The sequence below is a fragment of the Miscanthus floridulus genome, chromosome 3, assembly GCF_019320115.1.
Source record: "Miscanthus floridulus cultivar M001 chromosome 3, ASM1932011v1, whole genome shotgun sequence".
In the NCBI taxonomy this organism is placed as follows: Eukaryota; Viridiplantae; Streptophyta; class Magnoliopsida; order Poales; family Poaceae; genus Miscanthus; species Miscanthus floridulus.
Window position 1 is genome coordinate 107,444,210 of NC_089582.1, and position 71,477 is coordinate 107,515,686.

The 71,477-nt window shown below is 42.6% G+C and overlaps 3 protein-coding genes, 1 long non-coding RNA gene, 1 other non-coding gene and 1 pseudogene across 9 annotated transcripts; 3 read left to right on the plus strand and 3 right to left on the minus strand.

The window, feature by feature from the left end:
* Positions 1–2,951: 2,951 nt before the first annotated feature.
* Positions 2,952–4,258, minus strand: LOC136546388 (uncharacterized). 2 transcript variants are annotated; one of them, XR_010781344.1, is made up of 2 exons: positions 3,293–4,258; positions 2,952–3,187 (listed from the first exon to the last, which is right to left on the minus strand). It is a non-coding gene; the product is annotated as an uncharacterized lncRNA (long non-coding RNA). The 2 variants fall into 2 exon arrangements; XR_010781343.1 differs by having other exon boundaries at positions 2,952–3,226.
* Positions 4,259–10,389: 6,131 nt separating this feature from the next.
* Positions 10,390–14,355, minus strand: LOC136542038 (serine/threonine-protein kinase PEPKR2-like). 2 transcript variants are annotated; one of them, XM_066534275.1, is made up of 3 exons: positions 13,559–14,355; positions 11,073–11,357; positions 10,390–10,977 (listed from the first exon to the last, which is right to left on the minus strand). In XM_066534275.1, the coding sequence occupies exons 1-3, from the start codon at positions 14,301–14,303 to the stop codon at positions 10,670–10,672; spliced, it is 1,338 nt and encodes a 445-aa protein (XP_066390372.1). In that variant the 5' UTR covers positions 14,304–14,355; the 3' UTR covers positions 10,390–10,669. The 2 variants fall into 2 exon arrangements, with proteins under 2 accessions (XP_066390372.1, XP_066390371.1); XM_066534274.1 differs by having other exon boundaries at positions 11,061–11,357.
* A 3,174-nt stretch (positions 14,356–17,529) lies between these two features.
* On the minus strand, positions 17,530–21,143 carry LOC136544184 (serine/threonine-protein kinase PEPKR2-like). Its single transcript, XM_066536428.1, has 2 exons — positions 20,345–21,143; positions 17,530–18,143 (listed from the first exon to the last, which is right to left on the minus strand). The coding sequence occupies exons 1-2, from the start codon at positions 21,087–21,089 to the stop codon at positions 17,530–17,532; spliced, it is 1,359 nt and encodes a 452-aa protein (XP_066392525.1). The 5' UTR covers positions 21,090–21,143.
* A 2,800-nt stretch (positions 21,144–23,943) lies between these two features.
* LOC136542039 (phosphoribosylaminoimidazole-succinocarboxamide synthase, chloroplastic-like) lies at positions 23,944–28,313 on the plus strand (annotated as a pseudogene).
* Positions 28,314–28,579: 266 nt separating this feature from the next.
* On the plus strand, positions 28,580–36,734 carry LOC136542040 (glutathione transferase GST 23). Of its 3 annotated transcripts, XM_066534278.1 has the most exons (7): positions 28,580–28,746; positions 28,927–29,365; positions 29,668–31,274; positions 31,361–31,401; positions 31,963–34,649; positions 34,941–36,090; positions 36,201–36,734. In XM_066534278.1, the coding sequence occupies exons 6-7, from the start codon at positions 35,773–35,775 to the stop codon at positions 36,549–36,551; spliced, it is 669 nt and encodes a 222-aa protein (XP_066390375.1). In that variant the 5' UTR covers positions 28,580–28,746; positions 28,927–29,365; positions 29,668–31,274; positions 31,361–31,401; positions 31,963–34,649; positions 34,941–35,772; the 3' UTR covers positions 36,552–36,734. The 3 variants fall into 3 exon arrangements, with proteins under 3 accessions (XP_066390375.1, XP_066390374.1, XP_066390376.1); XM_066534277.1 differs by having other exon boundaries at positions 29,668–29,806; positions 31,080–34,649; XM_066534279.1 differs by lacking the exons at positions 29,668–31,274; positions 31,361–31,401 and having other exon boundaries at positions 34,309–34,649.
* A 20,137-nt stretch (positions 36,735–56,871) lies between these two features.
* On the plus strand, positions 56,872–56,979 carry LOC136547679 (small nucleolar RNA R71). The gene has a single exon (XR_010781644.1). It is a non-coding gene; the product is annotated as a small nucleolar RNA R71 (small nucleolar RNA).
* Positions 56,980–71,477: the final 14,498 nt, after the last annotated feature.

Sequence of the window (71,477 nt, forward strand, 5' to 3'; positions counted from 1 at the left end):
GTCATTTTCGGAGGGTTCGGTGGTGGTGGAACCCAACGAACATATTATGAATATGGAACGCTCTTCCAGGGGTCATAAGAAAACAACATAATCGACAGATCGAACATTTCATTGCCGTTAATCCACTGATAGAAGCTGCATCCCTCTAGGTAGGCATCAAGTGTCGGGGGATGACGCTTAAGTTGGCAATAGTAGAAAGCACGCCCGGCTGACGCGGGATGTCTTGACTTCTTCACAAATATCGGTAATCCACAGTAACACAACGGTGTTGGCTCTACTGGTAGGAAAGGACCAATACCACTATGACCCTTCGAATGGTGCATGAATTGGTTGTTATTTGGAACCGTCGTTGAACCTATTACAAAGTAGTTGAACAAAGCAAAGTTATCAAAATATGATATGAAACCCTAGACACAACCTCATGGACTTCAAACCATCTCTGTATATACACAGTCCAACCTATCCATACATCTAATCAATACAAATTAACTTCAAATCATAGACCTAGAGGTAACTTTACTTAGCACAGGCCAAGCCAGACACCTGTCCAAACATTGCATTCAAACCCTAGAACAGTGCCAACCACTACCAACAGTCTAACATCTAAAAATGGAATCCTAATAATACGCATGATTAGGGCAACAAAGTATCACCTAACAAAGTAAAAGCAAGTATTGCACACAGCAATCTAAACCATAGCAGTCAACCACATAAAAAACAATAGAGGATGAGAGAGGCATACCTCATGCATTAGACCAAAGGAACCAAAAATCCAAAACCAAACTTGATCAAAGAGAGGTAGAGAATGAGGAGAAAGAGAAGAAAGAGAAAGAGGAGACAGTATGAACCTCGCCCTTCTCACATGACTGAGGGAGTGAGAAAGAGAGAGGAGAAAGCAGATGGGTTCTGCGGCCTAGTGCGGAACCCACGCTACGCCACGCCAGGATCGGTCAACTACGGGCGTCACTGTGGCTTGGCTTGCCGTGCTAGCGCATGTGGCGCGACAGAGTGGTAATGTCGCGCCAACCCCGCCGGCGTGACAAAAAGGGTCAGTTTTGTAAATACTTTTTTTAGATTAGTATTAAAGTATTGATTAAAAAAGGTTAAAAAATGCCCCACCCAGGTCCCGTTTGGTTTGCTGAAACTTGGCTGAAAGTGGTTGAAAAACACTGTTCTGGCGGAAATGTTGTGAGAGAAAAACACTGTTCTGACTAAAAAACCGAATAAGTCGGATATAAAGTAAGCCGAACAGGACCGGTGGAGGTTGAAGACGTGTGGTTGCCATAATTTCAGTAGAGGCCAAAGGCGATGCAGCATCGATGGGATACCTGGTGGCACAGTGATCGGCGATGCAACGTGGACGGGACCCCTGGTGGCACGCGCAGTGATCGGCGACGGCGATGCAACGTGGACTCGATCCCTGGCGGCGCAGTGATTGGCGACGGCGATGCAACGTGGACTCGATCCCTGGCGGGGTAGTGATCAATGACCACCAGCTTTCCTTCGGCGATCGCCGAACACTCCAGCACCAAGCTACATCCTGGAAGGGATCGCCAGGAATAAGAGATGCGATGCAATGGGCCGGATCGGCGATTACAGCCTGTTCGTTTGGCTGTGGCTTGTCGTAAACGATCGTAAATTTCCAGCCGAAACAGTATTTTTCTCTCACACAAACCAGCCAGCAGTACTTCTTCACAAACCAGCAACGATACGAACCAGCCAACCGAACATGCCGTATATATAAGGAACGAGAAATTAGGATCGTTGGTTCTTAACGGGTTTTCCCGATACACACCCGGTATCCATTTCAAAGAGTCCTGGCGTGGGTGGGCAAGCCTAAAGTGCGTGGTTAGCAGGAGGGAGTAACTACTCCAAGTAGGAAAATTTTTCCCTAAAATAAAATATTAATATTTATAATATTTAGTTAGTATCATTAGATAGGTCATCAAATCTATTTTTATAATAAATTTATTCAAAAATAAAAAATATTATTAATATTTTATATAAATTTAGTCAAATGACTGGTATGATTCTCATGACGCCCTTTAAATAGGGATGGAGGGAGTATGTCGGTTATTTTATAATAAGTAAAAACAGCCACTCATCCTATCTAAGGCGGAGCTCGTCTGCCACGGCCTGCTGCGAAAATGACATCGACGCCCAAGACTTACCGCTTGGTAGATCGGCTCAGACAGATGAAATCATTGTAAATCAACGCTAGACCAGTTGATCTGGCTGTGCGCTTTGCACCCTGGTGGTCAGAGCTCGAACCCCATCTGGGGCGGATTTGTTGCGCGTTGAAAAAAAATCCCCTCGTTTGCCACACGCCAAAGCACAGGTCTAAGGCTAGCCCAGTCTCACGGGAGCTGCGGTGCCGCTGCGTATGGGTGGGGCAGAGGTTCGAGAATTTTGTCGAGCTACATGATAAGGTCTTCTTAAACATAATGCCCGAGGGTTATCTTACCCCTCGTGGGTCATGTTTTTTCATTTAGATCTGATAAAAGAGAATAAACAAAAGGCCTGTTCGGCTGGCTGAAAAAACGACTGATGCTAATTCGTTGTGAGAGAAAAACACTGTTATTTCGCTAAAATGGTACGACTGATAAGCGAACAAGCCAAAGTTTGTGGAGACAGAAACTGCCGCATATTCATTTATATAATAAATCAAAAAACAGAAGAGACAGAAACTACCACAAATTCATTTACTAAGGTAAATAAAACAAAAGAGATGGGAGGAGATAGGTGCGTTTGCGAAGCCTTGCTGAAGTAAACTGTTGTGAAACGGTGTCTCTCAACAGACACCTATTCACGAAGTGATCTCATCCATCAATTACAAGATTAGTGGATAGGATTAGACAGTTAGTTTTACTCAAAAGGGCATGTCCTTTGGGAACAGCCGTGTCCCTTCGTGACACTCCTTCACTTGTATAAATATATTTCAGAGATCAATGAAAGATACAATTCTTCCAAATCTTGTTCATTTACGTTCACGCTTTAACACGTTATCAGCACTTTTGCCCTACGAACAAGAAGAATAACAGAGGTCTGTACGACCAGCGGGAAGGCGCGAAGGCAGTTCTAGCCAAGAACAAGAAGCGTTCTTCACTGGAGAATGGAAGTGCAGAGTTCGACCATGAGACGCTTGACAATAGCACTCACGGATTATCTTGATTTGCTTCTTCCGTGGCTTCATCGACCAACAGAACCAAAAGAAAATTGATGGTTTCTGTCCCGATTGCATCAAAGCACTGTAAGATGCAATTTAATTTTCATCAATTTATGATATTCTTACCTCGATAGGAAGTCGCAATCAATCTGTTGTTCGGCACACTCCGTCCCCTTGCCACCAACTGGTGCCCTGCCTGCACGCCATGCTTGCGGTAGCAGTAGCGTATGCACCTTGCCGTTGACATAGCAGTTGTGCCAAATTGGCTGCGTCTCGAGCGAAGTTTTCGCTGGAGATCGCTATCGCTGATGACCCGGCACGCGGCAGCGATATCCACGCACGCGACGCTGTGCCCGCTTGGCCCCGTACCTGTGGGCCTTTCGCTGTGGCCGGCGGTCCCCGCGACCTCGCGCCGAAAGCCCCCATGGCCGACCAGCCCAAGCTGGCGGGCCCCAGCCCACAACAGCACCCCAACGTCCGGTGCTCCCGCGGCTGGCGCCCTGCTTCTCGGCGGCGGCGGTCGGCCTTCTCAAGACCACGCGGCCAGGCAGCACGCGCCAGTGGCCCCCATGCCCGCGGCCTCGCGCCGGTGGCAGGCGGCCCCCGCGCCAGCGGCCAGGAGGCTCCTATCGACTTGGCCTGCACCTCGCTGCGGCCTCACGCCGATGGCCGGAGGCCAGCCTAGCGGCGGGCCGACGGCGTCCACCTCAAGGACCGAGCGACGGTTTTCTCCCGAGGAGAAACCGTCCGTGTGTTTGATAAGGTTCTATACTTTTGCGGAAAAGAACTTGCATTTTCTGTAAAATAAATAATTATCCTTCTAGATAATTATGTACTATACCTTTTTAATGTTTTAGCCCACATGTTAAAACGTTAATCGCAGATCTTATTATCTGTACTTTACAATGTAGTCTTCCGGCTACAGTATATTTCACTATGCTTTATTTTTCGCATGCAAATATATATTCTGGATCCTCAGATCTTCAAAAAATTGCATAAGTGATAAGTTTTGTTTGCTTCTGAGCCATAGGTTCAACGTAAATTTTTTTAAATTTACAAGCAAATAAAATTGTTGTTTGGTACTGTTCAAAGAATTCGCCCTATGGCATTTCAAATAAACATGTACTATTAGCACTACATTGTTCAAAATGTTTGTCCAAATTGGCAAACCCAATAAACATGTAATATTATTATTACGACCTTTGTATTGCAATTACTTTGTTATTTGCAATTTTCATTTTATGTTAAGCCCATTTATGCTTTATTTAAAGCTTATAGCGCTTACATTTTTAATGCAAAATCCATTAAGTGTATTACCTCATTATTTGTATAACACAAATGTTCCACATTGTATGTTGGCCATACACAAGGTAGCGCCATAGTTGCTACTGTGGGATCTACACTAAATTCTTAGTGACTATCCTCAATGTGCGTACCCAACATCACAAATTGGAACATATGGTCTACATCTTTTCATAAGATGACTACCATTAATCAGCATTCCTATTGGCCATACACAAGGTAGCACCATAGTTGCTACTGCGGGATCTACACTAAGTCCACAACTTAGTGACTATCCTCAACGTGCGTACCCAATTCATTTGCGTATTAACTAAGGTCTACATCAATATTTTGATGATTACCTTAAAATGTGTTTATACAAATTGCATACACCACTAGGCATCTACTGTTCAACAGACTATGTCCATATTATTAGAGGTCTATATCTTTATGATGGCTACCTCTAATGTGTCAGCATAAATGAGGTTTACATTATTAGTGAGATATATCTTGTCTCCTATTTATTTTGCATTAATTAATACAACATCACCATAGCAATTTTAAATTTACCCTTAGCGTAAATTCAAAAAATCTATGGTTTAAACCTTGTTAGAATAATAGCCAGCAAAGAGTTTGATCTCTTACTCTTGATGGTCACCATTATCTAACATGGTCAATGGACGTAATGTTAAACTTGATGTTCTATGGATTCATGGCAATATTTGATGCTCCTCATAAGAGAGCATCACCACTTATGATCAATTTAAATACGGAGTTTTATTTAAATAAAGCACCGTATACATCCAGGTCACATGTATGTGTATCTCAATGGGTGCAAATCGAAGCACTATATGGCTAGCTTTTAATGAGTGATACGAACAACACAAGGCAGTCATTCTGCCCAATGCCAACTATGATTGGCCACAACTTTATCTCTAGGATCATAAGTCCACTTGAGAATATAATTACGTTGTTCCAAAATATCCCCCAATATTGTGTTTTCGCGAAAGGACATAACTTACCAAATGTATTCTAGATTAATTCCTACATTACTTCAGGTCTATGTGTATGATAAACTCTTATCGAGGAATCATCATTAGCATTATAGTGATGCTCTATCATCTAAAGTACATTGAATTTTCAGAATCAAACAAGTTCGATGCCATGTAATAATGCCATCCAAAGAACTTTAATGGTAAGATTTAACGCAAAAAGAAGTAGCAGCCCTGTGCATTCCTTAGGGTCAAGACATTTCCCAAATATGACAGAACTATATTTTGTCCCAATTGTGTATGTTATAGCCACACAACTTGGAAATGTCATGCCTAAATATTTAATTGATCGGTATTACAAATCCATTAGACATAAATATCCGGCTCAACTATAAAGATATGAAGCACGCTTCTATCTTCAACCTGACACCACCAGGAAGGCCAGTTGTTCATAACAAGTTTCATGAAGAAACCAAGTAGCAACCAAATACTTAATTAATAAGTGGGTCTTATGAGCATGGAGAGCACGATCATCGAATTTACTTCGCTTGATCCATTTTGGGGACCAAAATTTGTCTCCCATTTACAAACATACCTAGTTTCTACGTCCCATTTTAGTGTTGTAATATAAAATATTGTCATCAATTTCAATTGAATATCACAATAATGTGCCATCACATTTGATATTCCATTAATTAACATGTATGTAATCTATATATCTGCAAAGAATGTCATTATATTCTTCATGCTATATATAGACTTATACGGGAGTCAATCCAAATGCAAAGAGGAATTTTGCCTAGTGGATAGTTGCACCACAAACTCTATATATAGGGAAGCAAAATATTCCTAAACTCTTACATAGAGACAAGAAAATATTTTGTTAATCGCTTGACATGATGTCATGATAGTGGGCTTTGGTCGTGCTACTATCATACTCCCTATTGGTACTCAAATAATAATCATGAATCCATTCTTGTATTCTGATTCCATAATGTACCCAATTAAAATTATAGAGATATCCGTCAATGTGGTTTTCATATGAAAACCCCAAGATGACAACTAAGAGGAGTATTTTTCTCTTAACAACGGATATGGCAATACTTAAACAAGATATCCTCAGTTGGATTTGACTACACATACATAACCTGTATCCAATGTTGCGTACAAATAATTCTCTCTCTTGATGTCAATAAGACTTGGCACATTTGCCTTGGTTATTCAACTATAGAGATAATTTGAGAATTATTGTCAATTCTATTGGTCATAGCATAAATATGAGCCACTACATTTCTTGAAGAAATTCAAGAACATACATGTGACTCTATTTACCATTTTATGGACCATAAAGATACTATGTAATGCATATTTATGCATCCATAATATAGTCCCAGGTGTGTCTCTTAGTCATGAGAACCATCACTATACCAAACTCATTGCTCAAAATCTTTAATTTAGAGCAAATTATCCTGGACGCGGGATCAAATCTATTTTATATGGAACAGTTTGGTTTTTGGATACTATATATCAAGTACCTTATGTCCATACCAAAAATGGTTTTATTGAGTCTCTTATTGAGAATCAAATTGCATGACATATTAAAATAGAATTGTAATTTATCAGAACTAAGTTGTTTTCATGCGGCCTTACACACCGCATCATTAATTCAAATTCATCAAGCTGCACTTATACAACTCCCTCCGTTGCAGTATGTACGTGAAACTTTGGCCGCAGCCAAACATTTCCCATCTGCGTATCGAGTATGTTTTCACATACCCATATTACCACCCCAACATACCAATGGGCATTAGGGATCCCAAGAGATAACTCTATAGAGGATTTATAAATTGCCCGTATGTTGATCATATTTGAGGATAATTCCAGGCATTAGGGGGAGATTTATACCACATTAAGAATGCCAAGAATCAAAAGAGCAATCCTCACATCCACGTACCAAAAAAATTCTAAACCTAATCGTTTAGAATATCTTATATTTGCATCATATTACAAAAAATCTGCCAGAAACATTTACTGATAATAAGGGTGTCACAAAATCCTCTTATCCTACTTATAATGCGCCCGAAAGAATGGAGGTACCAATTAAAACCATTCAACTCCCACTTCCAAAGAAGAGGGGGAGAAGTACGGCCGCTCCTAAGGATAATGCTCCAAGTAAGCGTCCGAGGATATCGAGGACAATATCCTCCAAATCAGTAAATCTAAGCCAACCTCAAGTTGGTAGACACCCAAAATGGATGAGCATCCAAAACCCGGATCTAAATCCACCCGGATCAACGGTGCACCCAAACTCTGATCCTAGGACATTGGAACACTCTGACTCCATATGGGAAATGACTCGGAGTCCAAAAGGGTTAATATTTTTACATGCTATATTGATTTCAAGAACTGAATCAATCATTTAAAGACTACAAATTGTCGCGGCATATACTCCTCAAAGATTGCCTTTTTACCTTACTGGATTCAGACCAAAAATCCTAGGCAGAGTGTCTTCACACTCAAATTTGGTCAAACTAAAAGGTGGCAATTAAGGAGATTGCTCTTGTTCAATGATGAGAAGTATTACCATAGTAATATCTTTCCTCACAGAGTTTCTTTTCAGAAGCAAGGTGGTGAATAATGAGAGCTTGTAGCATATGGTTTCACGCAGAGACCCAGCATAGTATACCCCATGGTATGTGTGAAAATGAAGTTTTCCAAATTCAATAATTGGCGGATCAAATGAATTTGATAGATTCGGACGTATAAGTCCCAATGGACTTCATATTCTGAATCCAAATACAAATCGCAACATACATTGTGTATAATAAAGCATGATTGCGTATATTGGTTATTTTGATATCATCATGATATAGAAATAATTATGCAATCATTTGAGATACAATTTCCATCATGTGGATTCGAGATGGAGGATTTGGGTAAGACCAAATGTTGCTAGGCTTACAACTTGAGCACCGTCCTTCAGAGATTTTAGTGCATCAATCAGCCTATATCCAGAAAATATTGGAGAAATTCAATATGGACAAATTATATCATAACAATACCTCAATGGTTGTTCGTTCTTTAGAAATAGAGAAAGATCCATTTAGACCATGAGATATTGGAGAAAAGATATTGGGACCAAGGTTCCATATCTTAGTGTTATTGGAGCACTTATGTATCTTGCAAATTGCACCAGGCCTGATATTACATTTGCAGTGAACATACTAGTTAAACATAGTGCCAATCCAACTCACCGTCATTAGACGGGAGCGAAGCATATCCTCAGATATCTTTGTGGCACAAAGGATCTTGGTTTATTCTTTAAGAGAAATCATGATCCCAATATGATTGGATACACGGATGCTGGTTACTTATCTGGTCCCCATCCCAAACTGGATTTGTATTCTTACATGGAGGTACAACTATTCATGAAGTCTTCTAAACAGACTCTGACGGCGACCTCTACTAATCATTCTGAAATTATTGCTCTATACGAGGCATCACATGAATGTGTATGACTTCGCAGAATGATTAACCACATACAACATGCATGTGGTATTGGTTCAATTGAATCACCTACAATTATCTATAAAGATAATTTTGCTTATGTTACATAAATGCAAACAGGTTACATAAAGAGTAATGTCGCTGAGGACATTGCCCCTAAGCTGTTTTATTCCCCATAAGTTATAAGAAAGCGGGGAAATAAACATCTTGCAAATCCAGTCATGTGATAATCTCGCTGACCTATTTACTAAGTCCTTATCAACTTCTGTGTTTCAAAAATTGGTACATGGAATTGGTATGCGGCGACTTCGAGATTTGCCAGAATCAGAGGGAGACATCTACTAAATGTTGACCTGTACCAGCATCATATTATACTCTTTTCTTTCACAAGTTTTACTTGCAAGGTTTCTTGTCAAAGTTTTTAATGAGGTAATATTAACAAAAGCATGTGTCATATTTCCTATTTTCCCCACCGGGGTTTTTGTGGGAAATATCAAAGACACATATTGCCCTCACAACTCATCCATGGTTTTTCCCTGAAAAGGTTTTTCATGTGAGTTATCCAAAAGGCAATACCAATAATATGTCGTCATATTTTCTCCTAATTTTCCCACTGGATTTTTATAGGAGTTTTAGCGGCATATCACTTTATATTGCTCCTCATATTTTTCCTTAAAAGGTTTTTGGAGGAGTTATCTTTATATCGTATCTCCAATATTTTTCCCCATTGGGGTTTTTAATGGGATACCAATGACATAGTGGTTTACTTAAATCACAAATAAATATGCTATTTTCTCCTTATTTTCCAATAAGGTTTAAAGGAGTTTTTATGGCATATCATATATTCCTCAGATTTTTCCCATAGGGTTTTTCGAGGAATTTTAGCTTACAGCTACATTGATCTCAAGGAAAATTCGATCAAGGGGGAGTGTTGTGAAACGGTGTCTCTCAACAGACACCTATTCACGAAGTGATCTCATCCATCAATTACAAGATTAGTGGATAGGATTAGACAGTTAGTTTTACTCCAAAGGGCATGTTCTTTGGGAACAGCCGTGTCCCTTCGTGACACCCCTTCAGATCAATGAAAGATACAATTCTTCCAAATCTTGTTCATTTACGTTCACGCTTTAACATAAACTTTGTGAAATGTGTTTCGTGAACTATGATTTCAGTTTACATTCGAACTATTAATCAGAAGAGCTATGTTTACATTTGAATTAGATTTAGATCCATACCATATAAATTCAATACTACTACACTCATTCCAAATTGTAAATCAGTATGACTTTTCTAGATACATGTGGACAACATACTAGAAAAGCCTAAAAGACTTGCAATTTAGAACAGTACAAAGCTAGCGCATGCGCATCGGGGCACATGATGCGTGTGCCAAATATCATTTTGGAAGACAAACATGGGCATGGCAAATGAAGACAGGTCTTGCACAATACGTTCATGAATTATGAACATTGCGTGAAACGGCTCTGATGGCATAAATTAGCAACCCATGCACAGCTTGGGAAAGGATCATGCTATTTACAGAATTTACAGCAGCTAAAACTGTGGGGTTCATCGACACCGAAAGAAACACTACATACCAACGGCTTGGTGCTTAGCCGGAAAACCTGAGTTATTATCCTCGGCTCTACAACACCTAAATCAGAACAACCTTAGCGAGAAAAATGGACACCATTCCGATCAGGTGCTACATTGGGTCAGGTCAGAAAGCCGTGCAAAGATTATTCTTCAAGTTTGAAGAGCATTCCTGCTGAATGGTGATTGCAGGGCTACAGAGCCGACTTCTCTTTGGCTCTGATATTCTAACACGGGTTATTGCTGCTGTCAGTGCGTCAACCAAGCCACATTCATCCTGATCTTCTGACCTTTGGCTTGAGTCTGACACGGAGCCACATTCTGACTTGTGTCTGTCCCATGGAATTTTGGGTGCTATAATCTTGTTAGTGAGACACAAATTAGCAGCTACCACCTTCAGGGGGCATTCTGTGTAAAACATGACCCATGGGTGACCTGAAATAGGTATCAGTAAGTAAAGTCATTCTCAAAAAAATACAACAATGCTAAATGAGAAACTCTTTGAAGCTTGAACCTACTGAGAACTTCACCAGCAGTCATTCTAGAAGAGACATCTCGATTCAACATTCGGCCAATAAGATCCCGCCCAAGAACTGATATTGATTCCCATGGGCTGCTGCTAAAATCAAGTTCAACAGTCTTTATGGACTCAAAAACGGCATCCAGAGAGCCACCTTGAAATGGAAGTGAACCGAGTAGTAGTACATGTAGTAGCACACCAGCACCCCAAATATCAACTTTCTCAGAATAGCTTCCAGAAAGAACTTCAGGTGCCACATATGCTGGGCTCCCTGCTACACCAAACAATTTCTGACCTGCTCAATGCATACACCACATGTTAGCTAGTACAAAACATGTACACACAGAGTTATGTCTAGTGTAGCAAATACAAACCACAGATTCTACAGCCACAACCACAAGAAACATGCATGTAAAACCCTCTATAGATGTAGCATTTATGCCAATCACAAGATGAAGCATAAAAATAGAGATGCTACTGTATAACAGGAAAATGCTCGAATGTTTCAGGATAGGTTAGTGAAGGCAGGGTGTTGCCGTGTTGGAAATAATGAATTTGTCCCTCATTGGCAAACAGAACACTTTAAGTTAATCCAGAGAATCTCATTAGAAATTCTTTTACATTACAATAGATGTAGGTTTGGAAAACAGCTATTCACGTGCCTGAACCTTGATTGCTTCTACTGGGTTTCAACTCTAGCCTACCCCAACTTGTTTGGGACTTAAAGGCTTTGTTGTTGTTGTTGTTGTTGTACAATAGATGTAGGTTTGGGCTATTTGCAATCCAGGTATATGAACCACAATACAGCATGGTAAGTTCTGGCTGTAAGTGGGTACACAAGACATTTTGAAGCAAAAGTTGAACATTGCAGATTTGCAAAAATCCATTGATACAGTACGAAATATAAGCAACTACTGCCCCCCGGTTCTCATACGACCCCAAAATTATACTCCATTCCAAAATGTAAGTCATTTTGGTTTTTCTAGGTCCATAGATTTTGCTATGCACCAGATATACGCTATGTCAGATACACAGTTAACATAGTAAAAACCATGTATCTAGAAAAGCCAGAACAACTAGAACAGAGGAAGTAGATTCTATAGTTCCATTCAGAAGTCGCAACATTTTCTAATGCATAAAACTGACTCAACAGCATTCAGAACATGAAACATGACAGCTTATGGCATGCCTGAAAGACCATAACACTAACTTATGGATAATCTTGTCAGCCGGTGTAAGTTAAGAACATCAAATCCAATTTTCCTTGCCAACAACCAGAAGTAGCTCTAGCACACCAAAACAAAAAACCCATTAAAGAGTATCAACTCGCACCAGGCTTTAATTCTCTTGCCTCTTGGCATGCCTAGCAAAACGGATGACACAATGATACCTGCCTGCTACCAGTTCATGACTCCAAAAACAAAGCACAAAACATCAGTATGAAGCAGTGCCTGAACTTAAGCAGGATAGCAAAGAAACCTAAACATCAATACCTAGCAAACTAAGAAAGCACTAAATAAATGTTAGACCTTAGTATTTCTTTCAAAGAAAATGTTAGGCCTTAGTAAAACTGAGTTATTCTAATTAGTAAGTTACATAACTAGACTATGAGAGATAAGACCAATGGTAGCAAAGTCCACTTAAACTCTTAGCACATTGGGGGCGTCATAAACCATTGTCTTGTGCATCAATGTAAGTCAACTTTGAAATTCAAAGGAAGAAGACAAAAAACTCAATATGACGAATTTCCTAGCACCAGGTCTCAAATATCTTATCATACCTAGCAAGAGGGGATGAAATGTGAATGGACACTTGCTATGAACTCATGACTCCAAAAAAACACAGCTTGCACTCATTCCTCTGAGCAAGTATTGAGGGCAGCATTTCTTCTTACAGACTAATGTACACCACACAAAAGATCATATCAATTGTCAGTTCAAACCCAGAAGGAACACAAAAAAATATCACTGAGACAGACATCAACTGTTGCCAACTTAAGGAGGACTCCAGAGATGAGGGAGCTCATGCGTTGAAGAAAGGATGAGTACTTGAGTTAGCCTCATTTGCTTGGTTACACAACCAAGGCAGGAACACCAGAGCTACATGGCTCACTTAGGTTCCTAGACCATAGACGAATATGTTTGACTCCCAACTCATTTACATCACACTAGCTGATACTCAAGTCAAGGCCATATATGGGCAACCTGCAAAAATGCTAAGCAATCATGGTAAAACAATATGAGTTTGTATGAAGAGGAATTCTAAGAACATGGCACCACAACATGAAAATATAGCTGAAAGATTAGACGCAGTGCAGCTAAGTACAGCCATCAATTAGTCTTTGTAACACCACATTATATTATTTAAAGATGGGAGAACCAATGTGGGACTGCCCAGTTCATGTTTCGCTATGTTAGATTTTCAAGAAATTGATCTTATTCGTCTTGAGATTCAGACTGAAAGCTAGTAATATAGCATATAGTAGTAAAAAATTACCATTAGTGACCCGTGCAGCGAGTCCGAAATCAGCAAGCTTCACCTTCCCAGCCTTGGTAACCAAAATATTCTCCGGCTTAATGTCCCTGTGCACAACACCCATCTCGTGGCAGTACTTGAGCACGGCCATGAGATCCTTGATCACAATGGCAGCACGCTGCTCAGAAAACTTGCCCTCCCTGGCGATCTCGTCGAGCAGCCTGCCCCCGCCGCAGAGCTCCATGACGAGGTAAAACCTGTCGGCGTCCTCGAAGACGGCCCTGAGCGTGACGACGCCCGGGTGGCCCGAGAGATGCTGCATGATCTCCACCTCGCGGTGCACCGTCTCCTCGCCGTTCTTGGGCAGCGCCTTGCAGGCGAAGAACTCGTCGCCGCCGCCGGCCCTGGCGCGGCAGATCCGGACGGAGCCGAACTTGCCCTGCCCGATCTCGGCGCCGAGCTCGTACTCGCTGTCGAGCCGCTTCTTCCGCCCCATCCGCGTGGCCGAGTCGATGCAGCCCAGCTTGCGCTTGAGCCCGCGCCCGGGGCTGTCGGGCGCCGCCCGCGAGCCGCTCGCGGGCGGCGCCGTCATCACCACGCCGCCGCCGCCCCGGGTGGAGGCGGAGGAGGAGGGCTTCGTCTTCTCGGGCCGCGGCTTGGGCTCGCGGCAGGTGCGCTTGCGGGCGGCAGGCGCGTCGTGGCGGGATCCGGCCAGGTAGCACGCGGCGCGCGCTGCGCCCTTGCGCTTCCGCGGCAGCGAATCCATGCGGAGGGGATCGGAACCCTAGGCGGCGAGAGGCACCGAGGCAGTGACGGAGGATCACGGTGTTAAAAATATTTTTATAAAAAATCGACCATGTAATTAGTGAAATTAATTCTTATTATAAACGGTTTATGCGTGATGGTTGCTAGACTAAAGGATTAAGAATCAATGGGTTGAAACACCATCTCTTCTCACTTCAACTTATGTGAATTTTATTGTGTTTAATTTGAAGTAAAGTGGAGTAGTAGCAATATCCAACACACATGGCCCATGAAATGGGTGCATAATGATATTATTACATAATGACCATGCAAACTAGTGCTTAATGACCATAGCACAAAGGGATCTAATACTAATTGTTAAAATAAACTTAGACATAAACAAGATCTTATTCTTAGCCTATACATGATCACTAACATACCTAGTGCGAAAAACTTATCTTTGACACTAACCAGAGTTTGTAGATATCATTTGTGTCTTTGTAGATTTAGTAGGGTTTAATGTAGATGAAGTAGATGTAAATATTCACCAATTGAGAGTTAGATTCTCTTGACGAAGAACTTGATGGAGATGCAAGCGCGCAACCTCCTGGAACATGGAGCCGTGCTTTTGAACCCCTCACTACGTCTAATAGAATGATTAGATGGGTTTAGGTGTTGAATAAATTAGCCTTAATCTAGAAATCACCTTTAGTCTTATTTATATACATGTTTTAGGGTCGGAGCAGCTTCCAGATAACCCTTAGGGTTGATGTTGATCGCAACAACTAACTTAACGGCTTTGGCACTAATAGGTTGACCATTACTTGTGTGCTAACAGTATTTATGTTCGCTTCAAACTTATGTTCACACTTAGTACAATAGTAAGACTAGAACAATGTGTTGTTAGCGGCATTTAATTGTTGTCGGGACCCTATTAACCATAGTTCATTGCAATATCTTGTTACAGCGCTTACTTACTTATTGGGTTAATTATATAGGCATGTATCCAAGATCATGTTAGAGACTTTCCACTAAAACCCCATATTGATTTGCACACTTCTTGATGGGAAATTGATAAGCCGCAAATAAGTAGATATGCTAGCATCAGCTTAGTAGTTATTTTGTTAAGCTTAATGAGCTGTTTGGAACTTCATAAAGAATGGTATCTTCTCCGTTAATTTGATGTATAGGTTTCTTATCAATAATGGGATCAAATTGTCACAACTAGTTTGGGTCCTAAAGATACATACATCTGGAGGTAAAAATCTTCCTTTGGTTCTTTAAAAAGCTAGGGGTCATTCTCACAAAAGATATTCAAAGAAAAATCGTGATGGAGATACAACTTGATGTTTTTGTAGTGACCCAAAAACCATCCAACACCTTTTTTTATTGCACCTATGCTAAGTTCTTGTGGAGGGAGGCTCATGTGATGTTAGATCTTAATCCACCCCGGAAAATGTTCAAAACTTATTTTGTACTCCCTCCATTCCAAAGCGTAAAACATTTTGGCTTGTCTAGATATATTATTTTTACTATATATTTAGACTAGTGTATATCTAACTAGCATAACAAAAGCTATATATTAAAAAAAATCCAAAACATCTAATTTGGTAAGGAGGGAGTACAATAGATGAAAATTTAGATCTTTTTTATTGACGGGTGTAACATCGTTCTATTAGTCCATATGGCTAATATGGAATGAAGCCGTGTTTGATAAATGACAAAAAAGTTTTTTTTTCTGGTCTATTTAGGAGAACGCACTAGCTTTAATTCTGAGTCCACTAGCAACGGTATAAAGAAAAGAATGAGATAGTGGTAAAGACACGCCACAAGTTGGATAAAGTGATTATGCGTTTGTTTGTGTCTTTTGGTGGTCTTTTTTTTCTTTTCAAAAATTGAGTTATGAGTTAGATTAATTTTGTAAACTCGTTCGGTCATTGCGGACCTGCGTGGTTAACTTATAATAAATTAGTCTGATTTTTCTCTTTAGAGAATGATTAATCAAATATTTCTTATATTATTTAAGAAACAAGAATTTTAGTAAACATTTTTGAGCTACTCGGAGGTAAAAAAGTTTCCCCATCAAAGAAGCTAAAACCAGTTTTGCTCGAGCAAGACGTCAACTAGAAGCACTACATATGGAGTAATTTTACATCTTTCATCGTTCCAAAATAAGTATACTTGCAGTATTTGAAACTTATCATAAAATAAGTGCGCTTCATAAATACGATACGTTTAGGTATAGTAGATCTTTTACTTTCTTTATTTTCAAAAAATGCAATCGTTACATGTTAGAATAGCTTTTGATATAATTAAATATGTAATTTTAAGTAATAATGTTTTTAAAGAATTCTAAAAGTAAATTTTTAGAGGATATTTGGGACTGCTTCACGAACTCTGCTCCACAGAGCAACTAAAAAAAAGAGTTTGTGGAGCACATCTTTAGCTACTCTCACAAATTCACTTTTTTCTCGAATATGCGTAGAGTTGAAACTGTTTGGCTAAGATATTTGGAGCGGAGAAGTCCTCAGACACCTCTGTACCGTGGAGTAACTTTAGGTCTAGGCAACCTGCACCAAAAACTCCGCGCAACAGCGAGCCCAAAGTAGTCACATCCCGCCGGCCAAAAAAAAAACCCCGCTTCTCTTGCCAAACAGTTTATGAACTCCAAATATCTTAGCCAAACAGTTTCAAATAGGAGTTGGGATAAGGATAGGGATGGGGATAGGAAAATATAGTTGGGTAGAAGGAGGGTATGGGATAGGGATGTAATGTTTTATACCCATACGGCCATACCTATGTTTGGGTTGTTGGTTAGGGATATGCTGTGAGGTTAAAAAAAATTAAAAAAATCTAAAATAATAAAATAGATGACATCTCGTCGCTCCTAGACGACTCCTGCTTCCAATCTTCTCGTCGTCCCTTCCTTTTGCTCCTCCCTGCCGCTGCTCCCGTAGTGACGACAACGAGGGCTCCACCGGTGGGGGCCGTTGCTGCTCAGATTCCAGAAGCGTGCGCGGCTAGGGCGCCTGGGGCTCCCGCAGCGCCGGCGGCGTGGGCGGCTCGGTCTCCTGTGCCGCGGGCGGTGGGGCGGCTGCAGCTCCGTTGAAAATGGCGGCGCGGACCGACCTCGTTGCAGAATCAGGTGGGCACAGCATCGCTTTCCTCCTCCGCGTCGATTGCTCTGCCTCTCATTTCCCGGCCATAACCCACCCCTCCCGGTGGGTATGGATCAGTGGGTTATGAACTCACCCTATCCCTATCCCATTCCTTATATCCAAACAAGGGTTAAGCAGTCCATCCTCGATCATTTCCCATACCCAGTATCGTTTTCCCTCGATCCAAACGCCACCGAAAGGTTCTTCGCCGCCTTTCCCATGTCCCCCGGCGCGCCGCCCGCCGCCCGCCGCCGCCGCCCGCGGTTTGAACCCGGCTAAACCACTCCGCCTGGCCGCGTCCTCCTCAACCCCTGCTTGCTTCCCCCACCTCTTTATGTCCTGTTCTTCTCCCCGCACCCCGCCCCTCGCGGCGGTGGCCGGCGGAAGCGGCGCGGCGGCCCCTTCCTCCCTTCTCGCCGCCGACCCTTGCCACCGCGAGGCCGTGCTGCTCGCTGCACGCGCCGCCATGGGGAACTGCCTCGGAGAGACCCGCCTCGACCTCGCGGTGTCAGGGCTCCGCCTCGCAGTCTTTATGGACTCAAAAACGGCATCCAGAGAGCCACCTTGAAATGGAAGTGAACCGAGTAGTAGTACATGTAGTAGCACACCAGCACCCCAAATATCAACTTTCTCAGAATAGCTTCCAGAAAGAACTTCAGGTGCCACATATGCTGGGCTCCCTGCTACACCAAACAATTTCTGACCTGCTCAATGCATACACCACATGTTAGCTAGTACAAAACATGTACACACAGAGTTATGTCTAGTGTAGCAAATACAAACCACAGATTCTACAGCCACAACCACAAGAAACATGCATGTAAAACCCTCTATAGATGTAGCATTTATGCCAATCACAAGATGAAGCATAAAAATAGAGATGCTACTGTATAACAGGAAAATGCTCGAATGTTTCAGGATAGGTTAGTGAAGGCAGGGTGTTGCCGTGTTGGAAATAATGAATTTGTCCCTCATTGGCAAACAGAACACTTTAAGTTAATCCAGAGAATCTCATTAGAAATTCTTTTACATTACAATAGATGTAGGTTTGGAAAACAGCTATTCACGTGCCTGAACCTTGATTGCTTCTACTGGGTTTCAACTCTAGCCTACCCCAACTTGTTTGGGACTTAAAGGCTTTGTTGTTGTTGTTGTTGTTGTACAATAGATGTAGGTTTGGGCTATTTGCAATCCAGGTATATGAACCACAATACAGCATGGTAAGTTCTGGCTGTAAGTGGGTACACAAGACATTTTGAAGCAAAAGTTGAACATTGCAGATTTGCAAAAATCCATTGATACAGTACGAAATATAAGCAACTACTGCCCCCCGGTTCTCATACGACCCCAAAATTATACTCCATTCCAAAATGTAAGTCATTTTGGTTTTTCTAGGTCCATAGATTTTGCTATGCACCAGATATACGCTATGTCAGATACACAGTTAACATAGTAAAAACCATGTATCTAGAAAAGCCAGAACAACTAGAACAGAGGAAGTAGATTCTATAGTTCCATTCAGAAGTCGCAACATTTTCTAATGCATAAAACTGACTCAACAGCATTCAGAACATGAAACATGACAGCTTATGGCATGCCTGAAAGACCATAACACTAACTTATGGATAATCTTGTCAGCCGGTGTAAGTTAAGAACATCAAATCCAATTTTCCTTGCCAACAACCAGAAGTAGCTCTAGCACACCAAAACAAAAAACCCATTAAAGAGTATCAACTCGCACCAGGCTTTAATTCTCTTGCCTCTTGGCATGCCTAGCAAAACGGATGACACAATGATACCTGCCTGCTACCAGTTCATGACTCCAAAAACAAAGCACAAAACATCAGTATGAAGCAGTGCCTGAACTTAAGCAGGATAGCAAAGAAACCTAAACATCAATACCTAGCAAACTAAGAAAGCACTAAATAAATGTTAGACCTTAGTATTTCTTTCAAAGAAAATGTTAGGCCTTAGTAAAACTGAGTTATTCTAATTAGTAAGTTACATAACTAGACTATGAGAGATAAGACCAATGGTAGCAAAGTCCACTTAAACTCTTAGCACATTGGGGGCGTCATAAACCATTGTCTTGTGCATCAATGTAAGTCAACTTTGAAATTCAAAGGAAGAAGACAAAAAACTCAATATGACGAATTTCCTAGCACCAGGTCTCAAATATCTTATCATACCTAGCAAGAGGGGATGAAATGTGAATGGACACTTGCTATGAACTCATGACTCCAAAAAAACACAGCTTGCACTCATTCCTCTGAGCAAGTATTGAGGGCAGCATTTCTTCTTACAGACTAATGTACACCACACAAAAGATCATATCAATTGTCAGTTCAAACCCAGAAGGAACACAAAAAAATATCACTGAGACAGACATCAACTGTTGCCAACTTAAGGAGGACTCCAGAGATGAGGGAGCTCATGCGTTGAAGAAAGGATGAGTACTTGAGTTAGCCTCATTTGCTTGGTTACACAACCAAGGCAGGAACACCAGAGCTACATGGCTCACTTAGGTTCCTAGACCATAGACGAATATGTTTGACTCCCAACTCATTTACATCACACTAGCTGATACTCAAGTCAAGGCCATATATGGGCAACCTGCAAAAATGCTAAGCAATCATGGTAAAACAATATGAGTTTGTATGAAGAGGAATTCTAAGAACATGGCACCACAACATGAAAATATAGCTGAAAGATTAGACGCAGTGCAGCTAAGTACAGCCATCAATTAGTCTTTGTAACACCACATTATATTATTTAAAGATGGGAGAACCAATGTGGGACTGCCCAGTTCATGTTTCGCTATGTTAGATTTTCAAGAAATTGATCTTATTCGTCTTGAGATTCAGACTGAAAGCTAGTAATATAGCATATAGTAGTAAAAAATTACCATTAGTGACCCGTGCAGCGAGTCCGAAATCAGCAAGCTTCACCTTCCCAGCCTTGGTAACCAAAATATTCTCCGGCTTAATGTCCCTGTGCACAACACCCATCTCGTGGCAGTACTTGAGCACGGCCATGAGATCCTTGATCACAATGGCAGCACGCTGCTCAGAAAACTTGCCCTCCCTGGCGATCTCGTCGAGCAGCCTGCCCCCGCCGCAGAGCTCCATGACGAGGTAAAACCTGTCGGCGTCCTCGAAGACGGCCCTGAGCGTGACGACGCCCGGGTGGCCCGAGAGATGCTGCATGATCTCCACCTCGCGGTGCACCGTCTCCTCGCCGTTCTTGGGCAGCGCCTTGCAGGCGAAGAACTCGTCGCCGCCGCCGGCCCTGGCGCGGCAGATCCGGACGGAGCCGAACTTGCCCTGCCCGATCTCGGCGCCGAGCTCGTACTCGCTGTCGAGCCGCTTCTTCCGCCCCATCCGCGTGGCCGAGTCGATGCAGCCCAGCTTGCGCTTGAGCCCGCGCCCGGGGCTGTCGGGCGCCGCCCGCGAGCCGCTCGCGGGCGGCGCCGTCATCACCACGCCGCCGCCGCCCCGGGTGGAGGCGGAGGAGGAGGGCTTCGTCTTCTCGGGCCGCGGCTTGGGCTCGCGGCAGGTGCGCTTGCGGGCGGCAGGCGCGTCGTGGCGGGATCCGGCCAGGTAGCACGCGGCGCGCGCTGCGCCCTTGCGCTTCCGCGGCAGCGAATCCATGCGGAGGGGATCGGAACCCTAGGCGGCGAGAGGCACCGAGGCAGTGACGGAGGATCACGGTGTTAAAAATATTTTTATAAAAAATCGACCATGTAATTAGTGAAATTAATTCTTATTATAAACGGTTTATGCGTGATGGTTGCTAGACTAAAGGATTAAGAATCAATGGGTTGAAACACCATCTCTTCTCACTTCAACTTATGTGAATTTTATTGTGTTTAATTTGAAGTAAAGTGGAGTAGTAGCAATATCCAACACACATGGCCCATGAAATGGGTGCATAATGATATTATTACATAATGACCATGCAAACTAGTGCTTAATGACCATAGCACAAAGGGATCTAATACTAATTGTTAAAATAAACTTAGACATAAACAAGATCTTATTCTTAGCCTATACATGATCACTAACATACCTAGTGCGAAAAACTTATCTTTGACACTAACCAGAGTTTGTAGATATCATTTGTGTCTTTGTAGATTTAGTAGGGTTTAATGTAGATGAAGTAGATGTAAATATTCACCAATTGAGAGTTAGATTCTCTTGACGAAGAACTTGATGGAGATGCAAGCGCGCAACCTCCTGGAACATGGAGCCGTGCTTTTGAACCCCTCACTACGTCTAATAGAATGATTAGATGGGTTTAGGTGTTGAATAAATTAGCCTTAATCTAGAAATCACCTTTAGTCTTATTTATATACATGTTTTAGGGTCGGAGCAGCTTCCAGATAACCCTTAGGGTTGATGTTGATCGCAACAACTAACTTAACGGCTTTGGCACTAATAGGTTGACCATTACTTGTGTGCTAACAGTATTTATGTTCGCTTCAAACTTATGTTCACACTTAGTACAATAGTAAGACTAGAACAATGTGTTGTTAGCGGCATTTAATTGTTGTCGGGACCCTATTAACCATAGTTCATTGCAATATCTTGTTACAGCGCTTACTTACTTATTGGGTTAATTATATAGGCATGTATCCAAGATCATGTTAGAGACTTTCCACTAAAACCCCATATTGATTTGCACACTTCTTGATGGGAAATTGATAAGCCGCAAATAAGTAGATATGCTAGCATCAGCTTAGTAGTTATTTTGTTAAGCTTAATGAGCTGTTTGGAACTTCATAAAGAATGGTATCTTCTCCGTTAATTTGATGTATAGGTTTCTTATCAATAATGGGATCAAATTGTCACAACTAGTTTGGGTCCTAAAGATACATACATCTGGAGGTAAAAATCTTCCTTTGGTTCTTTAAAAAGCTAGGGGTCATTCTCACAAAAGATATTCAAAGAAAAATCGTGATGGAGATACAACTTGATGTTTTTGTAGTGACCCAAAAACCATCCAACACCTTTTTTTATTGCACCTATGCTAAGTTCTTGTGGAGGGAGGCTCATGTGATGTTAGATCTTAATCCACCCCGGAAAATGTTCAAAACTTATTTTGTACTCCCTCCATTCCAAAGCGTAAAACATTTTGGCTTGTCTAGATATATTATTTTTACTATATATTTAGACTAGTGTATATCTAACTAGCATAACAAAAGCTATATATTAAAAAAAATCCAAAACATCTAATTTGGTAAGGAGGGAGTACAATAGATGAAAATTTAGATCTTTTTTATTGACGGGTGTAACATCGTTCTATTAGTCCATATGGCTAATATGGAATGAAGCCGTGTTTGATAAATGACAAAAAAGTTTTTTTTTCTGGTCTATTTAGGAGAACGCACTAGCTTTAATTCTGAGTCCACTAGCAACGGTATAAAGAAAAGAATGAGATAGTGGTAAAGACACGCCACAAGTTGGATAAAGTGATTATGCGTTTGTTTGTGTCTTTTGGTGGTCTTTTTTTTCTTTTCAAAAATTGAGTTATGAGTTAGATTAATTTTGTAAACTCGTTCGGTCATTGCGGACCTGCGTGGTTAACTTATAATAAATTAGTCTGATTTTTCTCTTTAGAGAATGATTAATCAAATATTTCTTATATTATTTAAGAAACAAGAATTTTAGTAAACATTTTTGAGCTACTCGGAGGTAAAAAAGTTTCCCCATCAAAGAAGCTAAAACCAGTTTTGCTCGAGCAAGACGTCAACTAGAAGCACTACATATGGAGTAATTTTACATCTTTCATCGTTCCAAAATAAGTATACTTGCAGTATTTGAAACTTATCATAAAATAAGTGCGCTTCATAAATACGATACGTTTAGGTATAGTAGATCTTTTACTTTCTTTATTTTCAAAAAATGCAATCGTTACATGTTAGAATAGCTTTTGATATAATTAAATATGTAATTTTAAGTAATAATGTTTTTAAAGAATTCTAAAAGTAAATTTTTAGAGGATATTTGGGACTGCTTCACGAACTCTGCTCCACAGAGCAACTAAAAAAAAGAGTTTGTGGAGCACATCTTTAGCTACTCTCACAAATTCACTTTTTTCTCGAATATGCGTAGAGTTGAAACTGTTTGGCTAAGATATTTGGAGCGGAGAAGTCCTCAGACACCTCTGTACCGTGGAGTAACTTTAGGTCTAGGCAACCTGCACCAAAAACTCCGCGCAACAGCGAGCCCAAAGTAGTCACATCCCGCCGGCCAAAAAAAAAACCCCGCTTCTCTTGCCAAACAGTTTATGAACTCCAAATATCTTAGCCAAACAGTTTCAAATAGGAGTTGGGATAAGGATAGGGATGGGGATAGGAAAATATAGTTGGGTAGAAGGAGGGTATGGGATAGGGATGTAATGTTTTATACCCATACGGCCATACCTATGTTTGGGTTGTTGGTTAGGGATATGCTGTGAGGTTAAAAAAAATTAAAAAAATCTAAAATAATAAAATAGATGACATCTCGTCGCTCCTAGACGACTCCTGCTTCCAATCTTCTCGTCGTCCCTTCCTTTTGCTCCTCCCTGCCGCTGCTCCCGTAGTGACGACAACGAGGGCTCCACCGGTGGGGGCCGTTGCTGCTCAGATTCCAGAAGCGTGCGCGGCTAGGGCGCCTGGGGCTCCCGCAGCGCCGGCGGCGTGGGCGGCTCGGTCTCCTGTGCCGCGGGCGGTGGGGCGGCTGCAGCTCCGTTGAAAATGGCGGCGCGGACCGACCTCGTTGCAGAATCAGGTGGGCACAGCATCGCTTTCCTCCTCCGCGTCGATTGCTCTGCCTCTCATTTCCCGGCCATAACCCACCCCTCCCGGTGGGTATGGATCAGTGGGTTATGAACTCACCCTATCCCTATCCCATTCCTTATATCCAAACAAGGGTTAAGCAGTCCATCCTCGATCATTTCCCATACCCAGTATCGTTTTCCCTCGATCCAAACGCCACCGAAAGGTTCTTCGCCGCCTTTCCCATGTCCCCCGGCGCGCCGCCCGCCGCCCGCCGCCGCCGCCCGCGGTTTGAACCCGGCTAAACCACTCCGCCTGGCCGCGTCCTCCTCAACCCCTGCTTGCTTCCCCCACCTCTTTATGTCCTGTTCTTCTCCCCGCACCCCGCCCCTCGCGGCGGTGGCCGGCGGAAGCGGCGCGGCGGCCCCTTCCTCCCTTCTCGCCGCCGACCCTTGCCACCGCGAGGCCGTGCTGCTCGCTGCACGCGCCGCCATGGGGAACTGCCTCGGAGAGACCCGCCTCGACCTCGCGGTGTCAGGGCTCCGCCTCGCTGCCAAGGGCAAGGTGAGCAAACCGCTGGCATGTCATCGTTCGGAATCTCTTCTAAATGGCTGTAGTAAGTGACCGTTGGTGCTCGGTTTGCGAAGGTGAGGGACGTGTACGAGAGCGAGGAGCACCTGGTGTTGGTGACCACCGACAGGCAGAGCGCTTTCGATCGCGTGCTTGCTTCCATCCCGTTTAAAGGGCAGGTATGATCACCATCTTAGCGTTACCCAGAGCTAGTTTTGACAATCTTACATGACAATGTCATAACACTTAGGGGTTGCCAACTCACCGCACTGAACTGCTTCTCCTTGTGTTGGTCTCCTGCTTTTGTTGTTCAAATACAACTGTTTAAGCTTTCATCGTTCCTCGGACTCAAGGGAAGTCTGTTCAGTGCATTTTGTAAATAATGTCAACATTAGGTGCGCCAATCAGTCTACTCAAATTAATACTTTGACAGCATGGCTCAATGCCACAAGTGATTAATAACACAAGTGTGTGCTCACAGTATTGTCCAGAATTTTGTCAATTGAGGATCTACCTCTTTATTTTTAATCTGTATACATGTATTATACTAGCACATACTGAAGTTTGTAAGCAGAGTACGTTTAGGATGAGAAATTATTGTTTCGATAATCAGGTGTTTTGTTGTGATGTCGTATGGGTAATTTCAGGCTCTTAATGAGACAAGCCTTTGGTGGTTCAATCAGACCCGTCACATTACTCCAAATGCAGTAGTGTCTTCTCCTGATAAGAATGTAACAATTGCCAAAAGGTGCACAGTTTTTCCAGTTGAATTTGTTGGTGAGACCTAAGGCTTCTTGCATATATTTTTTTTTTCCGTATACCCATTCGCAAGCATTTTATACAGTTTTTCATGTTTTTGCTATCATTCTCACTAATCTTATCTTTGCGTGTTAATTTTCAGTGAGGGGATTTGTTACAGGAAGCACTGATACATCTTTATGGACAGTTTATAATAAGGGTGTAAGGAACTATTGTGGAAATGCTCTTCCTGATGGTATGCGTTATGCTGACCAAGAATTATCCAATTTGATGTTGTTTTGTTCTTTCTAGTGACTGGTAATTGGCTTCTCTGTTCCAGGCATGGTAAAGAATCAGAAACTATCTGCAAATATACTGACACCAACAACTAAAGCTGCAGATCATGATGTCCCTGTCACTCCAGATGAGGTGTCTCTTGCTTTTAATATACTTCCTCTTGTAATCTTAGAGTTATAGCCTCGTGTAAGTTGTTACTGACACTAGGTTACATAGGAAGAGGATAAATAGATGCTCGTAGAGTAATCAAACATTGGAATTCCATATGTCAATCGGTGGCCCTATGATTTGGGATGTGATAAGCGACTATCTGGGGACTTTATTCTTGACAGTTGAGAAGTTACACTAATTTGTTTGCTTGTCCATATGTTGATGTCTTTTTTTGTCTGGTACTGTTAATATAATATTTTGGCAGGAACGAGTAATGTGGTAGTCTTTGAATGATTTCTGAATGGTATTAAAACATGATCCTTTGAAAATTGCTAGTTTTATTTTATTTTTGGATTTTATTGCTGCTGCTAGCCTGCATCACCCCTTGTTATGACTCTCTGTTATTCAAAGATAGCCTTACATTGCCCTTTTATTCTGCAGATAATCAAGTCAGGGTTGATGTCAAAGGAGGATTTTCATGAGGCTGGAAGCAAAGCCTTAAGCTTGTTTGCACACATTTTCTATTTCTGTTGAGGTATTTTCAGGTCCATGTCCAGTAACATTACCATTACGATTTAATTTTCAATTGCAAACACTGCGAAAAAATGGTTCACCAATTTTGCTTTGATGTGCTTTAGTCGTACATGCGTGCAGTTACTAGTTGTTAGCTATGTTAAAATTGTGTAACTTGCTGATACTCTTTTCGGTTTTCTATTTGCAGAAAGTGGCCTTAGAGAATGGATTAATTCTGGTTGACACAAAGTATTGAGTTTGGAAAAACAGCTGACGGGACAATCGTGTTGATTGATGAGGTTATATTTCTGACATGGTTCCGCAAATCTTTCTTAACCTTGTGCTCATTATACCCAGTAACTAGCAGAAGAATATGCATGGTTTTATTTTTCACAACAGTGACACTGCATTTTGTGGAATCATATAGTACTAACTAGCTGTTATATGTATAAATATAAGCAGAATTGTTATATCATTAACTGATCACTTCATGTTGTTGAAAACTTTCTGTTCCGAGAAGTATCTATTTTTTTTATAATTATGTTGAGTACAATGGTATGATAACTTCTGAGATATTGAAATGCTGAATGGTTAGGTTTATAAAATTCATGGTATCCTCTTTTTGTCAAGCAGGTTCATACTCCAGACTCCAGCAGATATTAGATTGCTAATTCATATGAAGAATAGATTCAAATCTGGCCTTGAACCTGAAAATGTTGATACGGTAAACTACCTTTGAGTCGTACACATGATGTATGGGCTGATTACCTTGAATCCTTGATGCACTTTATGCCTTTAAAACCTTATGGTTCATTTTTAACGAGGTTTCTGAATATATCACTTAATTGTCACAGGAGTTTTTAAGGCTTTGGTTCAAGAACAACTGCAATCCATATGAAGACGTGGTATATTTTCTTCATACAGTTGTAAGAACCACTTATGAAATTTGTTCCATAACGATCCAACTCAATTCTGTTGAGTGGAAACTTACATGTACCCTAAAACATTCAGGTTCTGCCAGAAGCTCCAGAAGAGTTGGTTTGTGAGCTGGCCTGGCGGTATGTATCTCTCTATAAGTTCCTGCTGTTGGTTCTCACTTCAAAGCTTTCCTTTTTCCCACAATCTTTTGGCCTGTCCAACATAATTTATGCGCATTCTGTACGTGAAACTGTTGCAAGAATGAAATTTTATTTTATTATTAGTTGAATGATAATTTACTTGAATATCCACTGCAGGTACATTTTCCTGTTTGAAACAATCACAAAGACAAAATTTGAGATCTTGGAAGCACAGGTATGCAGAAGGCTTTGTTTATGCTTCTAGTTTAGCAGATAAACAAGTACTTACAATCAATGCTTTTGTAAAATTCAGGAACCAATTCATGAAAGGATATCAAGGAATGTCGCTCAGGCCTTACGGGACCTATGATTGCTGATAGGGGATCCTGGGGCAGAGTTTGCTGTGAGGTGTATTCCCGTGAGAATATTAGTATGCGCACATGCCATATATCCATCCTGTGAAGGTTGCCATTGCGTGCGGCTTGATGAAGCAGAACTATCCACATTTCTTCATGATCCGTGATGTAATGTGGTAATAAACTCCAACTGGAGCTGGTTGTGTTTATTTGAGCAACCGCCATGCTCTGTTGGTGAGATTTGCCGTGTTTGGAGCATGAGGGGAGATAAATAGAGAAATTCAACAAGCATGAGACCGACTGATGCTGTATGCATACCGGTCTTCCTCTAATCTCCTTGTGTCAGTGTAACGTTGTCAAGTGGTTAAGTTGAGCAGCCATCACGCTTTAGAAACATATCTTTCTGAAATGAAAAGAATAAATTGCAAATAACCATTCGAACAGTTCATTAGTATGATTTAGCGTAATTGGGCTTTTCCTCAATAAAGTATTTTTTTTTCCACTTTTCCTATCCATCTGTCGCCTGAAATCAGACTTCTATTTGAGTCGACACCTCCTCCGTCCGATGGGCTATAAGATCTGTGCGCCAGGTGTGCTTGTTGTTGGGTCCGCCCTTCTTATCGGGTCCAGGGCGTGAGAGCGCACCCGGTGCTGCGTTACGGACATACACCCAATTTGCAGAAACATTGTTCGTATTCCTCGATCCCCGCGCCTAGAGATGAAGGGGCTCAGTGTTTCTGGAGCTCTCGCAGCGGAGAGGGCGATTCCCCTGCCCTTCTTTGTGCTCCACTCCGGCTAGGCACGCCGGTGCCTCTGCTCGCCAGTTTGGAGGCTCCCTTGCTGCATCATTTGTAGAGGTCGTCAGGTACCTTCTTACGGCACGCGTTGTTGTTTGATTTGGGACTGGATTTGAGCTTTGTTCAGTAGATCTAGGATTCGATTCAATCGAGGATTGAGTGTGCTTGCTTCGTTTCACCTAGCGCGTGTGTGGATGTAGTCTGCTTGCTTCCCCTCTTTGTCTTGACGGGGGATTTGTCTTCTGTAGTGGGGGATTCGCCAAAATGGGGGAATGGTGAGTGGTGCCGCCATCGTTCTGATCCCGTGCGCGCATCTCCGACCCTGATCCTGTCCATGGCGATGCCGCGCCACCACCTCCCGCTCCTCCTCCCTCGACTGCGTTCCCAACCCCGCGGCGGTGGGCGGTGGCAAAAGGCGCGGCCCGCTGCTGAGCAGGTGGTGCCCGATCCAGGAGCTGGCTGCGGTTCCGCTGTATGGTGTGCGGCGACGAGTGGGTCGTGGCTCCCCTGCCGAAACCATCTACTACGTCGTGCAGTCCGGCATCGCCGTGGGCGGGGCGGGCAAAGCAGCGTCATTACTTGTGCCGCTGCCGTGTTCGTCGCAAGGCCGTCGCAAGGAGCAGAATTGGGAACCAGATCAATTTTCCATCCTCATATGGAAACTATCCTCAAAGGTTAAAATCCATGGTAAGTCTCGTGTTTCAGTTCTAGATCCTAGTGTAGTACTCCTGTTGGTGCTTCTGGATCTTCATTAGTATCAGAATTTTCGTCAGGCTACAAGATCCTAGTGCAGTACTCCTGTTGCTGCTTCTGAACTCCGTATAGCTTTTGTAGTACTCACTTCTGAATGTTCTACGGTCAAGTTGCATCTGTGTTATTCCAGTAGCAGCTCCTGAATTACTTTTCTTTGTTGCTCTTTTTATTACAATTTCAGTTTTAGCTGCATCTACTGAGAGCTCATCAATGTGAATGACTTTTCTTTTCTGCAGGAATGCCGATCAGTTTGTAATATGAAACTATTACCTGGTGCTTGTGTGAATGCTGTCATTTTTTATTTAAATGTGAATACTTAAAACGTATTCAGCTGTACACACACCTTCCCTTTTCCACGAGATGACATTCTACATGGTGAATTTTCTGCTTACTATGATAAACCATGTTTATCTACCAATTTGACTATGTTCTTAAGTGGCTACATAGTTCACATGACACATTTGATCACAACACAATGTAACAATTAAATGCTAAAGCTAGCCTATGAAACCGTGAAATGAAAATGTACATTGAGAGACCATGTTTCATCACGCTTTATTTTAGGTGTCATGTTTTGAAAACTGGGACATGAAACTTCTCAATGAGACTAGCCTTAGTACAAGCTTCAGTTATTATACAGCTTATAGTTCAGACAATGATTAAATGATGATTTGTCCCTTTTCTTTTTCAATGGTGATGATGATGATGGTGTAGTCTGTAGATTTTAGTTCAGTCAATGTAGATTCTTCATCATTTGACAGCTAGTTCAGTAGATGATTAATGAATTAAGGTTTCAATGTTCTTAACTGAATATAGAGCAAATCATTCTTCTGTAGAGAGTGATGAATTTGTACTGCAAACTACATTAGAATTCTACTGAACTATGATTCTGTTCTATTCCTTTATGTAGAAGTACCATTTTTTGGATTGCACATTTATTAGTACTAGTAAATTGCGCACTTCACCTACTGCAATTATGGTGTGTAACATATGCAATATTTGGTCTTTATAGTTAGCTTTGTCACTATATATATTAGTTAACTTGGAGCATGCAATCGTTCTTGCTTTAGAGCATCGATATTCTTCTGGATGGGCTATTTGGGACTGGAAATGGGTCTTTTGTTTTAGTGTAAGCACTAGACAGTACATTTTTAAGGAGTGCATCTCATTTCTATTTTAATACAAGTCTTTTTTAAGGAATAGATCTAATTTGGCTTGATAATTAGTGTGTGTGTGTGTGTGTGTGTGTTTGTGTCTTAAGAATGCATTTGTGAAGATGGTAGGTAAAAACTTTGTAGTGCTGCCAAAATGCTAATTTGAGGCCCAACATATGTTTCCACATTTTTAATTTGAACATTCTCCAGCTAATCTGAATACATGATAACTAATTTGGGTCTGATGTTGTCATTGCAGCTTCAGTGTAAGAACTAGCTATTTTTCTGATCCTACACTTGTTGAAAGTCATGAGTTTACTTTGTTGCACTATAAAATGAGATGGTTTTTGGTTTAAATAAATACGGGCTTGATTGTCTATGTAAGTGCATTTTTATTTTAATAATTCTTTCATTTTTAGAATCTGTTAGAATTGTATATTCTCTCTGTACATGCCGGGCTAAGTTCATCGTACCAATTATTGTGTATCTTATAGGCTGCAGATAGCATGTTGATGAAGAAATTTGCTGCAATCATACTTAGTGGAAAGAAGCTTGTCCAGGTCGCGGTTTTGGTTGGCTTTAAAGATGTGCTTGAAAATTATGAGAAAACAATACAAAATGTAGTTGCTGACCAGCCAGTTAGTGTTGCCATTGAGTCTGGTGGCAGTCAGTTCCATCTATACAAATTGGTAAATAAACCTACTGTAGTTATCAGCCAGTGTTTCGGCACAACAAGTTTATCTATTGTTGTTAACTTGTGTTTGATTTTTATTAGGCTGTGTTCAGTGAAACTTTGCACCACAAACCTTGACCATGGTGAGCAATTCAATTTCCTTTTGCCCTGCAACTTCTTATGTACCATACAATCATTTTTCTTTGGCCTATGCTGTGACTGTGACTGCAGAACTATAGTGAATTGGTGCTTACTACTTTTGATCACACTTAAAATTAGTCTGGTTAAAAAATATGATATTGTACAGCAGGTTGCGCAAAGTTTCCAGGAACTGTTTGCGGAAACAAAATAAAAGGAAGAGGCTCAGTTGCCTACGGTCTCTGTAGGGCCTCTTGAGGACACCTAAGACTTGCAAAATTACAAGTGAGGTTGTTTTCCGAGTTGACATATGAAGTTGTTGAAGTTCATGGACCTCCTTGTCCATAGCTGTTGTAGTTCACCGGTGGTGTTGAACTCTCCTGTTCATGAGAAACAAACAAATAAAACAAAATCTCCATTAGTTGCAACCTTTTTCTACTTTGCACTCAAACATGGTTACATCATGGATGGGGCAGTCAAAACATGGTTAGACTATGGATGGGCATTACTTGTTCTCTAAATCAGATGCACAAGTCTTATATGTAAATATCTCTATTTATATGCAGCTTGCTGACTCGAATGCCAAGGAGATAAAGACGAAGACAAAGTAGTGGAATGACAGATTTAAGCTATACAAAGCCAAACTTATAGTGTCTGCTGCATTATTCTCTGTTTGCACATGGTTTTTAAGTGCTTACATCGTTGCTACTTGTACATTCTAGTTTGGATTCTATATGTCACACTCGTCATCAGTTGCAATGAGTACTAGTGCAAATTGCAAGTATGTAGCACTGCAATTGTAGTTGTCATAATATGCAATAAGTTGATTTTTTGTTAAAAAATTCTGCATCTGTCATTTTATGAAGTCCTTCCTTGTGAACCTGCACAAGGACATATTGGCTCAGTTTTTTGTTCCACCTATGTTGCTCTGGTGCTTACAAGTTATACGATGAATGCGGGCCATAATTACTAAAAATCAATGAAAAGATTGTTACTGCTAGTGTATTCAGCCAGGAGAGTTATGCAATGTGCATTGTATGTGAGATGGTTGTGGTACGAATGCAGTAAGACAAAGTTGTGCTTAACACTCAAAGTTTATTGTTAATTGTGATTTGTGCTTGCCCACATCAAGTTTTTGTCCTTGTGCTTCGTTAGAAAAAAAAATTGATCTGTCCTTCCATAGGAAAGAATTGTCTCTTGTGATCTGTGATTGTGCTTCCATAGAAAAAATTGTGATCTGTCTTTCTATAGAAAAAAGTTGTCTCTTGTGATTTATGATTGTGCTTCCATAGAAAAAATTGTGATTTGTCCTTCCATAGAAAAAAAATTGTCTCTTGTGATCTATGATTATGCTTCCAAAGAAAAAATTATGATATGTCCTTCCATAGAAAAAATTGTCTCTTGTGATCTGTGCTAGAACATGTTGGAATCTGTTTTTTGTGATTTGGGTCAACACACACCTCTCATTTGTCCTTGTCCTTTCATAGAATAAATGTCTCTTGTGATCTGTGCTAGAACATGTTGGAATTTGTTATTTGTGTGTCAACACACACCTCTCATTTGTCCTTGTCCTGTGGTTTGTAGATTGACAAATTTGCTGAGCATGATTTGTAAACACTTGGTGTAGCTTACCAGGTTTGTGATCCTTGACATGCACTATTGCTACACTCTTATTACTACAAGGTGTGTTGTACTTGACTGACAAAATTCGTGTATAGGAAGTGCCAGATGGTAGGAAAGATAGTCTTGGTGGACCATGGCAATTCATTGGGCTCTTGCCGCTCTTTGACCCCCTTGCCATGATAGTTGTGTGCTCATGTATGCATTCATTCATATATGAAGTCATCTAGGCCCTTATCTTTGTGGCACGGTCTCGCAGCTGGTCATTTGTGGAGTGTCCGGTATTCTTGCTGGTCTTTGCTTTCTTGGTGGCACAGCTAGTGAGTTTGTCTGAATCTAGTTTCATGCCTCACTGCCATATTTTGTATTATTCCATTGGAAATTTTCATAAAATGACTTTGATTGGACTACTTGCTTGAGGAGTTCTCAAGCTCAAGTTATTCTTGCCTGATGAACCAAGGGCTCCATCAAAGGTATTTTGTTCTTACTATGCTCTTGACTAGGATTTCAAGGGTAATAAGTACTAAATAGGTCTGGTGCTGTATTTGTCAAGTTAAATGTAGGCTGAGTTGTAGAGTGCATGGTTACTTATGTATTGTTGCTGAAATCAGTGGTATACTACAATATATTGTTGTTCAAATAGTTGTCGTTGTGTCCCAGTTTGTTTAAAGGGTTGTGTGTCAGTGTGATCTCCAATAGCTGGATGTGCTTGTGGCAGCTCACACATGTTAATATAGAGACAAGATCAGATTTCCTAGATAACTACACATATTGTCAGGCTTTTCTATTTGCACACAAATACAGTACAGTTGCATTATCAATTAAATAGTAATAGTAATAGTTGCAGGTGTGTCCCTTGTTTCTTTCTTGTGATGAAATGGTAGACAGGAACTTTGATTGTGGCAGCGGGGTCAGGATTGAGGAATTTATGGTTCTCTAGATAACTGGAGCCCCTGAGATTGTATTTGTATGCGTGACAGAGAGTGACAAGATGCTTTGTCAATGATGCCTAGTCTAGTGTGTAAAAAATTTCATGGGCTACGGTTTGTGTCAGTGGTGTCTGCTGCCTGATTGTAGGAAGAATAGGTGGATATTAGAAGCAGAAGCCTGATCGTAATACACTGTTGCTTGCATGATGAACGTAATATTGAAGTCTACTTAGCCTATTTTAGTGTTTCTATTTCTTTGGTGGTGCTGATTTAATCATTTGCTGAAACCTAAATCCTTCACAGGGCTGAACCTTATTATCGTTCTTGTACTATATGTAACTGTATATGATGTATATTTTACAGGTACGTGAGATCAAGCCATTTATTTTACACTTGTGTGAGGAGCGGTTGAAGGAGGTGCAAGGGAGGGTCTAAGTGATGTCTGTCTCAGTGCACGCAGAAAGTGGCCCATCTCTGTGAAGCAACATGACAGTGTCGAAGTGCCACAAGCAACTACTGCAAAGGACAACCTGATGCTGTTGCTTAGGTAAGTGAGACAATGCAGAAACAAAGCATTTCTATTGAAAGCTAGGGCAATGCACAAGGCAAGCAACAGAGAAGGTGCAAGGAGTCTGATGTGCTCATGGATGACATGCTACATATAGCATTGCAAGAGTGGGTGGTACAAGCACAATATTTATAAGGTGAGTTATTACAATACATCAGAGTATTAATATAGAAATGGCTTAAGTACTGAATAACTACACACATTGTCAGGCCTGTCTGTTTGCACATAAGTAAAATACAATTGCATTATGAAATAGTAATTGTTGCACTAATACAAATGCGCAATTTTCTTCTGTATTTTCTGATTTTTTCAGCAAATGGTTCATATGCCTTTATCGTTATGCGATTCATAATGTCTTCTAACTAAACTTGAGTTTTTTTTCAACAAATTATAATGAAATACTAATCCTACTAGAGGGAATTTGCAGTACCAGGCTACAAATTGGTTTGTACTAAATAACAGAAACAAGGCTATAGAAGAGGACAGAAGCAAGGAGCTGAAGGCCAGACATGAGCACGATCTGCAGATAAGTACCCTTTTCTTCCACGGATCATCTAATTAGTCCATTTTCATCTTTTTTTTGTTCGTCACTCTTTGTTTTTATGTGCTTTTCTGGATCTCCCGTTCATCTAGATCTATTTCTTTCTTGGAGCAGGGTGGAGGGGTAGGAGAGCACGATCTGCAAGGTGCAGGGTAGATTTGTTGCTTCTTTTCTTTTTTATTTGACCCAGTGTGTAAACCCCAGTTTGTAAAGCCCAGATTCATTGATTTAACAGGTCAAATGCTTAACGGGTTTAGTTTCGTGAGCCCGATAAGGGTTAGTGCTGTCTACCGGGTATTTTTCGGACCCGTTTTGAGTGTCTGGTACACAGAAACAATAGGAGACGGAACTGACCCTTGGATGCACATCCAAGGGCCTGTAGCGTCGACTGAAAAGTTTCTATATTTCAGGCGACTGAGATATAGCAACTCCCTTTTTTTTCAAGAGGCTTGCCTTTTCTGGATTACGTTTACTCCTGCTATCGTGCCACGCTCTGACCAGACCATCACTCCGGTGTCCTTGTCTTTCAATTATAATACTCCAATACCAATGGACTCGGTAGAAGGCAACCATGACACGGAACCCTACCGTTGACTTCTGAAGGGTTCCTGATCTGTGATCTATAATCAAGGTGGCAGGATGAGATCTCTGCCCCTTCATCTGTTGTAGTTGCAGCACCAGCAGCAGAAGAGCAGAGCCAGAGCTCCAGCCTCCAGCAATGGCCGAGAAGGGCGTGAAGGTGTTCGGGATGTGGGCGAGCCCTATGGTGATCAGGGTGGAGTGGGCGCTCCGGCTGAAGGGCGTCGAGTACGAGTACGTCGACGAGGACCTCGCCAACAAGAGCGCCGACCTGCTCCGCTACAACCCGGTGACCAAGAAGGTCCCCGTGCTCGTCCACGACGGCAAGCCGATCGCGGAGTCCACCATCATCGTCGAGTACATCGACGAGGCCTGGAAGGGCGGCTACCCCATCATGCCAGCAGACCCCTACGAGCGTGCCCAGGCGAGGTTCTGGGCCAGATTCGCTGAAGAGAAGGTACGCGCAACAAACTGCAGCCACATGATTCGTCTACTCTGTTAGTCTGTTCGATGCAGGGCAGGCAGGACCCAGTCAGTGACAGGATTGATGTCTGTCGTCTACTCCAGTGCAACGCTGCTTTGTACCCGATCTTCACCACGACCGGCGAGGCGCAGCGCAAGGCGGTGCACGAGGCCCAGCAGTGCCTCAAGACCCTGGAGACGGCCTTGGAGGGGAAGAAGTTCTTCGGCGGCGACGCCGTGGGCTACCTCGACATCGTCGTCGGGTGGTACGCACACTGGCTCCCCGTCGTCGAGGAGGTGATCGGCGCCAGCATCGTCACCGACAAGGAGCTGCCGCTGATGAAGGCCTGGTTCGACCGGTTCCTCGCCGTTGACGTGGTGAAGGAGGCGCTGCCCGACAGGGACAGGCTCGTCGCGGCCAACAAGGCCCGCCGTGAGCAGCTCCTCTCCGCATAGATGGCTAATAATTCTGGAGCAGCTAGCTTCAGTAGCTGAATAAGGGCTGGTTGCACTTAGTACGTTGTGCAGCCGAGGTTTGGATGACCTCTGTATCTGTTCCATTTCAGAATTCAGTTTTCTTGTTTTTTATAAGGCTCAATATGGTATGCCTACTTGCTCTCCAGTCCCCACAAGCCACAATATTTACGCCTCATGCCCTTATACACATTTGGCGACTGAAAACTTTGAAAAGGCGAAAGTTTTCAGTCGCCCGTATATATGAAGCACGATAAGGCAATGTCCGCCAGGTTTGGCTCGCCGAGGCCCCTCTCTATCACCGGGCTAGCCTTTAAGGAAGGTCACCGGGAGGCAGATCTGCCGGTGAAGTAGGTAGCGGTCATGAGAACGGCACATCGTGGAGTCATAGGTGCGCCGGTCTTGGGTACCGTTTCGTATGGCCAACGACGGAGCTTGACTGAATAAACACGAGGAACTGATCCATGTAACGTAATTGAGCTCTAAACACCCATAAACAGTACCAAACTATTGTTTGCTCAATGGAAATTTTAGCCTGTTCGGCTGCTTGTAAAAGCAGAAGCTGCTGGCTGTTAGTACAATATTTGTGTGAGAGGAGGAACAGCTGCAGCGGTTGTAAAAAAACAACACGCCAAGGTACATCATAGTTCCATTGGCCTCAGCTAAGCTCCGCCCCTGCGTATGCTAAATATGGTCCCGTTCGGCTTACCTCATATTCGGCTTGTTCGGCTTGTTTTTTCAGCTGGAACAGTATTTTTGTTTCACAACAATTCAACCAGAACAGTATTTTTCAGTCAGCTTCAGCCAAGATTCAGACCAGCCAACGGGGCTCTGGTGTGGGTTGGGGGAGGGGGTGCTGATTGCTTAAGACAAGTAGGTAATCATATAAGTACGTATATCTACTCCCTCCATCCTAAATTATAAATCACTCTAACTTTTTAAAGACTCAAAATATCTCAAGTTTAGCCAAAATTATAGAAAAAATTATAAAGATTTATGACATCTAATAGGTGAAGATATAATTAATGAAGAATCTAATGATACTTATTTGATATCATAAATATTATTGTTTTATTATATAAAATTGGTCAAACTTTAAATGTTTTGACTCTTTAAGAAAGTTAAAATGACTTATAATTTGGGACAGATGGAGTACCATTAAACGAATCCAGATCAATGACCTCATGATGAGCAATTTTTTAGACCTAGATCAATGATATGAAGATGAGGACATTTTCAGGTAGCGGAAATACGAATAGCCCTTCCAATAGAATATTGGTAATAATGCTAGGAGTCGACCAGCCATTCCATCGGACGCTGTTCCGTGGGTCTATTTATAATCTCTATAAAATATGGATCTTATATATCCTGTCGGTCTATTCTTCACTAAAATAGTCCTGCTCTCTACTAAAATACCTATCTCTGTAAGGCTCCGTTTAGATGCGAAAATTTTTTGTTTTTGGTTACGGTAGCACTTTCATTTATATTTGGCAAAAATTGTCTAATTATGGACTATTTAGGCTTAAATGATTCGTCTCGTCAATTACAGACAAACTGTGCAATTAGTTATTCTTTTTACCTACATTTAATACTCCATGCATGTACCGCAAGATTTGATATGACGGAGAATCTTGAAAATTTTTAGATTTTGAGTGGGATCTAAACAGGGCCTAAGTTGGGAAAACTCCACATTGAGTTCCTGAACTCAGCGTCCAGGTAGAGAGCGCGGGTCCCATGGTTGCCATGGAATTGATCTTCAAGAGCAAGCCAAACAATACGTGCAGTGGTAGCGGGCGCCATCACGATCTCCACAAGATCAGCGGAGACGGTGCCGTAGAGCCAACAGAGAACAACACAGTCCATGCGAGACCAATCTGGCAGCGTGACGTCGGGGTCATCGAAGAGGACATGTGCCCTGTTCGTTTGTGTTCTAATATGTATTTTTTAGCTTGTTTTTTTAGCTAAAATAGTATTTTTTTATAATAAATTATTCAGAACAATATTTTAATTTTTTTTCAGGGAAGCGAACGGGGCCATGCTCAGAGAGGGCAAACTTTCCCGAGGGTGATGAGGAAGTGTCCACGCCGCTTGTAGTTGCCAACGGAGAGGTCAAGAACAATCGGTACGAGGGGCTGGATGTTCTAGACAGAGACAGCTTGCGCATGAAAGATTGACCACGACAGCTGCCTCGAGGAGGAGGAGGGCTGCCGGGCATCCTGATGATCAGTAGTGTTGTCGCCATGAACAATGAAATTAGGAGGAGGCGGAGCAGCAGCGCCAGCTTTTGCAGCGCGAGAGAGGGCCTCACGCATGCGGGTCTCGGAGAGAACTTCCTAACCAGCGGTGTCGACCTCAACGAGGGCATGGGCCTGAGCAGTCGTGGCAGCAGAGGATGCCTTGGCAAGAGCAGCAGTCATGACCGTTGATACTTCTTAACGACTAGTGGAGAAATTCCACAAACGTACAAAACTATCGCGTAGCACTTCGCTCGGTGAGTACCGAGTGTCGAATTTATATTTTTTTTTCATAGAAAGACGGAAGGCTAGAACTTATATTTAGTGTTAGGTTTGCTAAGGAAAAGCCTAAGTGTATCCTAGGTAGGTGAACGATAATGGTGGTTGAGTATGAACTACCTACTAAACTACTAAACAACCTACACTAGAGATAGCTAGGTGGGAGAGCGAGCGATATATCTTTCAGTAACTAAGGGTAAACTAATGACTAGGAGAAATACGCTAGTACTTCAAGGCACGACCCGCCTACCAACTAGGAGAGTTAAATAGATAAGGTCTGTCATGATCCCTACGATTTAATAACTAGACCTAACGTGGTAGAATACAGAGGATGGACAAGGCTGTCACCACTTGCTAACTACCACAATCTATCCGGAGGCCTAGCCGTATCCACAGGTAATCTGTGTCCTAAGTACCTTGTGAAAGCATCTAGGCCCCTAGTTGGGTTTCGGTGATTAATGACAATACGTGATTACTATGACTAACGTGTGTTTTGCAGAGGCAATTAAGTTAGGTCATGGTAATTGAGATCGATTAGGCTATCATGGTGGTCATGCCCCTATGATGGAAATCGTTTCAGTTTTCAAAGGATGAATGACAAGGTTAAGGATGGACTAGTTCTAAGTGTCATTTGGTGTTGAAGAGACACTTAGAGTAGTTTAGGACTTTGTTTTTCCTTTGGCCGTACTATTAAAGGGGGTATGGACGGGTAACTTGACTTAGGTGAGTCTAGTGGGTTAGGTGTGGTGTACACTTGCTAAACCTAGCACTAGGTAGCTCCTAAAAAGCCCTTAGATTCATTGGAGCAAACTTCATTCATGTACGATCGAAAGTTGGAAGTGAATGGAGGGTCAAATACTGACCGGACGCTGGTTTCGGTGTGACCGGACGCTGGTGCAGATTTCGATCAGTTCATTTGATCAAGGTGAAGTCGTTTGGAAGTGACCGGACACTGAGAGGTGAAGTGACCGGACGCTGAGGGCCAGCGTCCGGTCGATTCCAGTAAGGTTCCAGAAAGGGAAAATCACGACCGGACGCGTTCGGTCACCATTTGATCACTGGAATTCAGGGTGAACTGACTGGCATGTCCAGTCAACATGATCGGAGCATCCGATCACCCCGTAGAGGCATATAACAGTTCATTTTTTAGCCCTTGTTATAAATACTTCCTCCATTCGTGTGTGGGGTACTTTTGCTCATTTCAATAGCTGAGAAACACCTTTGAGAGTCCCAAGAAGAGCAAGATCCTAGTGAGGTGATTGAGATTTGAGAATCTCAAAGAGAGCCCTCATTAGTGAGATCAAGAGTAGCAAAGTGTGCATCCACCCTTCTCATTAGGCTTGTCGTGGTCAAGTGAGAGTTCGTGCTTGTTACTCTTGGTGATCGCCATCACCTAGATGGCTTGGTGGTGATTGGGAGCTTGGTGATCATTCGGTGGAGCTTGTGGATGATCCAACTCAAGTTATGAGCGGTTGTGGGTGATTCACCATGACGGAGTGTCAAAGAATCAACCCGTAGAGAGCACTTGATCCTTGTGCAGATCAAGGGGGAGCTACACCCTTGCGTGGGTGCTCCAATGAGGACTAGTGGGGAGTGGCAACTCTCTGATACCTTGGCAAAACATCACCGCATTCCTCCTCCTCTTTTTTACTTTGAGCATTTACTTTGAGCAATTCAATACTTGTCTTTACATTCATAGAATTGCCATGCTAGAGTAGGATTGGAACTTAGGTTGCAAGACTTTTTGTGCGGTAGAACCTTAGAAACAGTTTCTAGGCACAAGGGGTTAATTGGGCTAACCGTTGGATTTAATTGTTGCAAAGAAATTTAGAATTAGCCCAATTCACCCCCCTCTTGGGCATCTTGATCCTTTCAATTGGTATCGGAGCCTCGTGCTCACGTATTTAGGCTTAACCGCCTAGAGAAAGATGTCTCACGGGGATGGACCTCCTCCTATCTTTGAGGGGGATGATTTTCCATATTGGAAAATTCACATGGAGGCGTACTTAGAAGCTCTAGATGTTGGAATACTTAGAGCTGCCTCACAAGGCTTCCCAAAACCTCGGGATGCTACTAACCTACAAAGCGATGAGGTGAATTACGAGAAATGGAATGCAAAGGCTCGAAACACCATCTTTAGAGGCCTTTGTAAAGATGTGTTTAACCGAGTGAGGAACCACAAAGATGCCCATGCACTATGATCGGACGTTTGTGCACTCCATGAGGGAACAAAGAGTGAGTGTGAGGAACGCTATCATCTTGTCATGAAAAAGCTTAACTCTTTTGAGATGCTTCCTAAAGAATGTGCAAAATGAGATGTACTCATGTTTGAATGTTCTTGTAGAGGAAGTCAATGGGCTTGGACTCACTCAAATGCAACCATCTGATATTATAAGAAAGATTTTGAGTGTCCTCTCCATTGACAAATATGGGCATATTGTGACCGTGCTTCATCAAGGTGATCTTTCCTCCGCTACACCGACACAAATCTTAGAAAAGATCAATGCTTATGAGATGTATATGCACATCACACCACAAGATGGCTCATCCTCTACCAAGAAGAAAGACAAGGACTTAGCATTCAAAGCTAGTCAAGAGAAGGGCAAAGAAAGACTTGAGTATGAGAGCTCAAGTGATGATGAAGTTGATGATGCAAGTCTTGCTCTCATGGTGAGAAAAACCACCAAGATGCTAAAGAAGCTCAACAAGAGTGGCATCAAGTTCGATGGCAAGAAGAAGAAGTTCTTCACTAGCTCTAGAAGGAAGCCAATCTTCGAGATGGATTGCTACAATTGTAGAGAACTTGGTCATCTAGCACACCAATATACCAAGCCCAAGAAAGACAAGTTCAAGAACAAGTACAAGGGCAAGAAAGATGACTCAAGCAATGAAGAAGAAGATGAGAAGAAAAAAAACAAGCCATACAAGAAGAGAGATGGCAAGAAGAAGGACTTCCACAAAAAGAAGAAGAGTGGAAAGGCATACATCGTCAGTGATTGGCTCGCGGACATTGATTCATCTAGTGGGTCATCTGATGATGATAGTGACAACAAGAAGGTGGCCGCCATTGTTATTGACTCTTCATTATCTTCACCGCCACCACCGCCATCATCCTCTACACACCTATGCCTTATGGCCAAGGGTGAACATAAGGTATCAAATGATGATGATAGTAGTGGTGATGAACATGCTAGTAATGATGATAGCGATAGTGATGATGATGAATATGAATCACCTTCTTATGATGATCTTGCTAGATTGCTAAAACAATACACTAAGATCGTTATAAAGACTAGAGCTAAGAATAAAAAGCTAGAAGCTAAGAATGATTCACTTTTAGTAAAATGTGATATGGCAGAAAAGGCTAGTATTGAGCTTAGAGAAGCAAATGATGCTATATCATCCAAACTCAAGGAGCTCAAATCTTCTAAGAAAGAGCTTAAAGATAAACATGATAAACTTAAGAGGATACACAATGAGCTCATCACTAGTCATAACAAGCTAAAAGAAGAATATACAACTCTAAAGATCAATCATGATAATCTTGTTATTGCTCAAGAATTCTTATCCAACGAGCCACATGATGCTACTAATGATGTTGTTAAGATTGATATAGCTACATCATGTGATGATTTGATCATTGAGAGCATTGAGCAAAGTTCTAGTAGCAAGGACAAGCAAGTGGTTGAGGCCAATGATTATGATGAGTTTGTCAAGCTCAAGAATGATAATGAAAAGCTCAAGAAAGATCTTGAAGAAATCAAAAGCCACAACACTATTATGCTAGAAACTCTTGATCATGGTGGTGATTTGATCCTTGAGAATGAGAAGCTCAAAGAAGAGACCAAGAAGCTTAAGGAAGAGAAAAACAATGATGCTCTCAAGAAAGAAAACAAGAAGCTCAAATTGGAGAAAGAGCATCTTAAGATTGGATTGAGCAAGTTCACAAGAGGCAAGCATCTACAAAGTGAGCTACTTATGAACACCGTCACGAAGATGGATAGAAGTGGCATTGGGTATTTGGCAAACCAAGAGAAGAAGGCTCAAGCTCAACAACAACACAAGTCAAAGCCAAAGCCAAAGAGATGTTTTGAGTGTGGACAAGAAGGTCACTTTGTCCATGAGTGCCAAACTCCACCACCACAACCTTGGCCCAAGCATGCTAGACCTTTTGCCTTCAATGCTCACTACATGCTTAGAAAGGATTCTAATGAGAAAATGAAAGTCATGTTCTTAGGACCTCCCAACAAGAATAGGCCTAAGAAAATTTAGGTTGCAAAGTCACTTGTTGATAAGGTGAAGGGCCCTCAACAAGTTAGGGTTCCTAAAGCTTGATCTCTTGTGTGTAGGTGAACTACAAGACCGGTGGAAGTCATTGAGTTATTGATAGTGGTTGCACACAACATATGACCGGTGATCCTCGTATGTTCACCTCACTAGATAAAGAAGTAGATGGACAAGAAAGAATCATATTTGGAGATAATTCAAAGAGCAAGGTTAAAGGATTGGGCAAAGTGGCAATATCAAATGATCATTCTATCTCAAATGTGCTATATGTTGCTTTATTGAGCTTTAACTTGCTATCCGTTGGATAATTATGTGATCTTGGCTTCCAATACCTATTCATCGAGAAGGAAGTTGTTGTATCTAAGAAGGATGATGATCAAGTAATATTCAAAGGATTTAGATACAACAACCTATATCTAGTGGATTTCACCTCTGAAGATGCAAATTTGAAGACTTGCCTATTCACCAAAACAATACTTGGGTGGCTATGGCATAGAAGACTTGCTCATATTGGGATGAGCTCACTCAAGAAGCTAATGAAGAATGATTTGGTGAGAGGATTGAAGGATGTGAAGTTTGAGAAGGACAAGCTTTATAGTGCATGTCAAGCCGGCAAGCAAGTTGCAAATACTCATCCAACCAAAGCTTTCATGTCAACCACAAGAGTGCTAGAACTCCTTCACATGGATTTATTTGGACCAACAACATACAAGAGTTTGGGAGGAAATCTTTATTGTCTTATGATTGTTGATGACTATTCAAGATACACATGGGTATTCTTCCTTCATGATAAATCCAAAGTTGCATCTTGCTTCAAGAAGTTTGCCAAGAGAGCTCAAAATGAATTTGAAGTGAAGCTTAAGAAGATTAGAAGTGACAATGTGAAAGAATTTGACAACACAAATATAAAAGCCTATTGTGATGAAGTTGAGATCAAGCATGAGGTCTCCGCAACATATACTCCTCAACAAAATGGTGTAGTTGAGAGAAAGAACCAGACATTGATCACTCTTGCAAGAACAATGCTAGATGAGTATAACACCCCTGAAGCTCTATGGACGGAAGCTATCAACACCGCATGCTATGTATCCAACCGCCTATTCCTTCAAAAGTTCCTTGGTAAGACACCTTATGAGTTGCTCAATGGGAAGAATCCGGACGTCTCTTTCTTTAGGGTGTTTGGTTGCAAATGCTACATCTACAAGAAGCGGCAACACCTAGGGTAGTTTCAAATACGTTGTGATATTGGTTTTCTTGTTGGTTACTCATCAAAGTCCAAAGCATATAGAGTATTTAATCATGCCACTGGCTTGGTTGAAGAAACATATGATGTGGAATTTGATGAATCTAACGGCTCCCAAGGAGCACATGAGAATCTTGATGATGTAGGTGATGAACCATTGAGGGAGGCTATGAAGAACATTCTGGTTGGAGACATCAAGCCTAAAGATGATGAAGATGATGTACATATGATTGATTCACCTTCTTCATCAAGTGTGCCACAAGATTGTGATAAAGATAGGAGAGTAGAAAATGAAGATACTCATATCTCCCATGATCAAATGGTGGTACAAGCACAAGATGTTGATGCTCCACAACCTCCTCCTCAAGTGGACAATAGAAGAAATATACCTCTACTACAAGATCATCCACAAGATCTTATCATAGGGAGTCTATCAAAGGGTGTAATGACTCGCTCACAAAAGCTTGCTTCATTTATTGCTCATCACTCTTTTGTCTCTTGCTATGAGCCTACCAAGGTAGAAGAAGCTCTTCAAGATCTAGATTGGATAAATGCCATGCATGAAGAGTCGAACAACTTCACCCGCAATGAAGTTTGGACTCTTGAAGAGCGGCCAAAAGGTGCAAGAGTCATTGGAATAAAGTGGGTGTTCCATAACAAGCAAGATAATCAAGGCGTAGTTGTGAGGAACAAGGCAAGACTAGTTGTAAAGGGGTTCTCTCAAGTGAAGGATTGGATTTTGGAGAGACCTTTGCACCAATTGCAAGACTAGAAGCCATTCGTATCCTCCTTGCATATGTATCACATCATGAAATGAAATTATATCGAATGAATGTGAAAAGTGCATTTTTAAATGGCTTTATTAATGAACTAGTCTATGTTGATCAACCTCCTACATTTAAAGACCCTAGATATCCTAATCATGTTTATAGGTTGTCCAAGGCATTATATGGGCTTAAGCAAGCCCCAAGAGCTTGGTATGAGCGCCTTTGGGACTTCCTCATTGAGAAGGGCTTCATTATTGGGAAGGTCGACACCACGCTATTCACCAAGAAGCTTGATGGGCACATCTTCATTTGTCAAGTGTATGTTGATGATATCATCTTTGGATCATCAAATGAAGATTCTTGTAAATAGTTTGGTGAATTGATGTCGAAGGAGTTCGAGATGTCAATGATTGGAGAGCTTACATTCTTTCTTGGTTTTCAAGTCAAGCAAATGAGAGAAGGGATTTTCATCTCTCAAGAGAAATATACAAATGATCTTCTCAAGAGATTCAAGATGAATGAATGTAAGTCAATCAAGACACCAATGCCAACTAATGGACATCTCGACCTAGATAAGGGAGGTAACACGGTTGATCAAACTCTCTACCGCTTTATGATTAGTAGCTTGTTATATTTAACCATATCTAGGCCCGACATCATGTTTAGTGTGTGTATGTGTGCTACATTTTAAGCTAATCCTAAGAAAACTCACTTAATTGCTGTAAAAAGAATCCTTAGGTATCTTAAGCACACACCAAGCATTGGCCTTTGGTATCCCAAAGGAGCTAGTTTTGAATTAATTGGCTATTCCAATTCAGATTATGCCAGTTGCAAAGTTGATAGAAAAGGCACATCTGGAGAGTGTCATTTGCTTGGTAGATCTCTTGTGTCTTGGTCCTCCAAGAAACAAAATAGTGTGGCTTTGTCCACCGCTGAAGCAGGATACATTACCGCGGGTGCTTGTTGTGCACAAATACTTTATATAAAACAAACTTTGCTAGACTATGATGTAGTTCTAGAAAAGTACCTCTTTTGTGTGACAATGAAAGTGCGGTAAAACTTGCAAATAATCCGGTTCAACACTCTTGCACCAAGCACATAGATATCCGCCATCACTTTCTTAGAGATCATGTTGCAAAGAATGATATTTCACTAGAAGGTGTAAGGATCAAAGATCAATTAGCGGATATCTTCACTAAACCTCTAGATGATGCAACATTTTGTAGATTATGGAATGAGCTCAATGTTCTTGATTTTAGTAACTTCACTAAAAACTGAGCTTGTGTTGTCCCTTGCATTGCATTGTAATATACAATATGTTTAATTTTTGGTAATGTATATAGGGCTTGTCTAACATGGTTAAGATAACCGTCGTAAAGCGTATGAAGAAGCTTAACCTTGGATCAAACTTGACAAGCAACTAGATTTAATTTCAAGTATTGCATTACATATATGAAAGCATCTAGGCCCCTTGTTGGGTTTTGGTGATTAATGACAATACAAGATTACTATGACTAACGTGTGTTTTGCAGAGGCAATTAAGTTAGGTCATGGTAATGGAGATCAATTAGGCAATCGAGGTGGTCATGCCCCTATGATGGAAATCGTTTCGGTTTTCAAAGGATGGACGACAAGGTTAAGGATGACTAGTTCTAAGTATCGATTGGAGTTGGAGAGACACTTAGAGTAGTTTAGGACTTTGTTTTTCCTTTGGCCGTACTATTAAGGGGGGTATGGACGGGTAGCTTGACCTAGATGAGTCTAGTGAGTTAGGTGTGGTGCACACTTGTTAAAACTAGCACTAGGTAGCTCCACAACAGCCCTATGATCCTTTGGAGCAAACTTCATTCACACATGATCGAGAGTTGGAAGTGAATGGAGGGTCAAATGCTGACCGAACACTGGCTCCAGTGCGACCGGACGCTGGCCGCAGGGTCTGGTCAGTTCATTTGATCAAGGAGATTGTGTTCGGTGCGACCAAACGTTGCGTGGTTGAGTGACCGGACGCTGAGGTCTAGCATCCGGTCGACTCCAGTAAGGTTCCAGAAGAGAGAATCTACGATTGGACGCGTCCGGTCAGTTCTGACCGGACCCTAGGGGTTCAGCGTCCGATCGAGTACAGTAAGGTTCCAGTGAGGGTTTAATGCGACCGGACACGTTCGGTCAGTGGTGATTGGACCCTACCAGCGTCCGGTCAACACTTAATCACTGGTGTGTGGGTTGAACTGACCGAAGCGTCTAGTCAATATGACCGGAGCGTCCGGTCACCCCACAGAGGCACATAACAGTTCATTTTTTAGGCTGCCTTATAAATAGATGCTCCACTTGTATGTGGAGTCACTTTTGCTCATTCCAATAGCTGAGAAACACATTTGTGAGTGCCAAGAAGAGCAAGGTCCTAGTGAGGTGATTGAGATTTGAGAATCCAAGAGAGTAGCCTCATTAGTGAATCAAGAGTAGCAAAGTGTGCATCCACCGTTCTCATTAGGCTTCGCTTGGTCAAGTGAGAGTTCGTGCTTGTTACTCTTGGTGATCGCCATTGCCTAGACGACTTAGTGGTGATTGGGAGCTTAGTGATCACCCGGCAGAGCTTGTGGGTGACCCAACTCAAGTTGTGAGCGGTTTTAGGTGATTCACCGCGATGGAGTGTCGAAGAATCAACCCGTAGAGAGCACTTGATCCTTGCATGGATCAAGGGGGAGCTACACCCTTACGCGGGTGCTCCAACGAGGACTAGTGGGGAGTGGTGACTCTCCGATACCTCAGCAAAACATCGTCGTGTTCCTCTCTCTCTATTTACTTTGAGCATTTACTTTGAGCAATTCAATACTTGTCTTTACATTCATAGAATTGCCATGCTAGAGTAAGTTTGGAACATAGGTTGCAAGTCTGTTGTGTGTCAGATTAATAGAAACACTTTTCTAGGCACAAGGGGTTAATTAGGCTAACCGTAGGATTTAATTATTGCAAGAAAATTTAGAATTAGCCCAATTCACCCCCCTCTTGGGCATCTTGATCCTTTCAATATGCATGAATGTTGTTTTTATCATTTATCTTCAATTGTCCTCTTATTGCCTATTTTCTTAAAAAGAATTATAGCCTAAGGTAAAATATTTTGAAAAAAATTGAGGGTTTGAGAGAGGTCTCTCACATCAGTTCCAATTGGTGTTTATTTAGATCTTATTGGAGTTGGGACTTGATTAGGAACAGGCAGCATGAAGGACTTTGAAGATTTGCTGGAAAAAGGATGACCAGACGCTGCACCGGACTCTGATGTCCAACGTCCGGTCAGTTCATATGAGGTGAATTGCTGCTGAGAAGGAGTGATCGGACGCTGAAACAGTGTCTTCCCAGCGTCCAGTCAGATGGTGATCCAGCGTCTGGTCGATCGAAGATGATGAAGGCAGCTTGCACCGGACTCTGGCTACGTCCGATAGGTGTTCACCGGATGCATCCGGTTGCAATTCTAGGGGATTTGGACCTCTCTAGAATCGACCGGACGCTGGGTGGCAGCGTTCGGTCGCTGCCACCAGAGCGTCCAGTCAGTAGAAAATGTGCGGGAATCAAACTCTCTTCTCTGTTTCCTATTCTACTCTATTCGGGCCACTATAAATCACCACGCACGTGGTTGACCTATCCTATTCCACATCATCGATGCGCCTGCTCGAGCCACTATGCCGCCGTGCTTGCCCTGCTCCCGTGTCGCCGAGCTTCTCCACACCACGCCCACACCGCCGCTCGTGCCTCCATGTCGTGCGCCACCGCCGCCACTGCCTGTGCTGAGCGCCACCGCCGAGCTTCTCCAAGCCGTGCCCATGTCGTTGCTCATGCCTCCGTGCCATGCGCCACCGCTGCCATGCCCAGCGATGCCATCCCCACGCCTCCCCTTCCTGCGCCGCCTCACTAGCGCCGCCTCCGTGCACCAGTGCCGCCATCCGATCCAAGCTGGAGTCCCTACCATCACAAGCAATAGAGCCACTTTCCTACTCCGTGCCCTAATCCATTGCCCTACATTGCGTTGCTCGGCCACCGCATTTCGCTAGAACCCTAATCACCTATTGTTGACCCGGTGGTCCCCTGATCCATTCCTCTTCTCGTCGTTTTGTCAGTTTGTCAGGTAGCAAGCCCTCAGTTCTGATTTCGCATCTAATTGCTTGCTTTCCTAGGGTTTTGTATCTCTAGATGAATAATTAAAATTATTTGTATACCCTCTATTCTATCGCGCATTGAGTCGATGCCGTTGTGGTCCTATTTGAAGTTGTCAATCAACTCAGGGCCAAGCTCGCGAGTATGGATCGAGGCCAAGCCTCGGAAGTGACAGTTGGCAGTTGATCTTCATTAGTGGCAGTTGTTCTTTTCAGATCCATTAGATGGCTCGTGTTAAGAATGTTGGAGGTGGTCCTAGTGATGAGGATCCGAGGCCCCCGCCTCGCTAGCCTATAGATCCAAAAGGCAAGGCGATGAAGAAGCTTGCAACAAAGAAGTGGAAGTATCTAGATGCAGAGGCAGGAGGTGCTAGGAGTGGAGTCCAGTTCATAGATCAGCTCTCTCCATCTATGAGAGTTGCACTAGAGCAGGTTGAGCGGATGAGGTAGGATTAGGCTCGCTAGGCTTAGGAGACCGCTGCCACTTTTGCATAGTTTCAGACTCGGCAGGATGAGTTTTAGTGACAGCAGCAGGCCATGCATCAGCAGCAGCTCCTCATGCAGCAGCAACTCCTTGGATTTATGCAGCATGTAGTGATAGCTATTGGGGTTCTAGCGCCACAGCCTTCACCCTAGCTTGGTCAGCCTGCCACCACTTCTATGACTCCAGCTTTATAGCCTAGTGGGCTTCAGAGTCAGGGATAGCCACCAGCACAGTTTGCTTCACCTATAGAGTAGGTGTCTTAGTAGTTTGCCTCACTAGTGTTAGCCCCATAGTTCACACCTCTTTAGATGGGCTTCACACCAGCTCAGACTTCCTCGCTACTAGTGCCAGATACCTCAGTCTCTAGGAGTCTTAGAGCGACTTTCAGTGAGTTGATAGGGCAGCCTACTCCACCATATTTGCATGTCTTAGGTCCTTCTATAGTTGCACCTATTACCAGGACTACAGAGATGCTCCCTTCCTCAGTGGCATCATCATAGCCGGTTGCTCCAGTCATACCTGCACAGTCTACAGCAGCTCCAATTGTTGATCCAACCTAGACCGCTTCAGCATTGCTTCCAGCTATAGAGGGTCAGACTGCTCAGAGCTCTGGTTCAGATGTGATGGCACTTAGTTCTAGCTTGCTCCTCATACCTCAATGCCCGACTTGTCTGCTGTAGCTCCGCCGACCGACCCTTAGGTTTTGATGTTTGACGCCAAAGGGGGAGAGGGATCGAGTATGTTAGTCTTAGGGGGAGCGTCATATCTAGGGGGAGCTTAGTTTAACTATTAGATTATCTATTACATTTGGAGTTTTATGTGTGATACATAATTATGCATTCATATGTTTACTTTTATGCATCAAACTATATTTATGTGATAGTGATATCTATGTGATCATGATATATGACATGTGTGCTCTCTACTTTGAATTATTTATATGTCATATCACTTGTGCTATGCTCATTTGCTTTGCTTCCACGTTTTACTCCAATGCAAATGAGCTTTATTACTTGTACTCATGCTTATTTCATATCTTTTGAGTACATCATGTTGGCTTGGGTCATATAAGCTCGCCTAACTCTTTTGTTCTTATTGTCAAAAGCTTATATGAACCAAGCATGTTAAAAACCTCAACTCTTTCACATACTCAAGATGGTATTATCATCAATCATCAAAAAGGGGAAGATTGAAAGCATCTAGGCCCCTAGTTGGGTTTCAGTGATGAATGACAATACATGATTACTATGACTAACGTGTATTTTATAGAGGCAATTAAGTTAGGTCATGGTAATGGAGATCGATTGGGCTATCATGGTGGTCATGCCCCTACGACAGAAATCATTTTGGTTTTCAAAGGATGAACGATAAGGTTAAGGATAGACTAGTTCTAAGTGTCGTTTGGTGTTGAAGAGACACTTAGAGTAGTTTAGGACTTTATTTTTCATTTGGCCATACTATTAAGGGGGGTATGGATGGGTAACTTGACCTAGGTGAGTCTAGTGGGTTAGGTGTGGTGCACACTTGCTAAACCTAGCACTAGGTAGCTCCTAAAAAGCCCTTAGATCCATTGGAGCAAACTTCATTCACGTATGATCAAAAGTTGGAAGTGAATGGAGGGTCAAATACTAACCGGACGCTGGCTTCGGTGTGACCAGATGCTGGTGCAGAGTCTGGTCAGTTCATTTGATCAAGGTGAAGTCATCTGGAAGTGACCAGACACTGTGAGGTGAAGTGACCGGACGCTGAGGGCCAGCGTCCGGTCGACTCTAGTAAGGTTCCAGAGAGGGAAAATCATGACTGAACACGTCCGGTCAGTGCTGATCGGACGCTGTCCAGCGTCCGGTCACCATTTGATCACTGGAATTCAGGGTGAACTGACTGGCATGTCCGATCAACATGACCGGAGCGTCTGGTCACCCCGCAGAGGCATATAACGGTTTGTTTTTTAGCCCATGTTATAAATACTTCCTCCATTCGTGTGTGGGGGTACTTTTGCTCCTTTCAACAGCTGAGAAACACCTTTGAGAGTGCCAAGAAGTGCAAGGTTCTAGTGAGGTGATTGAGATTTGAGAATCCCAAAGAGAGCCCTCATTAGTGAGATCAAGAGTAGCAAAGTGTGCATCCACCCTTCTCATTAGGCTTGTCGTGGTCAAGTGAGAGTTCGTGCTTGTTACTCTTGGTGATCACCATCACCTAGATGGCTTGGTAGTGATTGGGAGCTTGGTGATCATTCAGCGGAGCTTGTGGATGACCCAACTCAAGTTGTGAGCGGTTGTGGGTGATTCACCACGATGGAGTGTCAAAGAATCAACCCGTAGAGAGCACTTGATCCTTGCGTGGATTAAGGGGAGCTACACCCTTGTGCGGGTGCTTCAATGAGGACTAGTGGGGAGTGGCAACTCTCTGATACCTCAGCAAAACATCGCCGCGTTCCTCCTCTTTTTACTTTGAGCAATTCAATACTTGTCTTTACATTCATAGAATTGCCATGCTAGAGTAGGATTGGAACTTAGGTTGCAAGACTTTTTGTGCGGTAGAACCTTAGAAACACTTTCTAAGCACAAGGGGTTAATTGGGCTAACCGTTGGATTTAATTATTGCAAAGAAATTTAGAATTAGCCCAATTCATCCCCCTCTTGGGCATCTTGATCCTTTCACCTCGGTTAATCTATAGGCTTATTACTTCGATCCAAGCTCCGATGACCTAAGATCAAATTACCCTAACCAGACAGTGAAACCGGTACTAACAAAAGACTACTAATAATGAGATAACATGTGCTACTGATGCCAAGCAATAAGCACCTAAGCTCACTAATGATGAACAATAATAAACAAGTACTTAAGTAAAGCAAAGCAATAATACTAGAATAAAGTACTAGAAATAAAGTACCGAATAAAGTAAATACTAAATGAAAGAATTACAAAAGAGCTATACCATACCCAGAAGACTCTTCTGGACTCCGAGAGAAGCTCCGCTCTCGCTCTACTTCCACTACTAGACTACTACTCTAAAGCTAAGCTAAGCTAGAAAGCTTGGAGAAGCTTAGAGAGCTTGGAAATGAATGGGGGCACTTCTCCACTAAGCTCCATACCCCATATTTATAGTGTAGAGTGAGGGGGTGGTACTTGTAGGTAGCTAGGAGGTCGGTGGCCACCCTAGGGCATCGGGCGGCAGCTAGGGGGCACCGACCGGCCCTTGGATCCATCGCCTCTTGATCCTCTGGTGCTGGTTGGCTCCCAAAGACAGTTGTAGGACTAGCACATGTCGAAATTTGATAGGTACGTCTGTTTGTAGGTCGGTTGGAGCCTCCCAAGTGTATGATGGTGGGCCAGTGGATCCGTGTCAACTCCATCTCGTCCATCGGTGCAAACCGACTTAGATCAATGCTTGGCATTGCTTCTGGAGCAGCTCCCATGGATCGGTGATGTGGCCAGGCCACATGGCACAACGAGCGGTGCCCTTGTGGGGCCAGGTGGAGTGGCATGTTGGCCCCTGGCCCCACTGCCACACTCACTTGACTCCTTTGCCCATATTTGTCACCTTTTTGCACATTTTTGCTATATTTTCATGCATACAAATAATTTTACAAGCATAAATGGAACTAGATGAATTATACACAAAATGCAACATGTATGATGATGATTTACCTCACTTTATCATGCTTTGGGTGGAATATTAATGGTAAAAATAGGTGTTAGTGACCATCAACAGGCTCCCCAAGCTACCCATTTGCTCATCCCGAGCAAAGATGCTGGTTTAGCATGGAATAGGTGTTGGATCAGGAGTTGCTACTACGTAACGCCCTACAAAAACTTATATACAAATAAATACTATTTCTTGAATTGAACATGTTAGCACATAGAAATCCATCGTCAGTCTTAGCAATGTAGGACTTATAGTTTTCACCTTGACACAAGCAATTGCAAGAATTTGTAGCTAGACAGATACTTTTTCCCTACTTTTGTTTAGCTCAAACTTCTTGGAGGTTTTCAATGAATTTTGAAAAGAAAACTTGCCTAAGTTCCTTAGATGGTAGACTCAAGTCACTCAATGGTATTTGAAATCTCACCAAGGCCATGGATCTTAGCCTTAATATCTATCCTAAAGCTTATGTGGAGCTCAAGGTAGGGGATAAAAGCATAGCCTACTTGAATTGAATTTATTGCTAAGTCAAACACTTGGATCACAAGGAGCAACGAATCATACTAATTGATCAAGATGTGCATGAGTGTGGTATATTTGGTGGAAGGGGTACTCCTTTGAGAAGTTTCCTGTCTCTAGCTTCTTTTTGAGAGGGCATGGCTACTTTTTCTTTTCTCTCTCTTTCTCTCTTTTTTAACACTAGAGTTTTTTGCTCTTTATTCTCTCTCTCTCTCTCTCTCTTTTCTATAGCCCATGTGTCTTTTTTTGATGAAAGATAGCTAGAGAGGTAACTTTGATTCTCATAGAGCAATAATGAATGGAAAGCATATGTGGTTGCGTATTCCCTGTGTAGGAATAGCATAAGTATGTGGGTGTATGTGATTTTGATCAAAAAGCATGATAAGTTTCTCTACTCAGATCAATAAGGCTTAAAAAGTTCAAAACAAACAAGCATCATTTATAGTGGCTTTATCATGTATGAATATGTATTTGGCTCTGGTAGGAATTTATCACCATTGAGAAACTTCTAGCAAGAGAGTTTTAGCATTTTGCAAAATAAACTCTAGGTTGTTTTTACCATTCCTCAGATAGGTTCAAAGATTTACTCTAATCTTGGCTACAACTTTTCTCACAAAAACATATACTTGGTTCTAGCATTTGCAACCCACAAAAGCATTGAACTTAAGATGAACTCTGAGTTATCATGCTCAAAACTTAAGAAGTATCAGGTTGTATGAAAGCTTTTGCAACGTATTACAAAGTAATTATTCATCATCTCCGAATAATTTATCATCATTTATTAGAGCACAATTTTTTGGATAATTTTCAAGGCACTCCTCTCACATTCTATGGTCATGGATATTGACATGTAAAACAAACATGAATGTAAAGAGAGGGTTTAAGATTTTTCATACCTGAGCGGGGAGAGATGTCTCCCCCAAACTTGCCTTTTGCATAGGTTGAAATGTCTTCTGGCGGCTCTTTGATTCTTTCTTTATTGACTAACTAATACTAATAGAATGCATAGATGACTAAATGACTAAACCTATTACTACTAGATAACTTATTCATTATGATTACTACTGGATATTTTTTTATTTATATATGTTTTTAAATGCAAACCCTATCCTATCATGCATAGGTACTACATACTTTATTTATTAACATAGAGTAGCTAAATGCAACTTGCTAATTATGCATTGCAAAGCAAATTTATTGGAAATTTAAATATGAGATGCAACTAATGAAATGTGGTAAATATGCAAGAGATAGAAGACTTACCTGTTTGATGGGCTCAAGGTTATTCTTCCTTGAGCGGGGGTGTTTCATCTTGTTCCACCTCGAAGGCCTTGTTAGGATCAGGGGGTGATGAGTTTGAGGACGTATCTTTCTTTTTACGACATCGCTTTCTATTCTTCTTCTTGATAGGCTTTTCCGGTTCTTCAATCGGCTTTGGTTTCTTCACCTTGATTCTCTTCGGATGCTTCTTCTTTTCCTGTTTCTCATCAAAGAGGGGTTGTCTAGAGGCAAAAGCAAATATTTCTTTCCTTCCAGCAAAGTGGAATTGAATTTACCCAGAAGCCACATATATGCAAGCATTCACAGTATTAAGGAAAGGACAACCAAGGATTAAAGGTGTATCCTTGGTGTTGCCCATGTCTAAGATCATAAAATCCATAGGAACATAAGCACTCATAACTTTAACTAATAAATCAATGGCTACTCCCTCGAGATAACAGGTGGATTGATCGGCTAACTGTAGGTAAACTAAGGTTGGAGCTAAGGTAGTGTAGAACAATTTATCATAAGTTTCCTTAGACATGATGTTAACACTAGACCCTAGATCACAAATGACTTTATGAAAAGTATGGGGTCCTATGGAGCAAGTAATGACGGGGTTCCTAGGATCACCTTTCTTAATAGGAAATCCCCAACCATTTTCAGAAAAGTCATACCTTGCCGTGACAAGGTTGGATGTCTCCATGGTTCCTTTAGGTTTGCCAGAAATTCTATCTTTTTCATAGGATGGTATGGCATCAACTATTTGGGCTAATTAGGTTTCTATCATATTATTGAAACTAAGTTGATTCTTTAAGGTAGAAGAAAACTCATCCAATTTAACATTTATATTTTCCAACATCTTGTCATGAGCATGCAACTTTTTATTTATGCTATCAGTTATTCTACCATTGCTATAAATAAGATCTTTAAGGAAAGTATAATTATTATTACCTTGATTATTCATGCATTGAGAAGAGTAATAATTGTTACCTACTTGATTGTTGGAGCGCTGATTCCATCCTTGATGTTATTTTTACGAAACCCGTTGTTGGTGTTGGCAAAGTTGAGATCCTCCTCGGTCTCAGGACAGCAATTTCTCGAATGTCCAACATCTCCACAGACTTTCACAAGTCATGTGGGAATCCATGGCTTTGAGTGTCTCTTGGGCACTCACCTTCTCATAATGTTCTATTTGCTTCACGAGCAGATCTATCTTAGCTGCAAGCATGTCAATTTCTTTAATTGAATGCATACCTCATTTACGGGGTTAGAGTCAATCGTTGCTCCATCCTTGGTTGGAAACCATCTTCTCGATCAGTGTCTTGGCATCTGCAACACTTAGCGAAAAGAATGCTCTAGCAGTAGCATCATCTAAATGGTCCTATCTAACGACACTAATCCATGGTAGAAGTTCTGGATCAAAAGCCAGTCTTACATGCCATGGTGTGGGCATGCAGAACATACTCTTGCATTCATTCCCAAGCTTCAAGAATCAACTCATCTGCTAGTTGTTTAAAACTAGAGATCTTATTGCGAAGAGCATTGATTTTCCCCATAGGAAAAAACTTGACTAGGAAAGCGTTGGAACACTTGTCCCATGTGTCTACAACATTGCGGTTAGAGTAAAACCATTGCTTAGACTTTCCTAACAAAGATAAGGGGAAAAGGCGAAGATGTATAGCCTCTTGGTTCACTCCCTTTATGGTGAATGTGCTACAAATCTCCAAAAAGTGTTGGAGGAGAGCATTTGCATCCTCGTGGGCTTTCCCACAAAACGGACTAGCTTGAACCATCATAATTAAAGATGGCTTAAGCTCAAAGTAAGCATCCCCATTGATAACATTGGGTCTGGTGGCTACATTAGTAGTCGAGGGTTCAGAAATCATGAATGGACTTGTTGCCCATGATCATGTTGGGCAATGATAGGGTTTGAGGAAAAAATGATAAACTACTTAGGATGACTAAAAGCCTAGTTAGCAAAGCTAGCAAAAATATAAATCCAAGGCTAGTTGCCTTCTCCGACAATGGCGCCAGAAATGCTTGTTGATACTTCTTAACGACTATTGGAGGAATTCCACAAGCACATAGAACTGTCGTGTAGCACTTCACTCGGTGAGTACCGAGTGTCGAATTTATATTTTTCCCACAGGAAGGCAGAAGGCTAGAACTTATATTTAGTGTTAGGTTTGCTAAGGGAAAGCCTAAGTGTATCCTAGGTAGGTGAACAATAATGGAGGTTGAGTGTGAACTACCTACTAAACTACTAAATAAGCTACACTAGAGATAGATAGGTGAGAGAGAGAGATATATCTTTTAGTAACTAAGGATAAACTAATGACTAGGAGAAATGCGCTAGTACTTCGGGGCACAGCCCACCTATCAACTAGGAGAGTTAAATAGACAAGGTCTGCCACGAGCCCTATGATTTAATAACTAGACCTAACATGGTGGAATACAGAGGATGGACAAGGCTATCACCACTTGCCAAATACCACAATCTATCCGGAGGCCTAGCTGTATCCATAGATAATCTATAGCCTAAGCACCTCGGTTAATCTATAGGCTTACTACTTCAATTCAAGCTCTAATGAAATGAGATCAAATTACCCTAAACAGACGGTGAAACCGGTACTAACAAAAGACTACTAATAATGAGATAACAAGTGCTACTGATGCCAAACAATAAGCACCTAAGCTAACTAATGATGAACAATAATGAACAAGTACTTAAGTAAAGCAAAGCAATAATACTAGAATAAAGTACTAGAAATAAAGTACTGAATAAAGTAAATGCTAAATAAAAGAATTACAAAAGAGCTATACCAGACCTAGAAGACTCTTCTGGACTCCAAGAGAAGCTTTGCTCTTGCTCTACTTCCACTACTAGACTTCTACTCTAAAGCTAAGCTAAGCTAGAAAGCTTGGAAAAGCTTGGAGAGCTTGGAAATGAATGGGGTACTTCTCCACCGAGCTCCGCACCCCATATTTATAGTGTAGAGTGAGGGGGGTACTTGTAGGTAGCTAGGAGGTCGGTGGCCACCCTAGGGCGCTGGGCGGTGGCTAGGGGGCACCAGCCAGCCCTTGGATCCACCGCCTCTTGATCCTCCATTGTTGGTTGGCTCCCAGAGGCAGTTGTAGGACTAGCACATGTCAAAATTTGATAGGTACATTGGTTTGTAGGTTAGTTGGATCCTCCCAAGTGTATGATGGTGGACCAGTGGATCTGCATCAACTCCATCTTGTCCATCGGTGCAAACCGACTTAGATCAATGCTTGGCATTGCTTCTAGAGCAGCTTCCATGGATCGGTGATGTGGCCAGGCCACATGGCACACCGGGTGATGCCCTTGTGGGGCCGGGCGATGTGGCATGTGGGCCCTGGCCCCACTGCCATGTCCACTTGACTCCTTTTCCCATATTTGTCACCTTTTTGCACATTTTTGATATATTTTCCTGCATATAAATAATTCTACAAGCACAAGTGGAACTAGGTGAATCAAAAAATGCAACATGTATGATGATGATTTACCTCACTTTGTCATGCTTTTGGGGTGGAATGTTGATGGTAAAAATAGGTGTTACTTACCATCAACAATGATCGCAAGGGCGTCTCCTGGGCAGGGACGACAGCAACAGAAGCAATGATGTCATCTTGTAACACGTTCGGTGTTACACTATAAATCATTTACTAAAATATGTCATGATCATCATGTTATGTGTTAATGCTTGTAATAAAGGGTGTAAATCAATTCCCATAACTCAAAACGATCGGTAGAAATGGGAAACAAAAGTTTATTTGATAGTTATGTTATATCACTTAGGGTTTAAAACCAATTTTTATCGAACAAAAATAATATAGAACATATATGCAACACCTAAATAAAGTTGAAAGTCCAAACTTTGTAGATGACAAGGAAATACTTGGTGTTGATAAATAATGTTGCTAGCTTATATTTCTAAGGGTTTGGAAATGCAACTAGAAATAGAAAGTCATTCAACATTTAGAAGATTTCATGAACTTTTGGTGAGCTAGACCTTGCGATGTTTGGTAATTTTTGTACGCCAATATGGTTAAGAAGTATGGTAGTGTTATGGATTGTTTTAGTAGCCTTATATACCCTCTAATGTATGGTGAAGATGGTTTGGGTGTTTGGCCAACCGATTAGTTGATTTGGATGCTTTAAAAAGCGTGCATGGCACGTCCTTGGTCAGTTTCCTCATGTAGGCGCGGTCACCATGCCCCTGAGCTAACGTCGGTGCACCGGTCGTGCGCGAGTGTGCCTGGTCATGCTCGGTTGGCCGCTGTGGCCAACAGCCCTGGCGCGTAGCTGCCCCACCTCACTGTCGCGCTGCTAAGGCCATAGTCCCATCATGCACTGCGCGCTGCCACTAGCGCCGCTGCTAGTGCCACTAGGGTCACCCATGTTCGCTCTATTGTGCTGCACTGCTCCACGAGCCACGGGCGCAGCAGCCACTATTGTCACATCACCGCACTGCATCGCTGGACACCTTGGTACTGCATGCATAGGGTCGTGACCCCCCGATGCGCACCTGCTCTGCCTTCAGCCATGTCCCACCAAGGTGGCATAGAGCCTCTCTGCACCATGCCGCTGTCACTACCGCCTTGCTCTGCTCGCACGTGTAGCCATCCACCATCTTGCCCTGTCTCTCTCTATTGAATGGCTATGTGACGCAACTAGCAATCCTTCCACCCATCCCCCTCTTGCGCACCATTACTACCATTAGGGACGGCAGACCGATGTCCCCTCACGCACACGGCTTCGCAATTCATGCGCCTTAGTTTACTAGGGTCCGATTCATAGCACCTATAGCGACCCCTTAAAGCTATCTAGCTGTGTCACCGTTACCGAGCCTCAGCCAAGCACTATCGACCACCAATTTGGTGTTTTACTCACCGCCGGTCATCTCCGTCGCCGTGCCTGACTTTGCTAGGGGTAAACCGGTATCCTTCAGTAGAGATTCAATTAGTTGCTCCTTCGAGCCTTCCTTGACCCCCTCGTTTCCATGCTCGTGTCAGGTTCACCGGAGGCACTATCGGTGATGTACTAACGTGGAGGTGCCACACATTGCTCGGTTGCACATGGTCAGCACTGCTTGGGCCACCTCTAACCTAACCATCACCGCAGCTGCAACTAGGGTAAGATAGTGATGCTATAGCGCTAGCTAGTTCACCCCATGATGGCTTAGGGTGGCCGACATGGTTGCGCCACTGTCGCACATGGCCGCGCGCCATGGTCACCACTCCCGTGAGCTCCGCCACTCCTATAACCTAGGCTAGTGTAGGCGTTAGGGTTGTAAATGGGGGTCGGCTCGTTAGTGGAGCCAGAGCGAGTCCTGGCTAGCCAACGTGGCCATTGAATGCCATCGCCGCCGCGTCGGCACGCGCGCGGGTGGCCGTGGACCATGCTATTGTAAAGGAGGGAGTTTGTGAGGGTTTTATTGCAAAGTTGTAGTCTGTTGAAAAAGCGCACATAGTGTTAGTAGTATTATCAGAGAACGCGAGGGCGTTTTTGCAAGTTGGTCGGTGCATGCGCGGGCACCCCTATTGCAGGCCGTTTGTGCGCATGGGCCGTACCTACGGGCTGCACGTGCATGCGCTGCGCGTGTGTGGGCCGCATGGATGGGCCACGCGAGAATTGGTTTTCCTTTTTCCAGCAAATTAGCAAATGTTTTTCCAATTTAGTTTTGAGCTGATCTTTGGAAAATTATAGTAAATTTTGTAGGTGTCCAAAAATAGTGAAACAAAATTTGTTAGGTTCATAAAAATATGGTCTATCTATTGGTATAGTTAGTTTATAGTTATCTATGAGAATGTTAAGTTCATTAATTAATTTAGGAAAGCTTAGCATTATTTAGATTAATATTTGTAGGAATTTTTGTGGCAAATAGGTAATAGCTTTGACCATGAAATTTTTATAGTTGGTTTATTGTATTATTATGAACTCATTGTAATTTTTGTAGCCTTATAATATGTTGAGAAATATGGTAGCTAAGTACTCCTTGTGGTAGTGTATAGGAAATCGTTAATAAGAGTAAGAATATATTTTAGTTGCTAAGTAGCACTTGTAGGCATAACCCTGCTGGTTTGATGGGAATGATGATTAGCTTGGTATCTTAGTCATTAGAGCTAGCTTAGTGGCTTAGTAGATGTATTCTTACTTTAAGAACTACTGTTGCATTAATATTGAGTGTTGCATTATCATTGCATGCATGTAGAGAACGAGTTGGTGGAGTTCGTGACCGCGGGCGAGCAGGAGTATGAGGAGGTGATTGAAGAGTACGAGGAGGAGATCCTCATGCTGGAGGAGGTCCTAGAGCCACCACTAACTGACTAAGCTGACACCACACCTACCCAAGGCAAGCCCTAGTGCATAACCCTTATTTTGAATAATCACTAGAAATATATATATGATGTGCATTTACGTTATAGGAGTTATATTGAAACTACATGCATAGATATATCTACCTATGAGTCCTACTAGCTTAGGTGGAGTAGCTACTATGCTTAGGTTTTTCGGTAGCGTGAGTAACCTACCGTTACTCATAATAGGTGATTATTATTATCACTCTCATGACAAAATGGTGAAAGGAAAAATAGAGACCGGGCAGGGATATGGTATAGGTATTGGTGGGTGTAAGAGGTTGTGTCCTACGGCCAACGGGGCATAGCTTGGTTACACTATTTTCCCTGCCCGTGTCCGTTAAGGACCGGCCATTGCATTGGGTTCTAGGCAAGTCACAGACTTATTATCCTGAGCACATACTTATTTATTGGAGTAGGGAAGGCTTGTTGCTCTCTTGTCATGGGTTCTGGCTCTTTCTAGACCGACTGATTGGAGGTGGGGATGGTGGATGATGAGGACATCAACCCCGACACGGGAATGGCTAGTCCAACTGAACCAGCACAGGCGCCACCAGGACCACTCACTCGAGCTCGTGCACGTGAATTAAACTTCGTGATGATTTTAAAGAATGAAGGACCAGAAGTTTCCTAAGTGCATGCGCCATCTATGCTCATGATGAACCTACCCAGAATAATGTCTAGGTGCTGCGCCACCTATGTGTTTTTAGTTTTGTCAAGAAATAACCAGGAAGGTGCTGCGCCACCTAAATCAGGAAAGGGGATCAAGGAGATGGTGTGTGGCTGTTTGGGCGCCTATTCCCTGCCTTGTGGGCAGGCTGGGCGTCCTCCTTCCTCCCTCCTCCCCCTATTTAGGAAAGGGGATCAAGGAGATGGTGTGTGGCTATTTGGGCGCCTATTCCCTGCCTTGTGGGTAGGCTGGGCATCCTCCTTCCTCCCTCCTCCCCCTATTTAGCCAGGGGCTGCGCCCCCTCTTTGGCTTGGGTTTTGTTTTGCTTAAGTTAGCCATTGCTACTTATCGAAGCTTCGTCTTCGTGTAATTCAGAACCCCACCTTTGAGTAATGTTCAGGGTTGCTCACCTCAATTTCTTGCTTGTTCTTCGATTGCCAGCAGGAATTGATCTTCGTGATTAGGTTGATCTAGCACCAGCAAGGTCAATAACCATCGGGAGTTGGTTCAGCGATTGCTAAGGCACCACGGACTTGTTCATCGTAGTCAGATCACGAGGGTCGACACCCACCAAATCATAGTTATCCTCCACTCACTGAAGGATCGGGCACTCCAGCTCTATCAGTGGAGGTCTAAGCACCATACAGAGTCCAGGACTCATATGTGGGGGCTTGGAGTCCAAGTTTAGATGGGGACCTGGACCCCATGACAAGAGAGTGGTGGGTTGGTCCTGCTTGTGCCTAGAGTACAAGCAGGGCATGTGTTTTAGGGTACCCAGCTAGGCACATTGATTCATGAATCATTGGGTAATCCGATATGGCTTGTCTATAGTCTAGCACTGTAGTAAGAACTTGAAGTTGAAAGATAGTGAAATGGATCTATTTGCTCAACTCTTGTTTGAAAGTAGAATAGGTGCTTACATAGAATGGCTAGATAATGAACTAATAATGACTACTAATAAGAAACATACATAAGGATCCACTACTAGTAATGTTTTTTGCGAAAAGTAAACCCAACAACCCATAAAGCTTATCATATCCTTTGTAGTCGGGAAATTATTCCCACTAGTCGGGTAAGTCTTGCAAGTACATCATGTACTCAGGGTTTATTTATCCATATTGTAGGTGTAGTTTGAAGAGTAGTTGTTGTGTGGAGGATTCTTCTAGTGGGCACAGACAGATCCTTGTATTCTACGGTTAGATATTTATTGTAATTCTGCTGTTTAAATTCCGTACTCTGAACTTGGTACTGTAATAAGGTATTTCTAAGAACTCTGGTTGTATGAAATGGACTAAGTATTATAAACTCATTCTCATTATTATATCATGGAGGAAATACATGGATTATTCGAGTTCTCCCTTAGGGCGTGCTCGACGGAATCCGCCCGATGTAGCTTGCTTTCAGGGTGCTTAGTGTCTGGTGGAAGACGAGCGCCTCCAAAGGTGTGTTATTTCAGGCGGTTCTGCCATAGGTGGTATCAGAGCCAATAATGAGTTCCGAGTTTCATAACTCTTTTCAAAACCTAAAATTTGACCAACAAAAGTTTTGCGAAAAGTAGGATACGATAAAATTATGTAAATCTAGGAATATGGTCTATCTAGGATAGCGGCACTGGTTTTATCTAATTAGTTTTCTGTAGGTACACTAACTTACATTGCATAAGAATCATTTTATAAGCAGAAAGTGAGTATGCGATGTGCCAAAAATTTTTGTGAATGCCCCTATATTCTGGCTTGAGTGAACGGGTAGACCGATGCATGTATCTTGAAAACAAAATCTTGCTTAAACTAAACTTCCCCCTACACGTATAAATTGGATTAGTGAATTGATAGGATAACCTAAAAGAATGCTTTAATAAAAGTCTTATCATTTCTCTAATCTCTTGCTCCTAATCTAGAGGGTTGTCCTTAATGGTTGATCCCTATCTATTTACAGATGAACCTGAGGTCTGGTCGCGGGAGTACCAGCACTGGGGTAGACCCAGGTGATAACAGTCGTGGTGAGGGCATTGGCAACACCAATGGGAAGAGCCATGAGGCCCCTCTTCTGGCTCACTTCTGGCTCCTCCTCCTTCACCACCACCACCTCCGATGACCCATGTGGAGATGATGGCGGAGATGCTGGCTGCTCGGTGCGAGTCAGCCCATGCCTTAGAGATGCTGGCCAAGGCGATTGGTGGCTTCGCCTGTGGGGGCCACGGAGTAAATGGCGGGAATGGGGGTGGTGCCCACTATCCCAAGGGACCCTATTCTTACCAGGATTTCTTGAAGACGCACACACCCACATTCATGCCGACTACCAAGCCTCTAGATGCGGAGCATTGGCTTTGTATTCTAGAGCAGAAGTTTTAGCTGCTCACTGTAATGGAAGAACAGAAGGTGCGCTTTGCAGCGTAGCAGCTATTGGGTTCTGCCAGTGCATGGTGGGACACGTTCAATGCCATGTAGCTGGTGGATCACTATGTGACTTGGCAGGAGTTTACCACTACTTTTAGAGAATACTACATTCCTACTGGTGTGTTGAAGAGGAAGTTGACAGAGTTTCTGGATGGAAGCAATGGAGCATGTCTGTAATGGATTACGTGAACAAGTTCAACCATCTGGCACAGTATGCTAGGATCCACGTCAATACTGATGAGAAGAAGAGGGACCATTTCTATCGTGGCCTATCTTGCAGTCTACAGGAGGAGTTATACACAGGGAACTACCAGACTTTTGGTGCTATGATGAATGCTGCCATTGCCATGGAGGGACTTCAGCGTGACTCTCAGGCTAAGTGGAAGCACAAGCAGTTGATTACTAGGTCTTCTAGTCACCCCTAGGCTCAGAAGGTATAGGTTGTTAGGCGAGTGCCCTATCAGTCTTTGGGTGGGCATTCGTTCTGTCAACCTCAACAGACCCACCCGACATCTCCCACTTAGTACCATGCACCTACTCAGTAGGTGCAACAGCAGCCTCAGGGAAAGTAGGTCCCACCTCATCAGGGACAGGGGAACAAGCCTGTTGCATGTTTCAAGTGTGGCAAGGAGAGCCACTATGCTTGGGAGTGTCTGTAGAACTAGCCTGCATAATCTTTCTAGCCTTCAGCTAACTCCCATCTGATCAAGCGAACGATTATCAAGAAGATGGTGCCCGTATGCCGCTCTGGGCAAGTTAACTTCACTGAGGCTGAGGAAATCTTGCAGAATGAACCAGTGATGGTTGGTATATTTACCATTGATTCCCACCCAGCATATATGTTGTTTGATTCTGGTGCATCACATTCATTCATGAGCATGGGGTTTGCACAGAAGCACAATATATCTCTTATGGCTATACCTATTGCCTATAGAATCAGTACTATGGGTGTATAGTTGTGCGTTAATACTTGGATGGACACAGTTGGATTAGTGCTAGCCACTCACACTTACTGCCTCTAGTTCATGGTGCCGCCTAGACAAGGCATAGATGCAATTCTGGGCATGAACTGGTTGCAAGTATATGGGGTAGTCTTGGATCTTAAGTAGAGAGTTGTTGAGTTACGACTTCCTTCTTTTGAGGATAGGATGTATCTTCTTATGCCCTCAGATCCAGCCTTACCTATCGCTGCTCATGTTGAAGCTTCTCCTGATCTCGCCTCTATTCCTGTGGTTTGTGAGTTCCAGGATGTCTTTCCTAAATATCTACCTAGGTTGCTACCAGATAGGAATGTGGAGTTTTCTATTGAGTTAGAACCTAGCACTGCTCCTATTTTCCGACACCCCTACCGTATGGCTCCTAAAGAACTAGCTAAAATGAAGCAGCAGTTAGAGGAATTATTGGAGAAGGGATTTATCCATCCTCGTTCTTCACCATAGGGTTGTCCAGCTATTTTTGTGAAAAAGAAGGATGATACCTTGCGGATGTGTGTGGATTACCGCCCTCTCAATGCGGTAACCATTAAGAACAAGTATCCTTTATCTCGTATTGATACTTTGTTCGATTAGTTAGCGGGTGCCAAGGTGTTTTTCAAGATTGACCTTCATTTAGGTTATCATCAAATTAAGATCTGGCCATAAGATATACCAAAGACAGCTTTCTCTACTAGGTATGGGCTATATGAATACCTAGTCATGTCTTTTGGTCTTACTAATTCTCCTGCATTCTTCATGTAACTCATGAATTCAGTCTTCATGTCGGAGTTGGATAAGTTTGTGGTGGTGTTCATTGATGATATCTTGATATACTCCAAGAACAAAGAAGAGCATGCACAATATCTTTGGATAGTACTGACTCAATTAAGAAAACACAAGTTGTATGCCAAATTCAGCAAGTGTGAGTTTTGGCTAGATCAAGTGTAGTTTTTGGGACATGTTCTGACACCTGAAGGTATCTCTAGACCCAAGCAAGGTGCAGGATGTGTTAAATTGGAAATCTCCCAAGTCAGTGTATCAGATTCGTTAGTTCCATGGTCTTGCTTATTATTATCAACGCTTTATTCCTGACTTCTCCAAAATAGCTCAGCTAATGACCAAGCTACTCTAGAAAGATGTCAAGTTTGTATGGAGTCCGGCTTGTGAAGAAGCTTTTCAAGCCCTAAAGAAATTTCTTACCTCTGCTCCTGTTCTTGCCCAACCAGATATTGACATGCCTTTCGATATGTATTGTGATGCCTCAAGGATTGGACTAGGATATGTGCTTATGTAGGATGGACGTGTGATAGCTTATGCTTCGTGTCAGCTAAAAAAGCATGAGGTGAATTATTCCGCCCATGATTTAGAGCTGGCTATTGTGGTGCACGCTCTAAAAATTTGGAGGCACTATTTATTGAGAAATAAAGTACACATTTTTACGGATCACAAGAGCCTCAAATATATTTTCACTCAGTCCGAGCTGAACGTGAGGCAATAGAGATGGTTGGAGCTAATCAAAGATTGTAATTTGGAGGTTCATTACCATCCTAGAAAAGCTAATGTGGTAGCCGATGCTTTTAGCCGGAAGTCGTATCAAGTTGAAGAAGCGTCTTTGTCTCTCAACCATGCTGAAGTGCTAGCCCATATTGCTCTTGTCTCTGATTTACTTGAGCAAATTATTATAGAGCAAAGGCAAGATGTTTTAGAAATCCCGCATATCAAGAAGTTAATTGCCGAAGGGCGTGGTCCTCATTTTAGTATTAATGACCAAGGTGTAGTGAGGTTCAAGGATAGATTGGTTGTTCCATCAAGTGAGGAGCTTAGAAGAAAGATTTTGGATGAAGCTCATTATTCCAAGTTGTCCATCCATCTAGGAAGTAACAAAATGTACCATGATTTGCGCCACTTGTATTGGTGGTCAAATATGAAGCAGGATATCACCAAGTACATCGCGGAGTGCAACACTTGTGGAAGAGTTAAGGCAGACCATATGTGTACACTAGAATTTTTGCAGCCCTTGCCTATCCCTATTTGGAAATGGGAAGATATTTTCATAGACTTTGTTGTGGGTTTGCCCCGCACGTCCAAGGGCTATGACTCTATTTGGGTCATTGTGGACCGTATCACTAAGTCCACTCATTTTTTCCTAGTAGATACCAGGTATTCAACCAAGAAGTATGCCAAGTTGTATTTTGACTAGATCATGATCCTGCATGGAGTTCCTCTTATTATTGTCTCTGATAGAGGGTCAGTCTTTGTCTCTTGTTTTTGGGAGCAACTCTAGGAATGTCTTGGTACTAGTCTCCTTAGAAGTTTAGCTTATCATCTACAAATTGATGGTCAGACAGAAAGAGTCAATCAGGTACTTGAGGATATGTTGAGGGCTTGTGCCATTTCTTTTCCTAAAAAGTGGGATGAATGCTTGACTCTAGTTGAGTTTTCTTATAACAATAGTTATCAAGAAAGCATTCATATGACACCTTTTGAGGCCCTGTATGGCAATAAATGTAGAACACATCTTAACTGGGTTGAGGTGGGTGATCGGGGATATTTTGGGCCTAATTTATCAAAGAAGCTTGAGAGCACGTCAGTATTATTCAGAGCCATTTGAAGACAGCTCAGAGCCGACAGAAAATTTATGCGAACAAGAGAAGAAGATCCTTGAAATTTGAAGTGAGTGACCATGTGTATCTCAAAGTGTCTCCCATGAGAGGTGTGCATCAATTTGGTGTTTGTGGGAAGTTACCTCCTCGTTATATTGGGCCTTATAAGGTTTTGGAGCGATGTGGTCCTGTTGCTTATCGTCTCCAACTCCTGAATATTTTGTCAGCAGTGCATAATGTCTTCCATGTTTACTAGTTAAAGAAATGTTTGCGGGTCCCCGAGGAAGCTATGGAAATTGAAGGACTTCCCCTCTAGCCAGACTTGTCATATATTGAGAACCCTATCAAGATCTTGGACAAAAAAGAAAGAGTGACTAGAAACAGTGTGGTGAAGTTCTATAAAGTTCAGTGGCAAAACCACTTGGAGGATGAGGCGACGTGGGAGCAAGAAAGCTATATCGTGAAGCATTATCCCCACGTTCTTTCTAGTTCATTGAGGCAATTGTTTAAATCAAAATTTATTTCTTATCTCTTTTCCCCACACTAGGCACATGAAATCTTGAGACGAGATTTTGTTTTAGGGGGGGGGTAGATTTGTAACACCTTCGGTGTTACACTATAAATCATTTACTAAAACATGTCATGAGCATCATATTATGTGTTAATGCTTGTAATAAAGGGTGTAAATCAATTCCCGTAACTCAAAACGATCGGCAGAAATGGGAAACGAAAGTTGATTTGATAGTTATGTTATATCACTTAGGGTTTAAAACCAATTTTTATCGAACAAAAATAATATAGAACATATATGTAGCACCTAAATAAAGTTGAAAGTACAAACTTTGTAGATGATAAGGAAATAGTTGGTGTTGATAAATAATATTGCTAGCTTATATTTCTAAGGGTTTGGAAATGCAACTAGAAATAGAAAGTCATTCAACATTTAGAAGATATTATGAACTTTTGGTGAGCTAGACCTTGTGATGTTTGGTAATTTTTGTACGGCAATCTGGTTAAGAAGTAGGGTAGTGTTACAGATTGTTTTAGTAGCCTTATATACCCTCTAATGTATGGTGAACATGGTTTGGGTGTTTGGCCAACTGATTAGTTGATTTGGATGCTTTAAAAAGCGTGCATGGCACGTCCTTGGTCGGTTTCCTCGCGTGGGCGCTGTCACCGCACCCCTGAACCAATGTTAGCGCGCTGGCCATGCGTGTGCATGCCTGGCCATGCTCGGCTGGCCACTGTGGCCAATAGCCCTGGCATGCAGCTGCCCCACCTCACTACCGCGTTGCTGCCACTGTAGTCCCATTGCGCGCTGCGTGCTGCCACTAGCGCCGCTGCCGATGCCACTGGGGCCACCCACGTTCGCTCTACCATGCTGCACTGCTCCACAAGACATGGGTGCCACTGCCACTGTCCTTGAAGGGACTGTGATGCCTAAGAGGGGGGATGAATTAAGCAACTTAAAATTCTCACTCTAAACTATAGCCTCTTTTTCTAACCCTAGCAAAACCTATGCAATAGATAAGCTATCTAGATGTGCAACTATGGTTTTGCTAGTGTGTTGCTATCTCTACCGCAAACGTAGTAAAGTAATCAATGTAAATGCAGAACCTAAAGAGCAAGGTAGAGATATGCAAACTCCCGTCGACGACTCTGGTATTTTTACCGAGGTATCGAGAAGCGCGCAAGCTTCCCCCTAGTCCTCGTTGGAGCCCCTCGCAAGGAATCCCTCACAAGGGTCAAGCTCCCAGTCGGGTAACTCTTTGGATAGCCTCGGGCCTTCCCCACGTGCAAGTGGGTCTCCGATGTGCCTCTCGGCAAGCCTCTCCCGGATGCTCCCTGCCATCTTCACTATCAAGCTTCCGGCCGAAACGCCGTGGGCCTTGTTCCCTCCGGTACACGGTGGCGGCCACACCACAAACACGGTTGGTGTGATCTCGCAAGACTTCAAGCCCCTCCGATGTACAACACTTGTGCTCGCAAGCATGGGGTGGCAAGAGGTATGCAAACCTCACTAAACACTAGGCCTAAACCTAGAGCAAGCGCATAAGCGGTGGTCTAATCAACCTAAGCACTTTGCAAAGCACTTATGCTAATCACCTAATAAAACACTAAGCATTATGCATGTGGAGATCACTCAAATGGTGTATCAACACTCTTGGTATGTTTCCTCAGCTCCACACTCCTCAAATGGCCGGTTGGGGGTTGTACTTATAAGCCCCACTAAGAAAGTAGCTGTTGGGGTCGAATTCCTGTGAAATTGCTGCTGACCGGATGCTGAATCATCCTGACCGAACGTGTCCGGTCATCTCGACCGTTGAGCCGGCAATATGCTGATCGGACGCTGGCCAGCATCCGGTTGCCTGCCACCAAACGCGTCTAGTCGCAGATGTGCCGCTCTGGAACCTTTCTGTACTCGATCGGACGCTGTGTTCCTGCGTCCAATCGGTTGCCGCCAGCGTCCGGTCCTTGCGTCCGATCGCCTGTCTATCGAGCCACCGGTCCAGCGTCCGGTCACGCTTCCAGCGTCCGGTCCAGTGTTCGGTCGCCTCTGCGAGCTCGTTTCTTCGCGATCTTGCGTACGGCTTGGTTCCTATCTTCATGCTTGGACTTTGCTTGATATCTTGGGTCTTTTCTTGTGCTCCTAAAGTCTTACTTAAGGTGTTGATCATTGGATCATCACGTCGCCTTCGTCCAATCCAAAGTAAATGAACCTAGGGTCCATTTTCCTTACAATCTCCCCCTTTTTGGTGATTGATGACAACACTACCAAAGCAAGCAAATAATAAAAATTTTGAAAATTTAAAAACTACCTACTTGCTAGGATGAAATGCAAAGGGCAAGGTTATATGATGCTAGAAGATACTACTTAGATACCAATTGAAGACCATCTTGCCCTTACAAATGTCCCCATGTGCCATTATGGATTAAAGTCTAGTTTCCTATAAGATCTCCCCATTACTTAGATTAATCCATAATTTACTAACCTCCCTTTTTCCAGACCATTACTA

Excerpts from the sequence above, each read along its gene's own strand:
- LOC136542038 (XM_066534274.1), bottom strand. The coding sequence starts at position 14,303 with ATGGATTCGCTGCCGCGGAAGCGCAAGGGCGCAGCGCGCGCCGCGTGC. Across the intron at positions 11,358-13,558 it reads CGCTGCACGGGTCACTAATG|GTCAGAAATTGTTTGGTGTA; the intron begins GTAATTTTTTAC and ends TGCATTGAGCAG. Across the intron at positions 10,978-11,060 it reads GACTGCTGGTGAAGTTCTCA|GTCACCCATGGGTCATGTTT; the intron begins GTAGGTTCAAGC and ends TACCTATTTCAG.
- LOC136542040 (XM_066534278.1), top strand. The coding sequence starts at position 35,773 with ATGGCCGAGAAGGGCGTGAAGGTGTTCGGGATGTGGGCGAGCCCTATG. Across the intron at positions 36,091-36,200 it reads CCAGATTCGCTGAAGAGAAG|TGCAACGCTGCTTTGTACCC; the intron begins GTACGCGCAACA and ends CGTCTACTCCAG.
- LOC136544184 (XM_066536428.1), bottom strand. The coding sequence starts at position 21,089 with ATGGATTCGCTGCCGCGGAAGCGCAAGGGCGCAGCGCGCGCCGCGTGC. Across the intron at positions 18,144-20,344 it reads CGCTGCACGGGTCACTAATG|GTCAGAAATTGTTTGGTGTA; the intron begins GTAATTTTTTAC and ends TGCATTGAGCAG.